This window comes from Lonchura striata, chromosome 3 (assembly GCF_046129695.1).
Source record: "Lonchura striata isolate bLonStr1 chromosome 3, bLonStr1.mat, whole genome shotgun sequence".
NCBI lineage: Eukaryota > Metazoa > Chordata > Aves > Passeriformes > Estrildidae > Lonchura > Lonchura striata.
In genome coordinates this window covers 74,196,605-74,268,522 of record NC_134605.1, presented here as the reverse complement: position 1 = coordinate 74,268,522, position 71,918 = coordinate 74,196,605, and the positions used below count along the sequence as shown (strand labels likewise).

Here is a 71,918-nt window from a genome sequence, read left to right as displayed (position 1 = left end):
CTTCAGGCAAGAGAAGGACTCAGTCTTCAATAAACTAAGAGCAAATGGCCCCTTTCTCATTTTCAGTACTTCCATGCCTTGAAGAGTAAATAACTAAAGTTCAAGCCATTGCTTACAAGTCACTGTGATGAGCTGATTGGATAAGCTCATCCCGCGCTCTAGGTAGGCCCTATAAACCCCACCCAGATCTCTTTCCCTTACACCCCATGGGCATGTAATCCACCCACCTCTTTAGCCTGGGGTACTTGATTTATTAGTACAGCTTCACTTTACTGAGGCTGAAATGCCAGGTCAGACAAGAGGAGCAGGCACTTCTCTGCATTGCATTCTGCAGGGTGAAAATATTCATGCTCTCAAAAGTGCAGGAAGATTCTTTTCCAAGAGAGCAAAAAAACTCAAGTTGTACCTCCAGAGTGCTTAGGGGACACACAGGCCTGGAAGTAGCAGTACACGAGAGGAGAACCCCACAGAAAAGTGACAAGATTAAAGGATGATCTCTTCCCCACCCCCTTCTCCCATCCCTCCCCCGAACGGGTAGCAAAATCAAAGTTAAAAATGTATCTATGGAAGGGACTGATGAAAGATTAATAATTAATTTTAGAGCAGCGATACAGCATTTTTTGAAATGTAAATTTGATGTGCAAAAGTGGCATATTATGATAAGCAGGAGCAACAAGGGAGAGCGAGTACAGGAGGGCCTGTTGCTCAGAGACAGGCTAGTGAGGAGCACTTACAGCCGCCTTTATTTTTTCTCTTCCCCTCCCTCTCTCTCTTTATGCAAACTTATTATCTGAACTTAGGAGATTTTGAAGAAGTTTAAGGGCTGCATATCTGAGGCACAGTCTTCAGAGCACATCTCAGCTGTGGTTTTGCCTTGAAAGCTAAATCTCTAGTTGTGCATTGCCATCCAGTGTCTTCCCATACTTCACTTCTCCTGACCGCTCCCATCCCTGCGGCGCTAACTGTTCCATTTCATTACTAAGGCTTTCCCTTCTGCTTCTAATATTTGGATTTCATTTTCTGCCCCTTCCCCTCCCCGCCCCATGCCCACTTCCCTCACAACTCCCCTCCTCCTTAGCTCAGGCTCTTTTGAACCATCTCCTTTTGTGCTTTTTCCCCGTGCATGGTGCAGGCTCTTTTACTCCCCCTTTTCTTTCCCCAGCCCTGTTTACATGAGGGCTTTGAGAGCAGCTTCACCGTGCGCTCTCATGAGAGTTGTGCAAATTGCACCAGTGCTTTCGTTGGAAGAGACACTCATCTCTGGAGCCCCATGCTGTGCAAGAGTGCATCAAGACCAAGTAAGCCCCTTGATGCTGCCTCACGCTGTGATCCTCCTTTGCACAGTGTCATGTGTCAGGACGGTTTTCCCACAATGCATTCTTTAGTTCGGTGGCAGGGAGGAAAATAAAAAAAAGAATAAATAATCTGCTGCCGTCATAGGCAAACACGTTACCTGCAGGGCAGGGAGAGGAGCCAATCTTCTTTCACTGAATCAAATCCACTCCCTAAAGTTGCCTTTGGATGTGTTTTTATTACTTATTGCCCAGGCGGTCCAGACTCTAACCATTTGTACTTTTTGCCCATTGCATGTTGGTTGTTTTTGCAAACAGCAGAATTTTGAAAGTTGCGAAGGAAAAAAAAAAAAATTTGTACTTTCATTCTCTTACTTGGATTCAAATGATGGTTTTATTAATGCATAGTGACAGACCTAAGTCTCACAAATACAATTAATGCCATATAAATCATTCATATCCCTGCCCTGTCATGTACGGGAATATAGCATAAACTCCGTATCCTTATCTTAATTAAGCTGATAACGCACAACAGACCCAGGTCGGAAGTGCGACTGCAGTAAGTTGCACGTAGAGCCCTGAAGGCTGCAGGCTGCCTCGCAAGCACGTGTTTGTGCAGGGCTTCCACCGCCCAGCCAGACGTCACCTCTGCAGCAGCTGGGCAGCTCTGCAGCCCGCTGGGGAGCAGGAATCCGGCCCTGCATCGCTCTGGGGTTTCTTGGCAAGGTTTCGACACTGCCCTGAGAGTTGGTGTTTCTGCTGCAGGGACCCCACACAGCTCCGCAGCTGAGCCTCGGCTGTCGGCAGCGCAGCACCCACGCAGAGCTCCAAGCAGGGGCATTCCATCTGCGCAGCCACCGCCGCAGCCCGAGCGGGGCACGGCTGGCACGGGGAGGGGCAGGATGCGGGTGAAGGTTAGAGCCGAGCGATGGAAAGCGCCCAGCCCCGCCGGCTGCACAGGACGCGCTGCGGCGCTGGGCCGTGCGGGAGCGCGTCCCGCACACGCCGGGAGGGCAGCGGGGCACAGCCGGTGCTGCTGAGCTCTCTCGCCCTCTCAGCAGCCTCACGCACTGCCCATGTTTGCCCCGCTCGGGGACACTGTGCATTCCTCAGCGTAGCTGCCCTTCTGCCCCTGCACAGACCTCTGCCCCCTGCCCTTCGCCACGACGGCAGCCCTGCCAGCCCCGATGTACAAGGTTAGCTGGCAGAACCATGGGGTTTGTGTACCTGACATCAGCCCCGGGGGAGATGAGGAGGGAAGGAAAGTTGGTTTTTAGGAAGGAGGAGAAGGAGTACTCCAACAGTGCAGCTGGAGCAAGAGGCAGGCTAAGGTAAGAAGTATTACAAAAGAGTATTTTCTGGCTTTGCCCCAGAAAAGCATCCCTATTCAAGAGGAGCACTTCAGCATTTGCTTATGTTTAAGCACGTGCTCAATTCCTGTTGACCTAAACAGAAACGAAGCATATGTGTTTAAATGAGCATATGCTTAAGTGCATTCTTCAGACAGGAGGGATGGAGGCAATTAAGCACATATCTATATGCAAGCTAACTATCTGTCATTTACATTTAGTTGTTGTGATGCATTTTGGACAGTGAACAATTCTGGCAAGGAATTTTTTTACTAATCATTTCACAACATTTGATAGCTTTGAGGAAAAGACAACATTCTCTGTTCCTTTGAAAAAAGGTTTTCTCCCTAAAAACACCACAATAAATAAATAGACCAAACCATAATTGCAATTTTGTACAATTGAAACATAATTGCAATTGTAATTGGAACTTTTCTCGGGGAGGTAACAAATAGTACTGGAATGCACACTGCTGTCTGTGTCCACTCTGGGTCATTTCACCAGAGACGTCTTGCATAACCATGAAAGGAGACAGAACTGTCATTTAAGTCTTGAAACACAGAATAAACTTTTCCCATCCATTGTTCCCTTGTATATGTGTGTAAATGTTACCTTTAGTGGGCATGATTTGATTTAGGCCTTCCCCACATTGCAGCTGGTTTAATGGAATGCCATAATAGTGTCACACGGTTATTCTTGAAAAACAGCTACTAAATGTTGATGTTACTTATTGTAGCAATATTTATGTGAGAATGCTGCAAATACTTGGGAAAAGGTTTTAAAGGTTGAAAGGCGAGTATAACCATAAATTATGAGAAATGCTGCAGTTGGGAAGTGACATAAAGTTCAATGGCCTCAGCTGTCGACACTGTGTGTTCATTGTTTTGGACACTCATGTGACTGCGTCTCAGCCAGCCGAGGGCTGGTTCTCTCCCTTACTGGATGGGATTTCAATGCAGGATTGTGGACGTTTTTAAAGTGATTGTCTAATGTCTGTTGTGTAACTTTCTCATCTCTGACACAAGAATCACTCTAAAAGCCAACCTTAGTAGTCTGAAGTGACTGAAACAGATGATGGGGGTCACATGAATGCTGTCTTACAATACTAATTCATGTTTTATTTCTTCATAACACTGAACAGAGAAACGGAAGATAAAAATGCAGTGCTGACCAGTAAGGCAAGTTTATTTGTTTGAGTTGTATTCCCAGGATGTTTGAACTGCTTTCTGGGAGCCTTCCACCAGCAAAATGTAGAGAAACCCAGAGCCAAAGCCAGCCCAAAGGGTCACAATGCCTCTGACGCAGTGGGGTTTCCCTACCAGACAGAGAACATCTGGGGCATCTCTTGCCCCAGGACTAGGAGGGAAGGAAGAAGGGATGGAGCTGGGACAAGGAGCCTAGGGGAAGGTCTGCAGAGCTGGGCTGGCTGCTGCTGTCCCCTGCTGTGGCCATCTCTATTTGATCTCATGCTCAGCAGCAGCCTGCTGGCTTCTCTCGGGCTGTGACACAGGCAAAGCAAGCAGCAAAGCCAAGATAACCTTTCTGCTCACAACAGCCCACGGCATCTTTTGCCTGTATCTAGACTAGCACAAGGGAAGCCTGGAATAAATAACGTCCTGAATTGCAAGATTGTGCCAAACTGTCCTCAGACATACTGTGTCATCCTCTGTCTGACACCCTTCTCAGGCAGTGAAGAACTTCATGGCTTATGTAGATTAGATTGTTCCTTTTATAAAGTTCATTTTGAAATGGAAGTATCAAGTGTTGTGGCATGCAGTGAAGCCTCCAACCTACCCTCATAACTTTTAAGCATGCTCTGGAAGATGGAGGGAGGGGATAGCTGTACTCAAACCAAAAGGTTTGCTTTGTGGGCAAGGAAAAGTCCACACGCAAAACTGTGGGCAAATCTCAGAGAGTGTCATTAGGGGTTATTAGAGTCCAGACAATAATGTCCTTAACAACCACACCTGTTATTCTTCATACACACACCCCATTATACTTGCTGCCTTGTTCCCCTCCACCCTGGCCCTGTATGTGCCAGTCCCAAGCAGCTCAGCCAGATCCAAGGTACTGTAATGTGAATGCAGCTGGTGCTGCAATTATGGCATGATCTACAGAAGAAACTCCACTTCTTCAATTTTACTGCTTTGCCTTAGTTAGGCTTTGAATTCTCTGTGCCTATTGATATCAGCAGGAGTTCATGAAACCTCTGGGCAATTTCCTCATGCCAGAACCACATTGGTGCTCTCCCAAGTGTTACCAGATCACCAATTAGTTATCCAATTGAAAAAATCTCAGAAGTTGTGCCTGAGCACTCAAAATCCTTTTGTCCTGCTCCCTTTGCTGGAAAAGCTCCTTCTGTTCAGTAGCAGAGGTGGGAAAAACAGGAATTTCTGGAGACAACTCTGGCACCTGGGGTCCATTCCGCCACTGTAGAAGCCTTGCAAGCCTTTTGCAGGAACAAATGCACCTTGGAGATGGAGTGCATTGATGCTCAGGGCTTAGAGCTTCCTGTGCCTTTACAGCATTGAATATGTTATGCAAGCACATGCAGCTACAGGTGCATGCATTTGCACAGTGTTTGTGAAACATCACTTATTCTGCATTTATAAAAAGTCTGTAATGCATGTTAAATTATTTTTTCCCTGATTTGAATATTTGGTTAATAAATGGGACAGCCTGTAGCAATGTTCTCTTCTGCCAAGACAAGGGTAACAAGGGCATTGTACAGATATGCATTTAGCAAAGTTGGAAAATGTCATTAGCACATAAAACCTAAAATCATCATAAGCCCATAAAAAGTATGGTAAGCCAACAAGCAAAATCTCAGTTAAGTCTGTAATCACATAACCCTTGTAGTAAATTGCTGTTGTGTAGTTAAAACTGATTAAAAATTGATTAAATCAGTTCAAACTATGTAGGTTTCACCTTAATGCATCACATGGTGTTTACCCTGTCTTGCAAGGAGCCCTTTGCTTCCTTCCCTCTCCATACATACCCATAGTGATGGGGCAGACAAGTTCTGCTTACCTGTACCTGACCTGCAAATCAATAACTTACACTGTGCAGACACAATGCCAAACAAAAATACTCTGCTTGAGCCTAGCAAACATGCAGGGCACATAATCTAAAACATAAATATGCCACTGGCCAAGTTAGAGGCTGCCAACAGCACTGTCCTGCTTTCAATGCCTTCTCCTCCTCAAAGACTGCTAGTACATGTGGCTCAAAGTTCTTCCTGACAGCAGAGAGGCACCTAAAATACAGCTAATGGGGAATTAGCTAATCCCAAATATAGATCCCAAATATGAAAACAAGTGCCAATACCTTGCTGAATCCCTTTCTTCAGACAGCTGTTCTGGGAAGAGGTTCAGGGCAAGTTCTGCACACCAGGCAGTGCCACAAAGGCCCCTTGCTTGCTTGCAATTCCTGAGACCCCTATTCTGGTTCTGTGGGATGATATGAATTAACCACACCCCATTATTTTCTCTGACTCCACCAAAAAGCAGCAGCAGCCACAGTATTTCATCCTGTCAGTCCAAGTCTGCCATAAATCAATCAGCTATGTCCAGCTGCTGTCTGTGTCTCAGGAAATGCTCCCCGAGTGACAACCACTGGATGCTGTGCTGTATAAATGCTGCTTCACTGTGTCAACACCCCACCCTCCACAAAGAAACAGCTCACACAAAGTTTCCACGGTCTCTCCTGTAACAACTATAGGCAGCAGCAAGAGGAGAAGTTCATGAAGTTCAGCATACACCCAGATTTGTGACGAGGACACTCAGAGCAGCCTGGCCTGGTCCCTGCACACCAAACACCCTCAGTGACCTTAGCAGCTGCCCAGCTGTTCTATCCATCTGGGAAAACCACACAATGTTCCAATTAGAAATATGCTGTAGAGCAGCAGCTGATTTGTGCTGGTGGCCCCATGAAATGTCACACATCCTGGTGACCAGTAATAATCTACTTATCTTTCTATTTCTGAGAGCTTTGCTTGCAGATAGTCCCAAAAGGGGGAAAAAATCACCAAATACACTGCTTATTGCAAGTTTTTTTTTTCCTGTCCTTCCTGCAAAGAAGATAAAATTTAAACAGTGAAGGGAGCATGAAACCTATTCCTGAAAGCAATGCAAAGTATCAGTCTTGGAGCAAAAAATGTCTTTTTTTAAAGATGATGAGTAGTAATGTCTGTGATGATAAAAGGGAATTTTCAGAAAGTCAGTTCAGCATTTTTAAATCAAAATAAAATTTTCAGATCAACTTTCAAATTGAAGTAGTAAAAGATCTCTGTGAAAAACATTAATTGAAAATACCTAGTCAATGGTGTGATATCTTTCTGTGAAGGGTCCAGTCTAGGAGAAGGAGAGACATGGAGAGAAGGTAAGGAAAAAGTAGGCAAGGAAACAAAAAATATTTTAGGAATTATTCTATTGCTCACTAAGAAACTAACTTCTAATCTTTAAGTTGGCTTTAAAAAGACTACTTTATCAATTAATTTCTGAGTTTTGTGCCATGTATAAAATTATCAAATATATTGATTCTGAAAGAAAATGCTTGTAATTCAATTGCATAGTGGTGAGACAGAAAAAATCCAAATGTCAAGCTGAAGTCAAAGAAGGATCAAGAAGATCAAAGCTGTGGGACTTTGTCTTCAAAGTTACAAGCTCTTGGACAGACAGTTAAATGAAAGTCTGAAAGTGGAGGTTTGGGATGGTTTTGGAGGCTTCCAAAGAAATACCATTAGTAGCTGGCAAACTGTAAAGCCATTAAAAATAACCCTGAAGTTGATACAAGTTTCACAGATGATCTATCCTAAAATAAGAATTAAATGTGCTACAGAACTGGCCACAAAAATTGTCTATTCCTTATCATTTGCTTCATTGGATAGCTATAGGATAACAGCATGTGCTGCCTCAGTGAAAGTTAAAGAATGATGTCCATAGGGCAAACAGTTATCTATAAACTCATTTCTTACAAACCTTTAGGGAGATAAAATCCTTTTGATTTTATTGAATGTACATTTCTTTCTAATCTCCTGCCAGCCTCTCCTTAGCACTACCAGTGGCTGCAGAATTGACCCCGGGCTTGAGCTGAGCTCTCCCTTTGGAGTGAGCCACAACTCCTGGAAACAGGATGCAAGGGCACTTTTGATGCCTGTTTGAACGAAGTGGATATCAATGCAATCCATCACAGCATTCTCAGGCCATGTGGGATTGCTAGTGCCAATCATAATTTGATTTCTTACCCCATAAATGCATATTATTTATTTTTTGTGATCATCACACACTTCATAGTCAGTTAGAGGCTCAGACAAAGGTGTTTGGGGTATTGCCTTTAAAAATTAATACTTAGGCTCTGCTTCAGCAAGACATCTGAGTTTATTAGCTTTATTTTCAGATCATTCTTCAAGGAGCATTTCGACAACTTAGCAACTGTAGTGTAATTAAGAAATATGCTGGGGACAAGATTCAGACTTCTAGTTTCACTTAGGGAAACCACAAACTTGCTATTTGGAGACAAAAATTAGGAGTATTGAAGAAAGGTTTCCTTCTCCCAAGACTCCATATGCAGTCCATGGTGAGAAGCAAGTATCTCCAGGGAGGAATTCATGCCAGGTACCTTAGGTAGCCACTTGAGATGAAATAGTGAGGAGTTTCATAATCACACTGAATCTTTAGTGAAATAGCAATGTACAAACCTAAAGAATATAAATCTTTGTGATCCCTCTCTCCTCTTCTGGTCATTTTTCTCCTCACTTTGTCCATTGGTTTGAAGAGGTGTACTGCTACAACCAGATCCTTTTGGTCTTCCTGTCTGCACCTGACACCTTTCAGACCACCTGGAAGATGCCTTCCTGGCTGGTGGGCAGGACATGCTTGTCTTTCATCTGTGTATTGCCAACGTCTCCTGAGAAATCCTTTCTTCTATAACCTGTATGTCCTTTAATTGTGTGCACTTCTGATCAGCTTCATCAGACACACATCTCAAATTTTTTTTTCTCCCCTTCTGGACTAGATAGGAAAAATGGGTTTTCTCTAGGCCAAATGCACCTTTCCCCCCTAATGCTCTCTATTTGAATTTCCCATCAGAGAAGGTTCTATCATTAATCTATCTCAGGTGGAGGAGCCTCGCCCAGCCCTTCCTCAGTTTTTTCCCCACCAGATAATTCATCTGAGTTCCATATTCATAGTAGATTTATAGAGAGAATCCCTTGTGTCAAAATCTTAAGTTCTCCATAGGCAGAATACCCAGCCAAGAGCACCCAGCAGTGGACAGCCCTCTGAGACTTTATAGCATCAGTTAAAATTAGCCTCTGTGCCTTTTTTATTCATTTCTAAGATATGTATTTGTGCTTTCTGTTGTCAGTTATTGAGATTGCAATATTTTTTTAAAGTTCATTGTTACATTAAGACCCTATTAAATAAATCAGGTAGACATACTGAAGCAGTGATGAAAGAGTGGCAGCAAATTGGGAAGAAAAAAAAGTTTAAAGGAAATTAAATAGTACTGGACTATGTCATATTTTCTAAAAGGTCCCAGATGTAACAACCAAAGCAGATCTAAGCATGTAAGACAGAAAGGTTTTTGCACCTTGAACGACTGAAGACACCAATCACAAAAATTTCTTCCTTGGAGGCACAAGCTGAATTTAGCCTGCAGGTATTTGCGTGAGATATCCCTGGATTTAGTGGGCTTCAGCACAGGTGCATTTGGGTTTATCCATTAAGATCTGTAATGGCTCTCAGGCTCCTTAAGTATTATTCTCCTGGAGAATTCTGTCTGGAGTACCATACTTGCAAAGAGAACACTATGGGAACAAACCAAACTTATGCAATCTTCAGTGAGAAGATGCATTTGTCGTGTGGCCCTAACTCTCCAGCCTTCTTCCTGTGCTTCTATACAGCAAAATCCAGCAAGATAAAACAGAAGCACATTCTATTAAGCCTCTCACTTTGCACTGAAACAAGCAGCAGTCCCCATGGGACCAGGTTATCCCAGCCTGTCATTGCCATGCTCCGAACCACACCAATGCCTTTTTCGTGTGTGATGGCTCTCTGCCAAAGGAGCAGAACTGCCTGCTGTGCTAGATCCTGACACTGCAACAGCCACATGTGCAAGCAAAATGCATACTCTTCTCCTCCCATCTCTGTATCCCATCACTGGTGTGCATGGACAGATAGTCCTCCAAATTACAATTAAATTGCAATTAGTAACAGACAGGGTTTCACAACAGCGGGCACTTTCCAGGTAGTACTCCTGCATAAGGGATGTCAGTCTTTCCACATCTTGTGGCTGAAATGCTAAGGAGAAACAAGGCAGTAGCTCTAGCTCAGAACCAAATCCTCTCAGCTGCAATTATCTTACTCTTTGCCTAAAAATAAAACCAACGCATTCAGAGTCTTAGCCCATTTGCTGTTGCTTGAGCTCCATTATGCTGTTGTTGTCAATGATGTTTGGCTTTTCTTCTCAGATCTAGGTGAAGCTGGTCCATGCTGAAGTCAGTTATCTCTGTAAGAAAAACTTCAATATAAAATCTCTGCCTTTGGCTTTTCTCAGCACTTGCCCTTTCACTCACAAAGCTTGTTTATGGTGCAAACGATTTACAGAAGTCTGACAGCAGTTCAACAAGGTGAAAAGCAAAAGGCAGAAGAACTCCACGTTTTTGTCATGTCATAAACAGATAGAACAACAAAAACAATTCCATTTTCTGCTTTCTCCTTTCACTAGTGATAAAGTCAGATCTCTGAGGAGGTATTACTTTGAAACTAACACTTAAATATGTGCCTTTGAGGCTTTTTTCCCATTGTTTTCCCTTTAAAATGAAGTTTAAAATACATTGGGGATTCAGTAGTATCTATAATTCTGTCTCCAGATTTCTGCTTCTCTGAGATTTGCTTCTTTGTGTCTTTTATTCCAAAAATATCTCTGGTGTAAACAGGTGCAACTGTCTCATCTTCTATGAAGCTGCACCCATACAACCATACATGCAAAACCAGACATTTTGGGGATGCATCCCTGCAGTTCCTTCCTTCCATACCTGCAGGTCAGCACCAGGGTCTCTTCTACTCTACTCCCCACAGTGATCCTCTTTGCTGGGACAAGGAGCAGAACACAAAGTGAGTCATGACACCATCCCCCTGCACTTGGGTCTCTCAGCTCACACAGGGTTTCATGGTGACCAGTATTGTCACATGCCTGACATGAGGGTCTCCCACATGGAGGGAAAAAGGCATCTCAGCAGTCCCAAATCAGCTTTCTGCAAGTCTGGTAACACCTGCTTCTTCAGTGAACCAGCTGAAGAGAAAGTGACAATACGTTGAAATGGCCATAGCAGGAGAAACAACTACCCAGTTATTTCCCAGATTATTAGTTTTATCCCTTTTCTTTATTTTTTCCCCATAAACCTCAGAACAAATTTTATCCAAAATATGCTATGGAAGGCGAAGAGGGGAGTAAAAAGGGAAGAAGACTGCTTTCCAGCTGACAGGCAGAAGCACATACAAAATGGTCTTTTGGAATATGTTGACCCAAAATGTAAACATGTGGCTAAGGGACACAAATGCATCTCCAGATAAGACATGGGCATGCCTCTAAGAAGATATTGACCTATGACCTAGGTTTAAATTTGAGGTGTTTACAACAGCGCTGAAAACTTTTGAGAAAGTCACAAATGCTCTCATGAAGTTGCTTCCACCATTGAAAGACCATAGACCAAATCTGTGACTCTGCTCATACTCAGCCCTCTAATTTGTTTCTAAACACTGTCTGTCAGGGGATACACATGCAAACAGCAGAGCATGACAGTATGGCTGGCTGTTGGCCAGCATGCCACACTGTTAATCATCCTCCAAATGAAAAAAAAAAAAAAAGAAAACCAAGGTCTGCTTTTTCATTAGTTGTGCACCACAGTAGGATTTACTGACACAGAAGACAGAAAAGACCAAAGAAAAATGCATTTCCAACTATGTCCACTGTGTTAAGACCTCTTCTTCCCCTGGAAATTTTAAAGGGTATTTTAAATGATGTGAAGAAAATAATGGCTTTAAGTTGAATTAAACTTACAGACACATACACTGACTATCTGTTGGGTTGGCCAATAATCCTAAATAGTTCTGAGTCAAAATTAATGTTTACAATCTCTTGGCCCTCGTGTTATTGTGGGCTTATGATCTTATTGATCATAAGCCAAATTAGGACAAATTCACACAGAAACTTCAGTTAAGGATGGTCTTTTGACTTCAGTAGGTTTGGTACAATTCAGTGGGCTCAGGGTGTTAGAAAGTGCCCTAGAAAATGTCTGTTGCAATGCAAATCTCTGAAGTTATTTGAATTAAAAGGAAACAATGATACGAATGTGAAAGGGCAGAATAATTATTCTGCTTCCTCTCTCTACTACAGGTTTCCTGAAGTATTCAGGGAAAACCTTTCATCAGCACTTAGGGATCCCCCCTCCAAAATGAAGAAAGTAATACTTGCCACCTTCAGAGGTGGGTTCTAAGAGAGGTAAGTGCGGAAAGTTCATAAATGTTCTGAAACCCGCAGGAAACAGGGTTAGAAAAGTAATATTAGCTGCAGTCACCTTATTTATTCTGCTCTAAGTGTCATAAGGACCACATTTTCAAAAGGGTCTCAATTCATCTTTCTGTTTGAACAGACCGTGTTAAACATTGAATCTCAATCGTGCGCCTTTCCTCACTTGGATTGTCTTTGCCCTCAATGGAAGGAAAAGTCCTGAAAATGTAATTGCATTCCATAAAAGCAGCTCTCAACTTCAGTCTGCAGCACCCAGAAACCAGCACGGGGGTGCGGAGGGGAAGCGCGGGTGGAGAGCGCTGCCCCGTGCCCCTGCTGCGCTCCACGAAGAGAAAGGGCTTGCTTTTCTCCCTTTTCCTCCTGCCCAAGGAATCCCGGGGGCGGGCTGGGAAAGGAATCCTGATCACTGCTGGAACCCAGAGGGGGAGGAAGCTCATTCATTCACCACCCTCTGGGCTGGGCTTGTACTTGCCTATTCCTTAACCCATTGAGCTTTTCCTCTGTCTGCTGACCTAAAGGGATTCTTTTCTCCCTGGTCCTTGTGTCAGCTGGATGTGACATAGGAAACTACACCTGGGATGATCTCCTCTGCACCAGGCTTATGCATCCCACATCGTCGGCCCCATTATCCTTTGTGTCCCTGCAATGTCCTGCAGGTTTGTCCTGCACAGCCTGGAAATACTCATTATCTATCACAAGGATAATACCCCGTGTGAGACGCCCATCATTATGATGCTCAAAGCATTTAGCGTAACTCTCAATGTAATTCTAGTATCAACCCAACTGACCCCGTTGGGATAGCTTACAAGAGTCCTGGCTTAGAGCTCTGAAAAGTCAATGGGAATTTTTTAATCTATCCTTCTTAAGAAAAAAAGGCCTGAATGGTCATGGGGGCTTTGCACAAATTGTGTTCTTTAGGGTGTAAAAGACAGAGGTATTATTGCCCCTCTACCTCACCTTCCTCATGAACTCATGAGCACTTTCAGATTAACCCAACAGAAGTGCACAATATTCAAAGCCACTGTCCTTCCTGAATGTTGCATGCAGAGAAGCAAATGGCAGAAGAGACAGACCTTCCCAGAGCCCTCTCTGAGAAGGCAGCTGCAGGCTGCTTGTGCCCACCAAGAGATGCCAGAGAACATATTGAGAGGGAAAAGCATCCCAACCCCCACATGCACTCTGCTCATTCCTTAAGCCCTACTAGACACCATAGGATCCAGTCAGAAGACACAGTGCAATAGGAAATCAATTTTTGTAAATCTCAGTGCTAACAGAGCAACTTATTAGCTTTGCTTGCAGCAAGCACCTTTTCTGAAACCATTTTCTAAAAAAAAAAAAAAAAAAAAAGTAACACGTTATTTTGAGGATTACTGTATCTTGCTACATCTGTTTTGGTGTTTTGGGACAAACTGGAGCAGAGGTACTACCCTTTTTTGATTCTGTTTATTTAGTTGCAACATTAATTAATGTTTATTGGTAAGACATGAGATTTCTTGGTATCTTCTACTTTTCTCTGAATCAAAACTCCAACCAATCATTTTTCTTTAAATAAAATGTGATGACAAGCTAGTATAATTGATTTGTGGATAAGATTGCTAAACTGGGGGAAAAGGTGTGGAGGAATTTCCCTATGAATCCATTTCCTGGGAATTTTGGTTTTTTAAAGATCAGCTGAACAAAATCTGATGTCCAGTGTAAGTTCTACAGCAGCTGTAAACTGAATGGATAGACCCAAGCAGGAAGTCATTATGTAGGTACCAAAGCAAGTTGTTTAAGTTAGCAATTTACAGAAGCCTGGAGGACCAAGGGAAGTGAGGGATGTATGCAGAAGAGCAGAATCATGACCTCTCCAGATGTTCGAATGCTAATAACACCCTCCTCCTCCCTTGGGCTTTTAAAGGTTGTAGCACAGAAAGATGCTGGTAAAGGCAGTGTTTTGGTTAATGGATGTCTGTACATTGTCTTCCTGCACTTCTAGTTGTTAGTTTGAACTTCACAGTATTCTTTGACTCAGAATCAGTATAGAATCAGTATGTTACCTTTTGAGCCGCTTGCACCACTCTCAGATCTTATCTGTGCTGGCATTTTATTGTGGTCAACATCAGCATGAATTTGGCCCACTGTGTTTGTTATCATACCTGTCCCTTACAGCTTTGACACCTACATATTCCTACTAACATCACAAAAACCTCTGTATGAGTCTTGATATTTTATGGGTTTGCTGGCATCAAGGTCACAACTAAGATCTTCAGTGTCCAGTGTGCACTTTGGGATCTGCAGCTGAAAACAATGTGCAAGGTGTCAGTAAGGATAATGTGCTGTGCTGTCTACAAACAATCAGATTTATTAATCAAATTCAGCTTCAGCGGAAATCATGAATTGTTTGGAATTCAACTGAATTCAGTAGAATAACTCAAATGGATGCCATTGCAATAGACATGAAATCTGGTCCTATGTCTTTCTGTATTATACCCTGTTTAAACTTTAATTCAAAACTAGTAGTGGGATGACTCAATTTTGAAGGGATTTTTGAATTCCTCCATTCTACTGCAAATTGTTAAATAGGATTTATGCACCGATCTTGAAATGGATCATTCAGTTAATGGTGACTTTGTCAAGAAAAGAGATGATTAATGAGCCAACTGGATCAGAAGGGATTTTGATATGCTTTCCTTTGACAGTCCTAGTGGGAGTATCTAAGGTAGATGTCAAAATGCATCTTTTACTTTCTTTCATACCTGCTTTGTTAATAAGACTGGCTGTAAGGTACAATCTCCTTACATGGGTGAGGACTTACAGAATGGGTTTTTTTCTGTATTTTGGTTTTCTGTTTCACCTAATCATGTGAAAATTAACTGTGGACTGCAAAATGGCCAGAGAGACCCACTTGGCTTGGGGACCTACAGGAGGCAGCACATATTGCCCCAACAATGGCTCCGACCACAGGATAAATGTAGCTCCTCCTGTTGCCTGCAGGACCAAGCACCTGGCATGTCAGTAATCTCAGTGAATCAATATTTCATCTTCATGGGATACATGTATTTCTGTGTCTATGGAACTGAATAAGGGAAAAATAAATCAAAAGCAAATTTCAATTTTGTTTTATAAAATATAAGTAGATGACAATACACTCAAACGGTTGACAATGTCGCTTTTAGAAAGCAAAAGCCTGGGTAGCCTTCCAGTCCTACTAAGTTATTTCAAGTTGATCAAGATCTCTTTTTCTTACTTAGCAAAACTTGTTTTTGAAACATCTGCAGAAATGTTTGCTGCCTTTTCCTGTTGCATTTTAACTACTTGCATATCCCATCTCTCTTGTCTGACTGACTTTTAGCTGATTATTTCAACTTGTGTTGGTCATAGTCACCTTACAGTCTGATGCTGCAACCATCTAGGCAGACATATAATTGGATGTACTGGAGTTTCTCCATTGACATTCTCAGAACTAATGGGAATAAATTAAGTTCATGCAAAAGCTTTACATGATCCAGATTCAAAATACCCCCAAGTGCAATCAATGCCTCTGCAAGTGTTTGATCCGTTTGTTTTAACATGGGTAATCCTACATCTTGTTTGTGATTCTGTTTTATCTGTTTTGAATTGAGTTGTTATTATTTAGGTATCATAAGTAAATTGCCATTGTCTCCTAATCATCTTGGATTATCACCTTCTCTTTAACCTCTCTTGTTCAAGAACTTGGAAAATAATTGGGGGATGGGTTGAAGGGAAAGATGGTCCTAAGTCTGGCCATCTAGTCACAAAAACATTTCCTTGAAGTCCAGTTTGATTTTCATAATACTGAGGCTGGGTTGGTTTGAATTTTTAATTATTTATCAGTCTTCAGAGTGTGGCAATGTGACTGACCTATTGCTTTTTAATTATTTTGGTTGCTTTTGATACTATTAACCATGACATTTTGCTGATCCAGTTACATTATTTTTTCAGTTTTGTCACTGAGATCATTCAGTGTCTCTGTCCATCTCTGTCAACAAAATGTCAGCCTCTTAAAAGATCACTTTGTCTGATGGTGTCTGTTGGAAAAGATGATTAAAGCCTCACCTCCAATTTGTAGGTATGAATTTGGGTTAGATTTTTGTCTCTTCTGGCACTGTGTAGATTTCTGGCTCCAATAAAAAAGTAATATCCTAGGGTTGTTTTAATCTTGCTTCAACATGAAAAGGAACACGTAATAATTTCAATAAAGGGATGTCAGCAAGACAAGCTTTTATTAGCAGTCCCATGCCTATTACAAAAGCTCATTATCTTTCCTCCATTTAGTGACTGGAGGAGGGAGAGTTTTGAAACAAGGCAGATTCCCTAGTTTCTCCTGGAAACCCCTGAGACATCAGTGCCCACTACTCCCTGTTGTCTGTCACTATCTGCATGGGTTGCACTCCTGCTTTGCCTGGTTCCAAGATTGTTATTAGCTCCATCTATAAATACCATTTGTAAAATGGTAAAATTCAATACGCTTTACACTTCACAACCAGGTGTAAAAAAGGCAGGAGCTGGAAGAAACTGGGCTGTGCCGATGGGGTAGAACAAGATGAGAAAAAACACTTCTATTTCCATAGCCAGCCACTGAAAATGAAAGCTAGAACATGAAGCTTCCCTCTGGGATTGCGTGGGTGAATCTGAGCTCATGATACATCTCATCTCTGGTTCACACAGAACCAGCACCTGGTCATAGAACCTGGACCAAGTTTCAGCCAGCCATTGTTCTGTGTTCATTTATAGTCATGGAATCATTTAAGCTGGGGAAGACCAAAGACCAAAAATTAAATGTAAAACTTGTCCTTTCAGATTGTAGGACTTTACAGCCTAATAAAAGAAGAAGGAAAATGTTGGAAAGAGGAAAATGAGAAAAACCTTATGGGTCAATATAAGCCCCAGAAAACATAGATCTCCAAAAAGGCTTTGGGGTATGACTTATCTAACAAAAAGTTATCCTTCTCCTCAAGCAGTAGATAAGAGGGATCATGCCCTAAAAGTGCATATATTTTCTGGCAGGACAAGCAGACAGTAAGTACCATCTCAGAGGAAAATGCATTCCTTTGCAGACACCGAAGAAAGAGATGACAGGAAGGTGCTGCTGCCAGCTCTGAATGCAGGCTTTGAAAAAGCCATATCTGGGGCAGAGAACAGTTCTTGGGGGAAACAAACATTCCCTGACTGTCTTTTCTTGTTGTCGGGCAGAACCCCTTTTCCAGCATGATGCTGCCATTCCCACAGCAGGGTATGGTTCCTGCCATGCATTGGGTACCCCAACTCTGCACTGCCCTGCTCCACAGGTCTGTGAACTTGCCTGGCAGAGTGAACACCAGTTTGGGCATTGCCTGTTTTCTGCAAACTTTTGGTTAACACTTTTTACAGTATTTTTTTCAGCAATGTTCAAAATGCTGGGTTCTTAATCCAGTGGAACCTTCTGATTTATTTTCTTTTGAAGGACACCCACTTAGCCTTAAAAACATTCCTTTTAAAGCTGAACACTTTTTCAGAAAGATGTCAGCTTCTTCCTTCCCCTGCAGACAGTGCCTGAGACCTGGCTGAGTCATGTACCTGCATCATGTAAAGGCAGTGACAGGGCATAAAAAAAACCCCTCAGACATGAAACATTGCTGAGCTGTTTTATGCATTGACAATATTAATGATTGTGGTATGTCTAAATCCTAATTCCTTTAAGAAAATCAGTGTCTCAAACTGATTTGCTGTAGAGATTCTGACAGTGGGGAAGTAGATTTTGAATTTTCCCTTTCCTAAATGTACTTCCATGTCCTTGTACCACTACATTTCATCACTGCCAGCTCCATGTGCCTGCTGTTCTGCCAGACAAAGCACATTAAATGAACCCTCAAACTTAACAACTATGGAAGGAAACCAAGACACAAATTACGTCTGACATGGTTAGAGCACTGATATCACTATTTAGCAGTGGAGAATTATGAATAAATCATTATGAAGTGTATTTTGAGCCATTTCCTGTTTGTATATGGTGATCACTTATAAAACATTAGCATCAGTGACTGCTGCAGTCTTTACTTGTAACACCATCTCCACACTACAAAATATCAATTTTGTTCCATCTGAAATAAAAGTTGATGAGCAGTCAAGTGTAGAAAAGAAGAATGCATTATATCCCACTTATCCAAAAAGCACAAAATACCAAATTTTGTCTCATAAACAATGCATGTTCTTAATCTAACTGGATCACTACTTTAGCTGCTACAAATGAAAAGCTATCACATGTTTCATCACCACTTAATGAATTCCAAACTTGCTCTGATTTAACTCTCAGTCCCTGCACAGAATCCCCTGGACCTCTGTACATGGACAGATTAGGGTACATAGTCCGAAGCGCTTATTTTGTCTTTTATCCTTCTGTCTAATATAAAAATACGTTGAACGCACAAATATTTCACAAAGACATTGGTTCCTTTTTTCCTTGGTTTTGTCAGTTTATAGTAAAAAAACCTGCTCCAAAGCAGGGAATTGCCTATGGAAATTATAGCTTATAGAACATAATACTGATACCCAAGTAACATACACTTTTCATATATTCATACACCAAGAAGAATAGGAAAAAAGAGTGGAAAACAAGAGGGAGCAGTATTAATGACAACACCAAAGCAATAAAGCATGAAAGGAAAGAAGCATCAAGAAACTGCTCTGTGCTGTACTATCATTACCAAATATAAAACAGTTTTCCAATGTGAGGCTCAAAAAGAAACTGGTAGCACTTGACCCACATAATTCTTTCCATAAATCTGTATGAGTTTCCCTGGCATTTTTCAAAACCAGTTTTAAAGGAGAGGTATTTATAAGTCTTCTTATATCTAATTCCAGAAGGTTAGGGCGGCACACAAACTCTCAGTTAGTTAGTGATGAGTCCTTTTTATTATCAAGATTGCCAAACTATGAAAATATTTGACTGAATGCTAAAGTCACACTTTAGATCGATCTTGCCAGATCAATATAAACACTCCACCTGTTGGAGTGTTCTCTTCTAAAAAAGCTTTCTGCAATAGTTCTTTTTTGATTGTGAATACAACACACACAGAGATTCCCTCAGAAACAACTAAATCTGAATCTATTTGCAACAACCAAATGTTAACTGTTAATATTTATACAGAAGAAGGAAGTAAAAACTATTGAAGATGATACTACTAAGCTCCTTACTGGTCTTTTGGTTTACAAGAATTCATAAAAGATGAAAATTGTTTCAGATCTGACTGAAATACAAAGGTTTTATTCAAATCCAAGGGAAAAAAAACACAGTCCCAATAAAGCCCATGGGAATTTTTCCATTGGCTCTGCTGTGCCAAGACTTCAAATGGGTATTTAACCTGGCGAAGAAATGAGTAGAGACGATTGCAGGATTTCCTCTCGTTTGAACGTTCTCATTAGATGAGGCCTCGATGACCCCTGGGTTGATGGGTTGTTTCAATGTTTAATTGCTTTGACCTTCAGGGAGTTTCTTTTCATGTCCAACATAACCTTAGGTTTTTTTAGTTTAATGTGACAAATTACTTCATAAAAACAGCCCTGGATATTTTCATTAATTCTGGACAAATTGTGTTACACATAAAAGATGTCTTTTTCACAGATGCTGTAACCATGCCAAATAGTATAGTAATTGTTCCTTTTTTAGCTACTTTGGTATATGTCTTTACATTAGAGTAATTGGTGTGATTTAGGAGAGTATATAAATGATGATGTAATTCTAAGAAGGGTAAGATCACCAAAAAAACCCACAATTTTGACACCCTAAGCCTTCCCAAGGGTCACATTTTCTGAAAATTATTCACTTCTTTTCTTCTGAGGAGGGAGCACTGTCCTTTCCACAATGCCACTGCAACACTGACAGAGCCACAGAAGCAGCCATGGTGATGATGCAGAAAAAGTGTTGGTTCTCTCCAAATAAGCCCTGTCCATCTGGGAGCTGCATCTTCCACATCTCTGAGACCCTGTAGAGTGGTCCAGCTGCTCTAGAGCTCCGGAAGTGCCACCATTGGCTGCTTTCCACACAAGTGAGGTGTCAACTTCCCTAGGCACCCTTGGGCCAAAGCATGTCAAAGAAAATATTTCAGAGTCAAAGCACACAAGATGCTTTTCCTGATTTTCCCCTCTAAACAAAGAGCATGGAGCTGCACATGGAAATGCCAGGTACTGCACAGCGCTCCTCCACTGCCTCCACCAGGCTGGCAGTCCTGAGGGGGGAGAAGGCCCTGTCCCCTCACAGTAAATCCAGTATGGTCAAATTTCCAGCTGCTGCAGACTGGCCTCTTGGTTGACACAAAGTGCCCTTATGCCAGCCTGTCCACATGGAAATGAGATGCTTAGCCGCATGCCTCACACATGCGGGTCCCCATCTGCAAATGTCACCTGTGAAAGACAGGGGCCACTCCAGAAGGCACAAAGCTCGGGATTGTTTAGGCAGAATGGAAAATGACACCCCAGCATTTACAATGGGATTTTTATTATCGATGTCACAGATATGATACTTGCTACTGACATGCTTGAATTAGAAGAGACAAAGTAAACTGTTAGAAAGAAGAGGCCATTGAACTAAATACAAGTGCAACCTGCATGCTTATATTGCAGCATTCGATTTCCTCTTAAGTCTTGGGAAGAGGGGGCAGACAGCAGAGGGGAGACCTCTGTTTCAGCTGAAATCTCTTGTGTCTACAGAGGAGAGTAGGGCCTCTCCAAAAAGCAGACAAAGAGCCAGGAGCAGGCAGTTGCAAGAGGTTTTGTTACAGAAGATGGAGTTTGCAATTCCCACCAACCTCCATCCCAGTGCAGATCTCTGCAAAGCTGCAAGTAAGGAAAAAGTCAAAAATACTGAAGTTGGAAACGTTCCTAAGGGCTGAGCAGCTAATGACATGTCATGGTCAAAAGCTACACTTGTCATGTCCTAAGCATACCACTGTTGACACAGGTTTGGGATCTCTGGATTTATAAACTGAGCAAGTGGTCATCTTTAGTCTCAGAGCCTGAAACTGGCTGTAAGAACCAAGAGGCCTTTTCTTCTTAGAGAGTTTTGGATGGGAGCTGGGTTGAGAAACCAGGCATTCCAGTTGGTGCTCACATGCCAATTTGCTTTGGTAAGACACAGTAACTGGTTCTGTGTAGTGAAAATGAAAGAACAGTGAAGTTTCCAAACATGTCACCCAAAGAGAAATGTCACTGGTCACTCTAAGCTTTGAAGAAACTGCTTATAATATCAATAAAGTAAGGGCTGAGTAGGTTTCATCTGTACTGGTTATCTTTTAAGCAAATAAAAAAAAAAAAATTAAAAAGCATTTAAAAAATGCTTTTTAAAGCATTTCTAGTATTGAAGTATTGATTGCAGAAGACCTTGTGTTAAGTGCTTCATTCCCCAATAGGTTTGGCCCCTGAGGGCTTTCGGGATCATAGCTCAAAGGATTGAATCTGTGACAGACAAACACAGATAGATTATGAGATGTCTTAAAAGGCCAAAAATCTGGTCCCTCCTTCTGCAAAGTTGTGTACAACTGGAAGAGTGCAGCTGAATTATCCATACTAAAATCTTAGTGTCTTCATCCCACTCAAAGAGCCTCTCTAAACACTGTACTGTCAGGAATAAGAAAGAACAGCAAAATAAGCCACTGTGTGATTCAAATATTCCTAAGTGGTCACTGAAATACCCTTCTCTTGGCCGCAAGACTGCATTCTTCAACTCTGCTGCGCTATGAAACACGAGGTCATTTTTAGCACAAGCCTTATGAATAGAGACTGGAATTTTCTACAAGGTCTTCTTTTCTTATCCCCCATTTCTCCCCCTTTTAAAAACAACTCCCAGTCTGCCAGTACAAGAGGGTTCACTGTCTGGGAATTCCCTCCCCATGATACCTATAGCCTTGGAGGGGACCTGGTGGCCCCTGCAGGGTCTGCAGAAGCATTTGCCAGTTTACCTGGAAGCAACCTGATCTCTTCCTCCTCCTCCTGCCACCCTGCCTGGTATCATCTAGCAACAGCAAGAGGCTGAGAAACATCAGGAATAACAGATCCAATTTTCCTCTAAAGCCAAAGTTTTATGTTAAGGAGGAGAAGCGAATGATACGTTGCAGGTATTTATAGCAATTAGATGCTGCCTGTAAGAACATGAGCTTGTCAGGAGGAGCAGTGACTGAAAGGAATGCATTCAGATCCTTGATGATGTGGTGTTCACTCGATGAAATCTGTACTCTCAGCATTTTTAAACAAAAAGCAGCTCCTTTTAGGTGAGACCTTTAACACTCGGTCCAGAAGGGGAACAATAAAGGACTCTGGCACAGGCATCTCCCAATGTTTTGTATTTGAAACTTAGACCTACCCTTTTCTATTGTTTTCAGCCTTGATTTAGGAGCTTTGTTACTTCTCTAAGTAAAAGAAGAATCTGCCCCTTAACAACTACCTCTGCTATTTTGCATTTTGCAGAATTATGCAGTATGTGCCAAACACAGCACAAATGAGCAGCCCATACATGTGAGCTACTGGCCAGCTGACCAGCAGTTCCTCATCATGATGGGTAGAGACTTTTTTGTCCAAGCAGCAAGGAAGAAGGATGAGTCTTTCGGGTGCCCAGGGGCACTCTGCCACACTGGGGTACATCCCAGTCAATATGAAACTACAAAAACCTATTCACTGGAATTAATGTCACTTCCATTAAAATGTTATGAATGAAAAAATACTTCCAATTTCAAATGCTTTGTTTTGACTCTACATTTTTTTAATAAATAGATCAATTCTTAATTATTCAAATAATGTACACTTACTGAAATTTAGATTCAGGGTCAGAAACCTTAGGTCCAGTCCTAAAATCCTTTCTGACATGGGTGGAAGCAGAAGGCTGGGGCTACTTCTCAGAATGCAAACAGCAGTTGCTATTTTGAGTTTCAGTCTTCCAGTAGCTCCCTGAAATGAAGTCCTGCTGGAGCAAGAAGGAAGCCTTAGCTAGAGAGCATGCCCCAGCTGGGATACATTTTGCAAGTTTTGCATACCATTATGAGGACTTAAATTGAGCACTCCTGAAGAAGCACAGAACAGGGAACTCCAGTGTAGGGAAAAAAAACCCCACATTTAGATTCACCCAGATTTATATCCTTTGATCAAAGGCTGCCCCTTGTGCTTATGAGCATCTCATGTAAATGTCTGCAAAGTTACTCCTTTATCTGCTTTCACATTTCTTTCCAGAGAAACCTTTGCAATGCTATCTGCAGCAACTGCGGTTTATTGGGCTGCTGAAATCATGGCTCATAGTGCTGAATATTAGAATCTCATCTTTTTCCTTGTTAGGGATGTATCTGCCCCTTGTTTCAGAGGCTTTGACCATATTTGATCTCTTACTTTTGCAATCTCTATAAAGAGGGAGTCCTGCTGCATAACTGGTCTCCAATCTGCCATGATAATGGAAAGAATTCTTTTATTGCCACTATATTTTTACTTAGCTACATCTTTCTAAGAACACTGCCAAGGTTGGTCCAAAGTTTAAATCTCACAGAAGCAGACTTTTACAAACATATGTCTGAATAGAAATGTTGCCATTGATTTTTTTAATTGCAAATGAAAACAGTCGTATTTGATGAAATAACCATTCCCCTGAACTTTCCACCCTAAGCCTGAAAATCTAAAAGTGAAAGTGACTCAAGCACAGGCAAACCTGACTTCATTGATTTCTATTGTCCACGGTGAGAAAACACAACCAGTAAACAAAGCAGAAAGAGTGACAAGTAAATTGGATTTTAAAAAATTCTTTCACTTTTAATAATGTTAAGGTGGGATTTGTAACACAAGTAAAGGCATTTGTTTGTTTTCAACATAGGAGCTGTAAGGTGACAGTGTCCCTTTAAATGCTTTCCCATTGTAATTTATTTGCTTCAGGGATGATGGCATTGAAGTTCACACTGGAAGTACTTGCAGCTCCTGAAGAAGTTAAATTTGCCACAAGTTTCACACCCTTCCTCAGAGAGAGCTTTTGCTTTCAGGTCATCCCAAAGCAAGCCTCTTCCCTTACATATTTCTCCCTCTGTGGGACCCCAACACATCCTGACAGCGTGCTTGTACACACCTTGACTCTCCCTCCAAGGCAGGAAAAAGAAGATTCAGGCAGCTGAGGTGGGGCTGGGCAGGGTTTCACATCCAAAGATGAAAGTCCAGAGGCTCTGGTGTCACAGCCTTCACAGGACAGAGCAGCTGGTGAGGAAACAAACCAAGGAAAACTCTGATGAGTCTCCATGATAATTTGGCCTTCGTTTTTCTCAGACCCAGCTTCTTTGGAAATCTGTTGAGTTTTTCCCAAGAGGAACCCAAGACAAAGTGGACAAAGGATGTCAGCATCTGGCATGATGTAGTGAGCCACATTAATGATTTCAGCTGATCAAAACTGCCACTGTGAGATGCAAATTCCTGTACCAAACTGAAAGTCAGAATCCTGCACAAATCATTTCTTTTCATGTTATCACATTAAATGATGTTTATGTAAAAATGTGAGGCTTTTCAATGCCAGAATTGTTCATGTTATAAATGCCTGAATAAAGCAACTGTCTCTAACTGGAGGAAAGCAACTGCCTTTGCTTCCACTCATCAGCATATCTAGATAAAAATCACCTTTCCTGTTTAGTGTTTGTCTTCCATATTTTCAAGTGTAGAAATTCAAGCAAAAAAAATTGCTGTGTAGCAGCTGGCCCATTTAAGGAGGTGATACATATTATTCAAGTGATTACACGAATGGCTAAAAGTGTTGCATTATTCCCTATTTTCATTTGTGCAGCATAGCTTTGGCATGGTGATGAACTATGTCAACCAGGAACCTTGGCTGCCTTCTAATGGAGAAAGCCCCTCAAAGATCTTTGATGTGACAACGAAACTGGGAAATATTACTGACTCACAGCCTTTAAGCAATCAAGAAGTGATCAAAGCAGTGACTCAAGAATTCAAGGGAAAAATTACATGCTCAGGGAAATGAGAAAAGCTTATTACCTACTGATATTCAATAGAACAGGCAACTGAAAGTCTAATTTTGTGAAATATGCTTTTAATTGGTATTCACCGACTTATTGTATATTACTTATGTAAAAAGCAGCTTTTAATTCTAAAAAAAATTAATGGCTCAAAATTCCAGTCATGATAGTGTGGGGTGGAAACACTTAGTCTCATTTCAACTCTGTCCCACTCCAATATAAAATGCAGGGCAGGGGTCTTCAGGGTTCACCTCTGCAACCTCAGCCCAGGAGCCATCAGCTTTGCACAGATTTCTCCTCTCAGAGAGTGAAGGGTTGGTAAGGACATCTGAGCATCATTCTGTGAAGTGCCTACACCTGCAAATTCAGCAGGGACAAAGCACAAATGTCCAGCTCTGCAGGTAGCAGCACATTCTCCAGCCAGTGCCTGGGGACAGCCTGGGATATGAAGGGAAGACATCTGAAAGCACACTGGGTTGGGGGAGAATAAAGTGCATCTCCCTTGAGCTACCCTGCGCCACGTGTCCCAGCCCATTGCACTCTACTGGCTTTGGCCTGAGGTTTGGTATGAAGGTGTGCCTGCTTTCTGGGGAATGTCTGGTCCCTACAATGTGGCCATGAAGGGAAGATGGGGTGTGAAACAAAAACCAAAGGTCTGTCCTCAAACATAGAAACGCCCTGGGGGAAGGGCCTGTCAACTGCCCAAAGTCAATAACATTTGGACATCCAAACACTCCAGGAAGACTCCTACAACACATGCTAGCATGTAGTTATTTTCCTATGCTCTATTTTCTTCTAATCAGGTGAAATCACCATATTTCTCTGTTTCCTACTATGGCTGTGCCATCAATGAAGTTGGGATGGCCATGGGTGCTGGCCTCTGCCCAGGAGCTCAGGTGTATCTGTCAGCCTGAAGATTGATGGCAAGGGGGCATGTTTTGGAGCTGTGGCCATTGAGTGCTAGTGAGATAGGGACAAGTTTCCTTCACAGGCAGATTAGATGTGGACAGGGGAAATTCCTTTCACCTGATCAGCATATTTTTGCTTTTGCTGAAAACACCCATTTATTTGCCTGGTGAACCATTCACTCACATTAGCTACATGTGATTTTCAACAGAAATACTATCAACTAACTGGTTTTCTGACTGCCCATTGATTGTCTGTCAAGTATTTCCATATGTAAAACTCTTTGATTGTGCCAATGATCAGTTAAAAATTGAAGCTACTTGTCTTTTTGTCTTGTTGTCTATTTGGTCTTCAGCGAGACACTTTGACACTGCTGCTCCCACAGCATCCTCTGGGAAAAGCTGGCAGCCCACAGCTTGAACAGGAGCACTCTGCTGGGCTAGGAACTGGCTGGATGGCCAGGCCCAGAGAGTGAAGGTGAGTAGTGCTGCATCCAGCTAGGGACAGTCACCAGTGGTGTCCCCCAGGGGTCTGTGCTGGGGCCAGTTCTGTTCAATGTTGTTATTGATGACATGGATGAGGTGATTGAGTCTTCCATCAGTAAATTTGCAGACAACACTAAGCTGGGATCGTGTGTCAATCTGTTGGAGGGTAGGGTGGCTCTGCAGAGAGACCTGGAATGGTTGGATGGATGGGCAGGGTTCAATAAGATGAAGTTTAAGAAGCCCAAGTGCCGAGTCCTGCACTTTGGCCACAATAACCCCTGCAGTGTTAGGCTGGGGACAGTGTGGCTGGGCAGTGCCCAGGCAGAAAGGGACCTGGGGGTGCTGGTGACAGCAGCTGAGCATGGGCCAGCAGTGTGCCCTGGTGGCCCAGAAAGCCAAGGGTGTCCTGACCTGTGTCAGGAATGGTGTGGCCAGCAGGAGCAGGGAGGTCATTCTCCCCCTGTACTTGGCACTGGTGAGGGCACACCTCGAGTGCTGTGCCCAGCTCTGGGCCCTCAGTTTGGGAAGGATGTTGAGACGCTGGAGCGCATCCAGAGGAGGCAACGAGGCTGGTGAGGGGCTTGGAACACAAACCCTGTGAGGAATGGCTGAGGGAGCTGGGGGTATTTAGCCTGGAGAAAAGGAGACTCAGGGATGACTTTATCACTCCCTACAACTTCCTGAAGGGTAGCTGCAGACAGGTGAGGGTTGGTCTCTTTCTCCAGGCAGCAACTGACAGAACCAGAGGACACAGCCTTAAGCTGCACGGAGGGAAATACAGGCTGGATACATGGAAAACGTTTTGTATTGAAAGAGTGATAAAGTACTGGAATGGCCTACCTGGGGAAATGGTGGAGTCACCATCCCTGGATGTGTTTAAAAAGAGACTGGATGTGGCACTGAGTGCCATGGTTTAGTTGAGGTGTTAGGGCTGGACTCAATGATCTTGAAGGTCTCTTCCAGCCTAGTCATTCTGTGAATTCTGTGTCTTGATGTTACATTCTATTCCTCCTAGACTCTACTTTTTAAAAGATCTCAAATGCTGCAAAACAAGAATTGTACATTTTTAGAGAACGCTGAGAGGATGATCCATGCTGACAGGCATTCACTCGCTATCTGCCACAGGTAGCCCAGCATTAAGTGCTTCAGGGCACTGAAAGGATTTGATCTAATCTTATATTATAAGAAGCACACAACATTGTACATTCTCTTCTTCAACACAGACACTTATGTACAGCCTAAGGGCCCAATCCTGCTCCTCTTGAAATCAGTTGGAGTTTTTGCCTTTGCTTCAGCAGCAGAGAGGGAAGGAGCAACTTTTGTAAGGGTGTTATGGTGGCTGGTCCTTCAGTCTTTCCATCTTAATCACTGTTTAATGGGAGAAGGCAGACACAACAGTGCTGGAAACACTACCTGTGTAATTAGAGCAACCTACCTTCCAGCTTTTTTTTGTCAGTTTACTTCTCTTCCATTGCTCTTCCTTGCTAAAAAACTGAAATTCATGCATTGACTGGTAATCTGGATTAAGGCAAGGAGATGTCCTTTCAGCAGAGACAGAGCTGTGTGAACATCAAAAGGTTCAGGATTCTTCTGTAATCAAAACAAACTCATTAACTGCATTAGAAGGACAAGTACACAGAATGCAAATACTCTCAATAACTAAACACTTCTTGTAAGCAGCTGATGAATTGTGCTTATTGAAACAAAGCCTGAATACAGAAGCCAGTGACTAAGACTTAAGAATGCTTTTCATTTTCTTTCCCATCTTGTTAGCCAGTAAAATGCATTTATTGTATCCTATCATAGCTATTCATTGTAGCACATCAGACTTTAAACCAAGAAGATATGTTACAGATACTGTGCAGAGCTGCATAACTGGGAAACTTGAGGTCTTAGCTGCATGCAGGTTTTCTCTGCCTGATATTTGCTAATGGAAATGTTGGAGCAGTCATACGACAAACCCAGGGACTGATCTTGCAATGTTCATGCTGGTGATCCTTTCTCTTGCAAATAACACAAGTCCTTAGAAACTGGTTTCTAGCAACTTACAAGAAGCACTCATCTTTTTCTATTGCCTGGAACTATGGGACTGGGGTCAAAAATGTGCAATTAAAAGGAAATATTGACCAAATTTAAAGACTGCATCAAATACTTTTAATAACTTCAAACACAGAGATAGAAACATGTATAAGGTTGAATAAAAACATCCAAAAAGTCTGATTTCATATCACATTATCCATTCCTGGCTGGCTGTAACCAGCAGAGCCTGATCCAGCTAGGTCTTATTCATGTAGGTAATCCCTTTGACCCTAGTCATAAATACATTATTCTAGTTCAAGATAATCTCCAAGTATCAATCTGAACTGATGTCTGTGCTCTTGAACACAAATGCACATTTTCCATTTCTTCCATCTCAGAGCTATAATGCTAAGCAGGCTATCTTAACATAATATTTTTTTTAAAACAAAATTTAAAAACCACAAGCGTATCCCACCAGAACTGACTTTTAAAAAGAAAAAATCCAGGTGGCTCAGTTTGGAAAGAAACTTTGGATTTGTTGTAGTTCTCTTTCCGTGTGCTTTTTTTCCCAAAGGCAGACATTCATACACATATAATTCCCTCTTCTTGTCACTGGGCTTCTGGGTCAGTGAACATTCCTTTGCTGTAGTGTTTTTCAGATGAAACTCCAAGAGAAACACTGTCCTCAATGATGGGTCGGATACAGAAGAGGAGGATGGGCAAATATTCTAAGATTGGCCTGGATTCTTGCCAGGAGCAGAAGAAAAGAGCCTTTGTGTTTGGACATCTGAAGGCCAGGCATAAACATGTTAGCCGATACTTAACACCCAAAGCCAGAGCCAGAACCGTTAGACACCCTGAATAATCCCCGCTAGGCCTCCTTTGGGTTTCAACTGCCCATTACAATGGGGCAGCCTCCTCCAATTACCAAATGTGTTTCTTCTAAAAACATCCTTACGGGAACTCCCAAAATAGCAGCGATTAAAAGCAAACAGCCTGTAATTCATTGACATATGCAAACCTTTTAATGTTTTGCAGGAGACAAGTTGCAACTTTTTGTACCTACAAGACTATTTATGCATTTTTAATAATTACCCTTGTATATTATGTGATACAATTCCTTTAGGCATTTAGTTAAGAGAAGCAACAGAATTCACATTCAAAAGAAACTGTTAGTTTTGCTGCAAGAAGCGCAGCTAATTTATGTAGTGAATTTTTTATACATTTTTCCCCTGATTTCTCTTCCCTGCTGTCCTCTTTCCCCTTTCTTCTTCACTGCATTAAGAAATTCTGATGTGCCTGCAGCAACATCCACTGGTGGGGAGTGTCTGCAGTGATGCCAGCCCTGACTTCCCAGCAGTGGAAGGCAGCAATGTGTGCTGCTTCAGCAGGACGCGCTCCCTGCTAGGCTCCCTGGGGAATGGCCCCACGCTGGGGTCCTCTCTGATCCTACACCTTCTGCTCCCGTGTCACCCGACAGACAGCGATCCCCATCCCGTCTGTTCTGCCCTAAAACAGCACGAGGAAATCTTTCCTGCAGATTGCTTTCATAACCAATGTGGTCCTGCAAGCTCTGACTTTTATTCGAGCTCAGATCCCCATGTTGCCACCCAACGCCTCAGCTCTAGCTTGGGATGAGCTGATCCAATGCCAGGCAGGGAAATCCAGGCACGGGGCTGGGCATGGCACGCCTGCAGCTCCCACCACCAGCACGGGCACACACAGGTTTTGGAAAGCAGTGGCTGGACTAACAGCACAACTCATCAAAGGTTCTCGCAACAGGCAGTGCTTTACCTCTGCCTCAGGGGTAAAATGTAAAGAGTTCCTTTCCTTCTTACCGATGGCAGAGGACCAGATCCCTGGCTGTATTCCTGCACTGATTTCATCCATTTATACCTGCTGAAAACCTGGTCCTCCCTCTCTTCTTATGACAACAACCAAAGAAAACCAGGTCAAATACTTTTGTGTTACTGTGGTTTGACAATATATTTGAGAGGGGATTTTCAAGTCAGCCATTGCAGATACTACACTTAAGGAAAATGCAAATAAAACCTATTTCTTAGGTCACAGTTATAGCACAACAACATTTCTCTTGACTTCAGAAGGCAGTTTGTCAAATCAAGGGCTTCATCTTCCCATTGTAAATCAGCAGTGGATAATTAGGAACTGCCCACAATTATATATTGATGTTAAAAATAAGTAAATCCCAGCACATCCCTGTTTAGACAGTAAGAAGGCTTTGCATCAAAAAAACACAGGACACATGAGAATGTGAATAGTAAAGAGCTCATAACAAAGAAGGATAAACTCTTCATTGTGTGCTTACAGCACTCATTTCTTTCTCTGTAACTGAGAACCTATACAAACAAATGGGATAAAAAGACAACATATACTGTGATATCAGCTGTAACCTGCCAGTTCTTCAGCCAAACCTACTGGAACACAAAGGAAAGGGGCAAGGTTTGCACAAGGTGCACACTGAGTCAGCTTTTGTCTCAACAAAACTTCTCCTCAGCTCCTATAGCTGCAGCAGGGCAAGTCTAGATAGGAGTAACAAAACCACTTGCCCAGCTCTAGCAGTATTTCAGCCCAGCTCTTTGCTCATCCTTGGAGTTCACTTGAGACTGTGACACGCTGTAGGTGAATCCTTTTGTGGCTACACTAGGAGCAGTTTTAAGCCCTGCATCATCAAAATTCCGGGGCACCCTGCTGCGTGGGGGGCATGGATCTTTTGGCTGCAGAGCACAAGGTAGTTTCGGTATCTGAAGAAAAAAAAATTAAGCAAGAAATATCTAAGCCTATCTCCAGTGCACAAGGCAGGACTTGGGCCACTATATAATCTGGAGTGGAGCCCCTGAGTCTGTGCCACAGAGGGTGTTTGTGCTCACTGGTATGTGCCCACAGCCTGCTTGCAGCCGTAGCAGGGGTGGGGCAGTCAGGTGGCTGGAAATCCTCTACAAATGTGCACATGCTCCAAAACCCTCCTTAGGAAGTATTCTAGGTAGGGGAAGACAATCAGCCACGGAGAACCATCTTTGTATGGCCTTCTATTCTGTGTGCAAATCCTCTCCTAGATTTAGGTACCTCATCTGAGCCTTCCTACCTCCAAAAATTACCAAAGAATTCCTCAGCCAGCTCTAGATCAATCTCACAGGAGAGCAGGGGAAAACCCTGGTTCCATTGTAGCTGAACATATAGAGCTACTGGATTGAAGAAAGAACTTTTTTCCCTGTTTTCCATCTTGATCCCTTCCTGTGACTTTACACGCCAGGAGTAGGGGAATGGAAATGTAACATTGTTTCAGTGCATCACAGTCACAGTGTTTGTGGCAAAGTTTTGTTTTGAGAATAAAAAAGACTTCATGCCAAAATAACAGCAGCAATTCATGTAACAGTAACAATTTAGAGCAAAGGGCAAGATCATACCTGTTTCTGGCTCTGACACTTCAGGCAGCATATATTGACAGGAGAAATTGTGAGAGAATTACTGAACTAACATTACTTTCATTCACTTTGTGGGCCAAAATCATTGTCTCAAATCCTTCTGAAACACCCAGATGCTCAGGGTACTTTGCAGTACTTTCATCTCATTCCAGGTGGATTTTCTACCACCAGGGAGAAGCCAGACAGGCTTGTCTCAATTAGTGATGCTGGTGTCAGCCTGGTGAGCCTGATGAATTTGCTTTGGTTAATGGACCAGCCTTACTTATGGCACCATCCCACCCACCCAAGTGTCACATTCCTCCAGAAGCCCTTAGAAATCAGTCACACAGCAGCTAAATGGAATAGTGGACATTCATTTGGGATGGCAGCTTTCCTGCACAATTCCAGACCTATAAGGAGGTAATTATTCACTGCTTTTTCTCTGTGACAAAACTATTTAGAAGGGATTGCAATCTGATGAACACAACTGAGGGAGGAGTGCCCTCCTTTAATTCCCCAGCAAAATGGAGTCACCACCCAGCATCATTCTAAGCCTCCTTATTTCTCATTAACCTTAGCATTTCCTTTCTTGCCCCTCAAAAAGCACAATTATGTAGACTGGCAGTATCTCTCCTGCCCTAATGCCTGACTACAGTATATACCTTTTCTTTTGACCCTCTCTCTTGAGCTAGATTTAAGCCTTTGGTAAGGCTTCATGCAGACACCTCTGTAAGAAAAGCAGGACCATTTAGGAGACAGGCAGGAGAGTTATCAAATAAACTTTCCGTTTTATTTACAGTTCAGGAGCCTTGCAGAACGACACGCACTTATGGTTTGGGATCACTAGCAATTATTGTAAAGGTGAAAGCAGATACTGCAAATTTAACAAGCCTTTTGTATGAACTAATTGCATTAGAATACATTAGTAAGGGTGCACATTGTAGGTTTTATGTTTCATTGGAAAGGTCATCCTAGATTCTGGTTGAATAGTGAAAGAGAGGAAACCATATTAGCAGTTTATCCAGCAAGTGTCTCTAGGATGAATTTCCTTCAGGTCATTTGCATTATTTGATTGTAGCTGAATAGTTCTCCCTCTGCCAAGCAAGTAGGGGAAGACCTGCGGTGACAATAGGGGAAGTTCAAAGTCTTTGAGCCTTATTAGAAGGCTCATTTTCTGCACACATTTTCATGCACTCATTTCCCAGAACTAGGCTAGCAGCTGTATAATCAGGACAGCAACTTTACATGCCTCCTGTAAAATACAAACCTCCCAGGGAAAGCTGCTGTTGGTTTTCAGGAGGCAAGAGTGTTCCTGCTTCTTCAGAGGTGTGATACCCTGTTATGCCACACCACATAGCCCACCTTGCTGGCCCCTCTGCAGATTATTTGTGCCAGTTCTATCCCTGCTTCAGCTGCCCTGGGTGTCTCTAAAATACTGTGTTGGAGACAGTCACTAGACCTGGCTGCCCCCAGGGCTCTAGTGGCTTTGCAATCCTAGGGGTGGTGGCAGTCCTGAAGAGGTTGCAGAGGGCAGAGTGGTAGCAACAGAGCCAATGTCTGGGGAAGAGAGAGGGAAAGAGCTGCCCACAGGATCCTGAAGGAAGTTGCGGGGTGGAGAAGCTGAGCCAAGTAAGGCACAAAGTTTTTGTTCAAAAAGAAAACTCCTCTTCCCAATCAAGCAGAATTTCTGGGAAACCATAGTCCAGTGTTGCCTCATCACATTGCTGGCAGGGGACTAAGTGACAGCTAGAGAAGGGCAGAGATTGTGTCCATCCAGACATCGTTAAACTGACAGTATAAAATCTTCTGGTTACTCCATGAATACCCATCAGGATTTCCAGAGGAGTAGCTAGCGCCCACTAGTTTTACTGAGCTGTGTATTTCAACCAATCCTCCAGAAAACCTTACTGTGTAAAAATCAGGAGGTGGCATTCCACTAGGCTAAATAGTGCCAGTAGACTTAGAAGAGAAGTTAAATTGATGCTAAAATTTGTTCCCACCCTCCCCAAACCCCTCTCTATTGTGTAAGTGGCAAAGAAAACACAGCACCCTCTAGGAGGCTGTAGTGGCATTTACGCTGTCGCCAGCCACCTTTGCTCTGAAAGGAGGTGGCTTCTGCCCATCTGCCACTCTCAGAAGATGTAAAAGAGAGGAGCATATGGTTTTGAGAAAATGAAAGGTCTTGGTATCTCAGCTTGGTAAAGCTATTGACTTACTGTCTGACCTCTGGCAAGATGCATGCCCTCCATCTGCCCGGCTCAGGCTGGTGAGACAAGCAGAAGAGACTCGAGTGCAGAGATGCTGAGTTTGAGTTTAGCTTGTCAGAGCCACAGCAGCTGGTCACCCTTTGATGCTGACAAGCTACATTAAGGCCCATTTCAGCCAGCTCATAGAAGCTGGGTCTTCTCACCCCACAAATTCAAACTGGCTCTGAGGCTCCCAACAACTTCCCAAGCACAGGAGAACAAGGGGTGTAAAAATATGCATAATATGACTGCTGCAAGAGCGAGCTGGGACACCCTGGGCCCCATTGCTCCTCTTCCCTCAGCTCCATGGCCCATTCTCCAGCTGCTACAGCCCCACAGGCTCCCCACATCTGCTAGGACTGCACACTCACTCCTCGCCTATAGCACCTTTTTACAAATGCTATCACTCAATCACAGCCAAAGGAGCGAATCAATCCACTCTGCATTGAACGTCACCTCTGGCAAGGTTAAAACTTCAGATCAGCAAAGCCCTTGTGCATTTGGCCATGGGGACTCATCCTGTGCTGCAGCACATTGTGTAGGAGAGCTCTGATTGTGCAGAGGATGACTAAGCCCCATCAGAAACCAGAGGCACCTCAGCCTTACAGAACTGAGACAGCAAAACCTTAACATGGGGATAGCAAATATTGTCCATCCTTCATTAAAGCTGCATAGCAGCCCAAACAATAATTTTTACATACTCCACATTAAAAACATAATACTTGACATTTTAGTGTCTCATAATTTGGATATTGATTTCCAGGGAGGATATTTGATGGAGTGTGTGCCATAGCTCTTGTACGTATGTACTATAGCCAAAGGACATGACAATCTACCATAACATCAGGTAAGTCCTAATAATAGCGATATTTTAAGGCTCATTTAAAATATTTAAAGATACAACCTGAAATTAAAATAGAGCGTGAAATGTCCGTCTGTATTAATATTATCATCAACCATCACCAAAGTCAAAGGCTTGGGTTTACATCACTCCTACAGTCCCATTGACAACTTTATCCTGACAAACACACCCAGGACCTCTATTTTCTTCTTCTTGGCCTACTTTGTCATTTATTTTCATAGGGAACTAAAAGCTGCAAGTTCTAGAGGAGGGGTGAAGGCTTCAATATCCCATCAGCTCCCATCAGCACAAATACCCTGAAGCGGTTTCTGATCCCTTCTTGGTGCCACTGAAACAGGCCTGACAAACCCCTTTATTCAGCCACCCAGCACTTTTTTCTCTCCCATCCTACACTAATGCAAACATGCTTTCACTGTCCTCTAAGTTTCTTGATGAATTAATAGCCATGAAACCTACATCTTAAAAAATATTTTTAAGAACCCTCCCCCAACATGACTGGTGCCTGCCACCACTGTCACCCCCTTGTTTACTTCACCCCTCTTAGATCCTGGTGTTTCTCTCCAATTCGGATAAATGGGAAGGGACAGTGTTCCTGAATGCTATGAATATGGTGGGGATGAGGAAAAAAGGATTCATACTGGTGGTATATGGGCTAAATATTCATTATATCAATGTCTTTACGCAGTAACAAAGTAAATATAAAATTTTGAACAATGTGTATTGAAAGGTCATGAAAATACATTGAAATACATCAAATCAATAACAAGAATTTCAAACTACTCTCAGAAAACACTAAATAGCTACATATAAGAATGATAAGCATTGAAAAGAGCTCCATATAAAATCATTTCTCACTTCAGTACCCTCTCATGGTCTGATGGAATAATCTTTCTGCTCTGGAAGAAAAACATTTGTTTGTAATATCAGTCTAATACTATTAATTATATTGATTTGTGTTTGACTATAGACTGGTGGGGTTTTCAAAGCTTTAGCATTACACAGCTTATGAAAAACCTCTCACAGGAGCTTTGGCCTGGACAAGGTGCATAGCAGGGTCCCCCAAGTGGTGCATATTTTGCTGGATTATGTTTAACCAAGTCATGTAATAATTACTATAGATTAAACTGTCTTGAGTTATTGAAATAATTTTATGAATACAGAAAAATCTTGAGCCTGTTTCCTTGAACTATTCTACAATTCCATTTCTCCTACTATTCTCATATTCTTCATGTGAATAAATACAGTATTCTTGGTAAACACAAGCACCTGGAACATGCTTGCACAGGACACTTCCAAAGACAGTACATAATAATTGTGTTACAATCATAACCCTAACTCTAACTCTTATATAAAGGAAAATTCTGTATGGGGTTTCTGTTTGCCAAACCTCTCTTATTTTTCCAAAGCTTCCTACAGTATCATTACAACAAATTTGTTTCTTGGGAAGATCCCTTAGCCTTATGCTCCAATAATGTATGACCCCAAGGACTGGACACATTATGCAGGGCTCTGCAAATGTACATTACTTTTTACTTCAAAATTCATAAATAAAAAAGATAATCTTGTATACACCTGCTTCTCTGAAGTGTTTACAGTCTTGTTTTTTATTAAAAAACCAATAATATTAAAATTCCTCAAAATAAAAAAAATATTCCTTAAAGTTCTAGAAGATTAACAAAATAGAAACACTATTTAAGGTGATGAATCATGTAAGGTAATCACTAAACTCTCAGACTGTAAAATAGGATTACACACCATTTCTTCTTTTTTTTTTTTTTTAATTTTATCTCTTGGACACTGCAGTATCAACTGCTGTAGTCCTAAATTTAGCCAAACACTGCAATTATCAGATGTATTCAGTTGCAAAAGCTTTTGTCACTTTCGTGGTTGTCTAACGGTGTACAGTTCAATCATAAAAGGGCAAATGACAGGCGGGTGTAAGAAATGAATTTTCTTCTTCTTCCTGACATACCAAGGGAAGGCCCCCTGCTGTAATATGGAAAATCTTTTATGCAAAAGAGCACAGCAACTTACAGCACACAATCACTATGCAGACTTTTGTTGGAGCATTTTTTCATAATTCAGCAAAGGAAAAGGAAGAAAAGGCAGCCTTAAAATCAAGTTTAAAAGTTCAAATTTTATTTTAGCATTAAGGTTTAGGGATCTCATAATTAATATGCAACGAAGGTCCTTCTAAGTATGAGCATGCTTTCTTTGAGCAATGTTACTTTTCTGGTGATCTCAAGGCCACAGCAGCAGAGTTTTTCACACACAGCTGGAGCAAGGTGAGAGGCAGAGAGGGATGCTGAGTCCAGTGGGAAGCAGTCAGGGCAACCCCATGTTGTCTACTTGGAAAACAAAGAGAAGGCTGCATATTTAGTATTTATACTGGAGTTTCTGAGTGTGATGCAAACAAGAATCTGGGAAAACACAGAAAAATATCCTTCCTGCAGGTTTTAAGTAAAACTACCTTTGGAATAAATAATCTCTACTCCTTTCCACAGAAGGGACTTTAACACACTCTGGCAATAAACAAAAATATTAAAGAGGGGGCAAATTTAGTATTTGTCATTTTAAGGTCCTGGTGTGTAGTAGTATTATGGCAAATAAGCCTCACTCAGATTATCCACAGTGTTTCCAAATGAAAACAGGTATGGCATAAAGGCTTATTATTTTCCAAAAATACACTTTGGCTCATGATCACTGCTCAGCTATATGAACCACAGGTGCCAACTCTGAAGAAAGAAAAAAGCCTGCTCCTTACTCAGAGGCTGGCTGTGGATGCCATGGCAAATATTCTGGGGTTTCTCGAGTCAGTGTCTCTTCAGCTGAAGGGAAACTGGCCAAACCTCGGGCACGGCAGTGCCTCCTGGGCTGGCCTTGCAGACTGTGCTCGCTCAAGGAGCTTCACAGGCTCCTGTCCTGGTCAGGGCGCAGACCCTGCAAAGAGAGGCAATACAGAGGGAAGCAGAGGTTTTACATCCCCAAACTACACTTCCCATCAGGCATTGGCACAGTATTTCCAGATCAAATGTGGGGTCACTTTTAGCTGAATTTTTTCAGTCTTAACAAAAATAATACCTTTTTTTTTTTCAAGATATCTATTTACTTGACTATTTTTTTTTTCCAGGAAAAGCTAATGCTTTGCTTCTAAAAATCTTTTTTTAGTTAAGAACCCATATTTCTAATGAAAACAGTCTCAATGAATAATCCCTCTTGAAATACAGAAAACTGAACAAACAACAACAGCAAGACATATTAGGAAGGAATATTTAGTTTCTTAGGAAAAAAAGTAGCCCTTACAGCAGAACTGGTCCCAGTGAGAGCAAATCAGCTACTGATTTCAATGAACTTGTGTCAGCCTACCCCAGGTGAAGTTCTGGCCCACTGAGCTCAGAGAAACAAAATGTCAGCTTTACTTTCTAAACACTCTTTCTCAAATCATATTCCCCTTGTAATAATGTGCAGTGAGTGTTTAGCTCAACATGCCTCTTATAGTTTCTGTTTGGAAGATGATTTTTCTTTTTAATTTCTCTGTCAGGCACACTTATTGAAGCGCACACGCTTTAGACAGATGCAATCTGCAAAAAAGGTTTGAGAGACAGTGATTTATTTATGAAATTCCTGGTTGAGAGGGTGAGGTAAGCCACACAAAAATTTTAAAGCTTCTCACTAACATAAGGCATATGTGTTATATATGTAAAACATGGGTAGGGAAAACGTTTAGAATATTTGGGCACAAATCCTTCACAGGGTAGAACTGCAGTGGGAGAAAAGGGGCAGCAGGTGGAGAAGAAGCCATAAGGACAAGTTCTTCTCTGCCTTAATTTCACCTTGTTACCTCAGGGCCAGCAGCATTTATCATATGGGCATTATACATACAGCAATTTTTTGTTCTTGTGTGTTTTATGCTGTGTAGTCAACACAGCAATCAACCCTGAAGCTCCATGGTGGGAGCTTCAATTTACTAAAAGCATAAATTCACTTAAAGTCCCTGCCCTAAAGTGTTTTGCTTCTAGCTAAACACTTCTCCATGACAAAGTCCTTTGCTCCAGCTGGGAGATGTTTTAACTTGCAGATGTCTTCCAACAAAGTGGGCACACCAGAGTCCAAGGTGCGCACTGGGGACACAATTTTCTGACTGTGCAAGTTCGACGGCTGCCAGTGCCAGTGTCCTGGGGTAAATGTGCTCTCCCTCCACAAGGTTGCTCTTCCTGGCACTGTGAAAGGTGGGAGGACTGGCAGACACACCCCAGCAATGCCACTCTGCAGCATCTTGAGAGGGATTTGTCCTAGTCTATCTCCTGCCGCTGAATGCCCCTGTGACAGAGCTGGCTAAAGAGGAGGTGAATCCTAAACCCTGAGGAGCCAGTGGGAGCTCGCTCCCTTCCCATGCCAAGCTATGGGAATCACCAGAGATGGTCCATACTCACTGGGGAAAAGTATTGAAGACACACATGTGGAGAGGAAAAGCACCTGCAGGTTGCAGCTAAAAGGTGGAACTAAGCAGCCTGAATTATAGGAGGGAGAATGATGTAGGGAAGAGCAGCAGGAACTAGGATTAGAGAAACTCCTCTGGAGGCTAGAGTTAGCCAGGGATATTTCCAAACATCTTTTAAAACACATCCAAAAAAAGAGATTTTTAGAGGGTTTAATGGTCCTAGCTGTAAGCAGGTGACAATTTTTGCAGGCTTTTCAGCTGAAATGGCACTGAGAATTGTGGAGGTGAGGTGGTAGTGGCTGAACTACTGGCTCAGAAAGGACAGCCCCTGCACAGAGAAAGGACCATCAGACTGCTGACACTGGCAATCAGGAGCTGCTAGAGCAAGGCACAACAGTGATCAGGAAGGTATTGGAGCTGCCCTATATCTTACTCAGGACAGGACAGTTGCACTCGTTAAGGTGGAAAGTGGGGTTTTGGCAGAGAGATTCAAGGTGTGAGGTGAAAGGGAAAATGTGATGAGAAAAACCAGTGAGAATGATGATCCTGACAGAGATAAGCAGGTTACATGGCCAAAGGCACACTCTGCTCCACCGTGTCCATCTATGGAAAACAACATCAAACCCTGTGGGTACAACACAAAACCACCATCACACCGGGCACCAGTGCCAGGATAATGCAGAGCTGGCAGTGAAGAAATTGAGCAAAAAAAGATCCAAGGAACTGTCTAACAGTGGACAAGCTTTTGAGTCGCCCACCCCTACTCCAGTGGAGAGGAACAAAGTTCTTTCTGCCCCCCAAAGGGAAGAGCAGTGACTTAGGAGGCTGCAAGTAGCTCCCCACGAGTGAAAAGTGTTAGAAAAGGAATCCTCACCTGCAGTGTAAGAGCATTTGCTGGCAAGATAAGAGCTGAGGAAATTCAAGTCTCAGACTAGAAAAATCATATTTGTTCTGTCTTCTCTTTCTCCCTGAGGAGTGGGAGAGTTGGATGGAGGGAAAGGTGAGGAGATGCTGAGTGTTGAGAGTTTCTGTATGGATGTACAAAGGAAAAGAAGACATTAATCAAGGTGGGAGATGAGAAGAGTTTTTGTAGTGCCCACAGAAAAAAACTGGAAAGGAAGATACAGCAAGCATTACAGAGGACCCCAAGGGGATGGAGCTGGCGGTGGAAAGGAGATGAGAGAAGAGGCACAGAGAAATACCAGATGTAAAAGATAACAACCCAGTAGAATTTTGCCAAGAATAAAGGCTTCTGAGCCATCACTTTGAATTTACATGTCCACCCTCTACTAGTAAAACCATTAGACAGACAAGAATTAAGAGGAGAGGAATCAGCCGCCTGCAAACAGCTTGCTGAAGACATGACATTCCTGAAGAAAAATGTACACAAGCCTAAGCAGCTTACAAGAGAGAGCTATCTCACCCGGCTCACCCCCCACGAACACTGTTAAATCCATGAGAATCAGAACAAGGAAATTGTCAGGGAAAGGCTGCGATTAGCCAGAGTCTTGACTAGAAAAATAGTTTATGAATTGTCATAAAAATTTAAAGCTCAACCTCACATTAGCTGCTGCAGTGTCTCTGCTCCCACCTACAGTACAGTTCGTCTCCCTCTGTCTTCATCACTGACTGTGCCAGTACAAGGGGGAAATCTTCTGAATGTTTCCCCAAAATTAAATGCTGAAACAGCATATCATTATTTTTGATATTCAAATCTATTATTAATAAGCTATACACTACAAAAAGATTCTGAACATGAGTGATACATCTCATAATTCTGACCTATTAACAGAAGTACATGAGTCTCTCTGGACCAAAAAATAGTTGTTAAAAAAGATAAATCGCTTACTCAAATCAAAATAAGATGACAGTTCCATGAAAGATTTCAAAATAAAAGTTAATAAGTTAATGGATTCATTTTACTGCTCCTAAGACACAGACAATGCAGAACAGTCATCTTCTTATTAAATAATATGAATCAACAACTCCATCATGTTTGTATTAAGCAACAGGCACCAGTACTCTCTTATGGTGTGTTAGGGTGAGCATGTCAGCAAGAGGGCAGAGCCAAAGCACTGAATCTTCTTTGCCCTCAGTGACCAGGTACTTAAAATTTTGTCATATACCTAAGCATTATCCTGAATGCAGGGACAGAAATTTTGCCACAGCTGATGCCAGCAAAACCTTCCCGATTTACAATTGCTCCTAATGCTCCCAGTTTGTGTGGGACTCACCTTAGCAGCTGTCCTTTAATCTGCCATGCAGCCGAGTGCTGGGACATCCCTGCGTCCCTTCTCCTAAACACCTCTCCCAGGAGAAAGAGTCCTCCCCTCCGAGAATACCCAGCAGTTTCTGATGGAGCCCAGGCAAGTGGCTTGAACCAGGCTGATGGTTTTTCAATAGTGAAAATGTGGAGAGAGGAATACCATGCTCAATGTGCACTAGAGGAAAATGTTTCTCGAATTTTAGATTTTAAAAAAGTAGGCTTTTTTCCAGTATGAGTAGAATAAAAATAAAATGGCATTTCCCTGATATAAAAATAATTCTTCTGGCTTCTTACAAGTGCTGTAGCATAGAAGTATTCCTGAGGAGAGAGAAGATACTTGGAAAGAACATTGCTCTTAGGGAGTGTTGGAGCCCCATGGATATCCTGATTCTCCAGCCCCATGGATATCCTGTTCAGTTTTGGCTGCATTATGTGGGCTTGATAACCAAAGTCTTTATATGTACAGGAGTTACTTTAATAGGAATTAGAGGAAACAAAAAATCTTCCATTTGAAAGTGGATTGCATTGTACAGGCATAAGGGATTTCACTGCCTTATCAGAATATGGGAGGGTTTAAATGTAAGAAATGAGGTGGTGAAGGGATAGGAAACAAGTGACTTGTGGCTCCTGCCATTTAAGCATGAAAGGGGCATGTGAAGAGGCATTAATTTCAGCCACACTGGGCTGAAGGGCAAGGACTATTCTTCTAAACCCCAGCTGCTTAAACAAAAGTCTGAGGCACCTTTTTTCAAGAGTACCTAAGTCTGGTTTTCTAAAGGACCTTCCCCTCTTAAGTTACTTAGGCTATATCTACCCCTTCCATGCTGGAGAATGGGGGGCTGTGCCTGGGCTGCTGGGGGAGGAGGGGTGAGGGAGGCTGTCAGCGGATGGGGCTGTGGCTCAGCAGGAGCACGCCAGGCTGCTGGTGCAGGGCTGGATGCAGTGGCACGGGATGTACTGGGGCCTCTGTGCTACCCCACACTTTTCATTCCCACAGGCACTTTCAAAACTGCTACCTTAAGCATGCAGCAGGATTTCAGCAGAGGTCTCTTAGGCTTTAAGCAGCTTCTAACTGTATTTATGTGCTTTATCCCTTGAGTAGGATAAACAGGTTAGCAATTAACTCTGGTTTTCTGACCTCTAGCTGGATAACCAGATCTCTAATTATATTTTCAGTGGCAGTGAATCTCAAGAGCTGTGTGACACTATCTGAAAGTTTCCACTCCCATGTAACATCTGCAACTCTAGGTGGAAATTGGCAGCCAAGAAATTATCGGCAAAACAGAAAGAAAAAATTTTTCCCTTCCTCAGTACTTCTGTCTCCTCAGCACTTCCAATCCTTCCTCTCTGTTGCTTGGAAAATATTTACCCTGATAGGTGATTCCTGGTGTGCCAGACAGGTCATATTGAAAACCAAAAAATTCTGAGAAGTATTTCATTCAAAATACCTTTTTTTTTTTTTTTTTTTTTTTTTAAATAGGATTCTTGTGGTAGACTATTCACAGGAATCAGGAAATTAGAGGCAATGACAAGCCCCACACCTTGACAGGTTCATTTCTATTATTTCTCGATAGAGCACTATTTTGTGAGAGAGCATGTTTTTAAGGGCTAAAAAAATATTATTTATGAAAAAGAAAAAAAAAAAAAAAAGAAAAAATTTAAAGTGGCTTCTACTTACTGTAGAAGAACAAGTGACCTTCAGAAAGGTGATATAGTTGGAGGAACAGCTCTGGAACTGGCAGAGCACACCTCAGGAACAGAGTCTCTAGATGGCCTAATGCCGGGAGTTAACAGTGACAAAGCAGAGCAATTTGGAAAATCAGCTTGCTGTCATCTTGTATGCATGTAACTCTTGAAATAAAACAGTGATCTAATATAGGGGAAGTATATGGATTTACTCTGACAGCAATGCCAAGTATGTATTCTAATCAAGTGCCACACTTATTCTCACTTTAAAAGGAGTAAAATAGACAGTAAATTAGCTATGTTCACATCTTCAGAATGAGGGTCTTTGCACTAATTTTTCCATGTGGATTCCTACTACCTGTACTAAAAATTCATGTCTGTGTCTGAGCCCACTTCTTACTTCACTGCCCATACAAATTATCCTTTCTGAAGACAGATGTGAAAGAACTGTTGAAGGTCTGCATCAAACCAGAAGAAAAATAAACTACTTCTTACTTACATAGAACATGATAATTTATTGTAATAAAAGCTGGTTTGGACTCACACCACAATCACTTCCACACTTCAGGCTTCTGTGCTGCAAAGATTATTTTGGAGAGCTGTGCCAAATTTCCCTGTCATCAGGACAAATGGGCAGTCAGACACTGGTAGATTCCTTCTCAAGAAGGTGAAATTTAAAGTAAGATGTGCACACCATCAGATAATAACCTACAAAAGTAAAAGCCAAGAGAATGGTTGACACATCAGCTGGAAAGCTAATTATATAGGTATAGAGGACCATGACAATGTCATTTTAGAAGCCTAATCTTGATTCTCAATTCAAAAGACAGAGTTGAGGCCATTAGTCCCTGCTTAGATCTTTCTCTTCTCAGTGGCTTCCTAGTTTCTCACAACTTGCCACCAATTCTGATCAGCAGGGGCCAGTGCATTACACACCCAGCACCAGCCAAGTCCCTACTTTTTCTGGACTACCCCACCACCAAGAAAAAAACACATAACAAAGGTTACTCACACAGTGACTATGGAGAAGAAATGCCTAGTGAGCCACTGCTGTTGGAAATCACATTTCCTGCATTTGTGCAGAAAGGAAACAGTGGAAATGTAGTATGGAAAGCAGGTGAGATGCATTCAAAGGGATGAACACCTAAAGCACTATTCAGAAATAGAGAAAGTGAGGGAAGATCAACTGAAATATTAATTGGTCTCATCTTTTAAAATAGTGGAAACATTTTTTCATTGAAAATTTTCAGACAAGGACTTAAGGAACTACCTTAAACATCCAAATAAACATTCTGGAGGGTATAGCTAGAAGTCACTGTACCCAGAACAACTTAGCAAGGTATAAACAGCACTGCATGTGGCCAGAATTAGCAGAAGGAAAAAAGCACCTATAAAGTTCATGTCTACTCCTGTGCTGAGCATCCAGCCTGTACAGTGCCTGCTCAGCTCACATGGCACAGCTGGAGCCATGTAGTTGCCCTTCTGCCTCGCATGTAGACAGACACGTGGGGAACAAGAATATAGGAATGAAATTGTTGCAAATCACAGATTTAGGGCACAAAACCTTCTGAGTGCTCTAAATAAAGGTCTAAAAGAAAAAAAAATATTATACTGTATAATTTATACCTCACAACAAAAAGATGGGGATGATTCTATTCTTTTGATGCCTGAAAGACTCCAAATAAATCAAGACCAAATGAGTAGGCAGGCTATTCCAAGGGTAATGTGCAGAAAGACTTGTTTCATGAGCCTGCCCCATAAGTGTGTTCTCATCCTCTATAACCTGCTTCTAGGCTAAAAAAAGGACCAGACATCCTTCCTGTTTCTAAAAGTTCTGCCCTGTTTTTGTTCTTGAAAGAGGTTATAAAGACTGAATTCTGCAACTACCTGGCCAACCACAAATACTTTTTTGGTGGCAAAGCGAAGACGGGGGATCCAGTGGTTGTGGTTGAATAGCCAGCAATAACAGTTTATACTCTCTGAGTGTATTCGTCTCCAAGAAACTTTCCTGTTTCCCTGTTCCTAAAGTGGAAAATAATTGCTTCATGAGAGTGTTGGCTTTTTAACAGCAAGTCATATACATACACCAATATTCAGATAGTCTGAAAATTAATACTAATCTCTGTGTCAGTTTTACATACTTGGTATTCCCCTTTCCAGTTTGTGTGTTAGTTTTTTCAATCCCATTAACAAATCACCTAGAAAACTAAAAGTGATCCGCACATTAAAGTTAGTAACGAAGAGTGACACTTGTCCATTGTCCAAAGATGCCATCTCACCTAATCACACTTTTAATGCACAAAAAACCAATATTTCACACATTTATGGAGGGAAATAAAACCAGTCTGTTACTGGTGCCTTTTAGTTTGGTTTGGTTTGCTCAGGAAATGATGGCTTAATACGTGCCCTCCTCACAGAAAAGTATGCAAGTCTGAATTAGAAGTGTGAAACTGAATTTATGAAATAACCTTGGCAGTAAATAATAGCACACCTCAAACCAGGATTCATCACACACCTGTGTGGTAGGGAATGGAAGTCGGCTTCATCTCACTCAGAGTATCAATCACTCGCAGGATGCAAATTCCATGAGATACAGAAAGATTACTTTACATAAACTGCAGAAAGTATTTGAATCAATGTAATAAAATTTTCAGCACAGCATTGTACAGCCTACGAGAGTCCTTACAAACACACTTTTTTCATCATTTTCCATACGAACATGAGTAAGGTATGTAGACAGATGAATGAGCTTGTAGCTGCAGACATACTACAACTCATTCAAAGATTTATTCAAAGCTTTCAGTAATGAGTGTTGACTCATCATCAGAAGAAGCCTCACCTTCCTTCAATTAGCAGCAAAAGTCCTGTGACCTTCACTCAGGGTGGATCTTCCACCCTAAATGTATTTGGAGTGCTCTGCTTCATTCTGACAGCATTTCTGAGCAGTGCCCAGAGGAGGCTCAGCCAGCAGGACACACAGCACCATTCTTGTGTGGATACCATCCTGGCTGGGACTGCTGTTTTGGAAGTGTTCCCCCGGGGCAGAGATCACTTCATGGACTGCAGCTCTCCATAGGCCTGCCTCTATCTACTCCACTGTAGGCACCCAAAAAGGAAACACCTGCATTTCCAAGCAGCCCAGAATCCAGTAGCAAAGCTCTTCTGAAAATCCAGGCCCTGAGTGAGATATGTACATTAAAGTCAAATTCTTTTAAGACACTGGTCCCAAGACTTTAGGCAAACCCTTCTAAGCCCCAGTCCTTGGTGGCCGTGCCAGGTGCCAGGGAAGAGGGAGCCAGCACAGCACAGTCAGTCCAGACAGCCACTGCTCCCTGAGCACTGTGGGACAGGCACACAGTTAGCCAGGCATTTTGCTGGGAAGGCAAACACCACAGCCAGAAGGAGACAGACGGTCTTATTTTTAACTTCCACTACATAATACAATACTTAGGTTCCATTTACTGCATGTACAGTCTCCTAAATAGTCTGTTATTTGGTAAAACTGTATCACAGTAAATCCCTGCATCATGTATATTGCAAGGGATTTCTTACACCAAGATACCTTAGGAAAAAAAAAAGATTCATGTGAAATGCATAGTAGAAAAAAAATGAAGGCCGCTTCTTCATTCTTATGGTTTTTTTTGCTGTCATCAAAGAAGTATAAACACATAAACATAAAAACATAAATCTTATAGCTCATTTTATATGCTTTTATATACTAAAAAGAACTGTTTACATTCAGTTTCTTATTTTATTCCTTTTGAAAAGAAACTAATATAAAAAAGTTTTAAAATTAGTCATTCCACTGCCACTTCTTTTCTATTGCACTATTTATTACCTCTTTGAGACTGCAGAAGAGGGATGCAAATGACATTTTATTCCATAAGTCTTTGGGTCAAACTCAGTTGCCTACTATGCTGATCAGATTTCTTTTTCTTTAATTTTGGCAAGGGGTAGGTATAACCCATCTTCATATTAGATTTTGCAATATAATCCTTGTTACCTAAGCCTACCTACACCTGTGACTGTATGGGTTTCAGTTTTTCTTGTAATTTATTTCCCTTTCCTTTCCCTTTCCCTTTCCTTTCCTTTCCTTTCCTTTCCTTTCCTTTCCTTTCCTTTCCTTTCCTTTCCTTTCCTTTCCTTTCCTTTCCTTTCCTTTCCTTTCCTTTCCTTTCCTTTCCTTTCCTTTCCTTTCCTTTCCTTTCCTTTCCTTTCCTTTCCTTTCCTTTCCTTTCCTTTCCTTCCCTTCCCTTCCCTTCCTTCCCTTCCCTTCCCTTCCCTTCCCTTCCCTTCCCTTCCCTTCCCTTCCCTTCCCTTCCCTTCCCTTCCCTTCCCTTCCCTTCCCTTCCCTTCCCTTCCCTTCCCTTCCCTTCCCTTCCCTTCCCTTCCCTTCCCTTCCTTTCCTTTCCTTTCCTTTCCTTTCCTTTCCTTTCCTTTCCTTTCCTTTCCTTTCCTTTCCTTTCCTTTCCTTTCCTTTCCTTTCCTTTCCTTTCCTTTCCTTTCCTTTCCTTTCCTTTCCTTTCCTTTCCTTTCCTTTCCTTTCCTTTCCTTTCCTTTCCTTTTTTTTTTTTTTTTTTTTAAGATTCACACACAGAATTCCTGCACTAACTGATATATAAAATATCAGGGCAAAAGATAATAAACTTGTTTGCAGCAGTTTGGCAAAGCCTGAGAGGAAATGTGGGGCCAGAGAGCTGGGAATGTTCAGGTCCTGCAGCCACATCCAGAGTTAATTGAAGCCACTGCCAGCCTCAGTATAACAGAATTGGAAGTCTCTATTCAGAAAGCAAGAAAGAAAAAAAAAATACTTTAAAGGTGTGCTTAATTCAGGGTGCATCAGATCACCAGCATCACCCACCTGAAGGAAATCAGGCCCACATCTAAACCTTGAGAGCAGATCAGCTCTTGTTGCTATTACATTTCCATGCAGGGGGGCTGGGGAGGCTGCACCCCAGAGCACAGCGGCAACATTCATAATAGCCTTCATTCATTCCTCTGCAATAATTCTTCCTCCTGTATTCTACAGAATAGACATTTAATATTTGTTTCTAGATAATTAATTTTGGAAATTCTCTGCATTAAAACTGAACTGATCACTATGTGTTCTGCAGTTACCACAGGCACCCAGGTAACCTGGGGCTTATGCTGTGCAAAGTTGGAGTTAGAGGAGTTATGGGTAGAATGGAGACAATGCAGATTAAAAGATTGTTTTTAAAGTGTGAAAGAATTGACAAACCTAATTTTCCTTGGTGCAGCAATGGCTCATCTCTACTTAAAAATTAGTAGATGCAGAACTGTGTTGAATATTCAGTGTGCAACCAAGATGTCTGTCTTTGCTGTGCCCTCACTGGAAATTATTAACCTTATAAGTCCAGAAAAATACTAAACATCTGTTCCCACGAGTTACATTCACTCTGCCCACCTCAAATTGTCATTTTGGAGCTTGATTGAAAAGTGATTGAGAAGGAGGAGACAAACAGCCATCAAACCAGGGCCCTGGCTATGACACTCCTGCAGCTGCTCCTTGCCTGTTTTCATGGATAAATTGGACCATCAGAAACTTCTCCATCCTACTCCAGCAACCTCATATCTTGGAGGACCAGGGTGACCACCAGCCATCATGACAGGGAGCAATATTGTATTAACCAGTGTCCATGGCTCATCTCCACTTTAGAAGTTTGGGATACCCAATGAGGATAACTCATTTCACAGCACTGTTCTCTATTTTCCCCAACAAATTAAAAGAGTGATACTTTCTTTCATTTCCAGCCAGAAGACTGAGTATAAGGAGCTTAGGTTCCAGCAAGTAACAGGTCAGATTTCATATCCTGATGAGAGCTAGCAGTGTCCACCCATGTTATAATGGAGGCTTTGGAATAAAAATAATGCACACACAATGTTTAGCTATTATCTTTCATTGGCATATAGAATTAAAAACTAAAAATTATTTGATCATTTTATCAATTCCTCCCAAGAGGTCACTCCACTTTAGATGACCAGTCTTAGTCAACTGGGACCACATATGTAATCACACAAACACATTCTAATTTATGTACACAAGAAAAGAAACTTAATTCTGACATCCTGTAACTTTTGAAGGCTCGATTATTCAACCTTCATACCCCTCAAACAGATGGAGTTCAGGAGGAGGAAAACTTTATGACTTGTTTTAAAATAAACGTATCACTGGGTAGGAGAATTAAGTCCTCCACTCACAATTAAGACTGTGACATCATCTGTTGCTTGAAATAATGGCAGTAACAGGCTGTTATCTTTGAAGTGCTGCTCACCAGAGGTGTATTAGAGCATGGATGCATGGGAACATGTTCAAGACTACTGCTTGCAAATCAGAACACAAATGCAGAGAGATGACACTCTTGGATCTTGCTGTGGATTCCTTAGGGAGCTGCACACCCTTTGGCCTCTTTCCCTCTTTCCCCCTCCAGCATCATAGTCGGTCCTATTCTGGACCTGGATGTTTCCCTCATCCTCCTAATTTCATCTTGATTTTCCACCTTCCTCCTCTTTTCCTTTGTGTGAACCCCCATTCTCCCACCATCTTTCCACACTTCTGGTAGTTCTCCCCCTCCCAGTACTCCTGCCTCCTCCATAAGATCACAAGAGAGCAACCCTTACTGGATATTCCCTTACCCAGAAACACAGAAATATAAAATCATCACAAACAGGAGTTGCAGGGAAGACCTCCCCCAACCCATTCACCTGGGTTCTCTTTCTCCATCCAGAGCCTGGTCGTGACCAGGTGAGGGGAGAAGCTGAAGTCTGTTAAAGGTACCTAGAGCCTGCAAAGACTGTGTCTGACCCAGGATAAACAGCCAGCTGTAAACTCACATTTTCAGAAATATCAGAGTTTGGTTCAAATCAAAATTCTGCACTTCTGTACCAAATATTGATGTGCTAGACTTTCACAATGAAATAATAGTGATATTTTTTTAGGATGTTCCAAGTGTATCAGTTTTGCATTAATTTAATTCTCTGAAACCATGGAACCATGAAACTGACTGCTTCCAGGATAGTTTGCCTTGAGTCAGAGACTAGCCAGAAAAAGCTTTTTAATTTTTATGAGTTTGACAGAGCTATAAACAATACTACCAGTCCTGAGCATTAAGAAAGTACAAATCAGGCCATGCACAAAAAGCCTCATAGATTAGTTGTAAAAATTAGTTGTTTGGGACTTTTTTTTAATACCAGTAAAAGCAGACACCTGTCATTGAGGTGTTTTAGCTTTCTCATTGCATTTGCAAGGCTGCCCTTGCAAACTTTGCAACTTTGCAAACTCAAGAAGCTTTTCTTTTGAAATGAAAGATAGGCTGCTTATATTTTCACTTGTCTCCTAGATCTTGATCTGGATGAAAACATCAAGCACTGAAACACTCAAATCAAGACAGATGGCACAACTATATAAGCAAGAGGAAGCAGAATTTCATGATGAAAAGCATCAAGGAACGTATCTATAGGTGATAGCACCAGTGTGTCTATCAAGCTCCTCATATCTCTTACAATAAAATTCCAGCCAGTGAATCTCAACTCTGTGGTTAGTTATGTGCTCCTTTCCAGTGCTTTGGATAAGATTTCACTGCATGACAAAAAAATTATTTAGGGGTAGCAGTACTCAGAAAATAAGAAGAGGGTTCAGTTTCTTGCCCTGATATTCTCCTTTCCTTGCACCATGTCTATTTTTCTACCTAAAGCCATGACAAAAAAAGAGCTGTAACATTTTTAAACCAAAAGCAACCCTAACAAGCCCCAGTAAAGTACAGAAGACCACGGCTGAGGCAGCAGCTTACATGAGCTTACATGAGCAATGTCTGAGAGGAGTCAGACCCTTCTGGGGCCAGGCTCCACAGAGAAGTGTGCATCAGTGAGCACATCTGCGTGCAGCCCCAAGCACTCCAGGAGCTCCTTGACACCCCAGGCTACAGCAGGGAGAAGAAACACACCCCTGTTTACTACATTTACAAGAAAGAATGCTGAAGAGCTTGCCTAAAAAGCTGTTTCCAGAGATGCCACATTTGGCTGGCCTGGGAAGCAGGGTGAAGCTCTGTGGAAGAGGGAAGAAGGGATGTCTCCAGGGTATGCCCCTTTACAGTCCCACCTTCCATCAGACTGGCTGTTGTGGGCACTTCTGCCTCTTCTGACCGTTTTTCCAGAAAGTCAATCTATGCATAGTACTTTATAAGTGCTGACTTGATACCCCAGGGATTTGTTGAGAGCAAAAACTGATATGAAAACAGCATGTGGATGCTTGCTCCCATACTTCTATATTCCTATAGCTTCCAGAAGAGTTTCTTCAACATATACCTAACCCCTTTTTAAATGGCACACTGACTTTGTCCACTGCAATGCAAGGATGATGCTACCATATCCAGAACTTCAGGGCACAAGTTTGTGTGGAACTGATACCACTGTCAGCAAGATATGGGACAACACTCCATTAATAAACTGGCCTACGTGGGCATAGAGATGGAAAAAAGATGCAAAAAGTAGAAGGCAAGAATCCCAAACCTTCTTATTTTTAAAAAAAGGGAACATTTCAAAGTGAGTATCAGGTACCTGTTGTTATGTGCTAATGGGGAAATCTTTCCACCAGATCCACAGGGCAGGTCTGAGATAAGCAGCTGGAGAATGATAAGTTATCTCTGTTTCGATTCAGGAAATATAGATGCTTCAGATGCTAATGGTGTGTCAGCAGGGAGCCAGACACACAGTGGACTGCGGTTAAGTAAGCCCAGGAAGGTGTTTATTCATGTATAACATTTGCAGAGAAGGTGACTCCCTGCCTCCCTCCCGGCTGCTCGGAGGAACTGCTTATAACCAGAAATACGCTCCGAGAAGTCAAGCAGAAAGGTCAGGCGGGGCGAGAGGTGAATCCCAGCCATGACAGCCCTCCCGTGAGCGCTGGCACTCCCAGCTCCGCACACCTCCTGGGAAGGACGGGCTCTGCCCGCCTGCCCTGCCAGGCCGGCACCTCGGCGGAGCCCGCCGGGCTGCGGAGCCGGTGCCGGCGGAGCGGCCACTGCCAGCGCTCAGGGACCGGGATGTGCCGCAGCCTGGAGCAATTAGAGGTCACTTGTGCATCCTTTGGCACCGGGCTGGATCGACTGCAGCTAAACCATTCCCAGCAAACATTTGTCCAATCTATTTTCAAAATCCTCCCACTGTCACTCTAGGCAATCTATTCTTGTGCTTTCCAACTGAAAGTTAGAAAGCTGTTCTTAATGTCTAATCTAAATCATAAGTCAACTTTAAAAATGACAAGTATAGTTAAAAGTTTAAAGATTTTTCCTAATAATAAACGCGGTTTTTATTCTATTTCTCTGTTGGTTGCTGCAAATTCAGGGTACTTTCAAATCGTTTCTTAAAACATCCTCTAGAATCAAGATGTATAGAAACCATATTTATTATTTTTCACAAGAGCTGATATTGTAATTTAATTACATAAATCCAAGAGTAGAAGACTTAAGGAGGAAAAAAAATGCAATAAAGTTTTGAGAGAGATACCAATACTTAATTTAGCTGTAAAAGGTTTTCAGGGTTTTTTCTATCTGTATGCCTTACAGACCCATTGCCCAAAAATGTTCTGCAGTGACAGCAGTGTCAAGCAGAAAAGACATCTCACCCATAACTAATAGAGAAAAATACCTCAGGTGTGAGAAACAAATATTCCTGTGCATATGCATATATATTCCTTCATTCACCACTCATCAAAATCCCTTCTAAGTGTCCCAGTCATGTGAACACTGTCTTTCAGTAGATACTTTGCAGGGTCCCATTCAAACCAGTTAATAGCAAGAGAGGTAGTTTCCTCCTGCCTCACTGAAAATGAAACCCTAGAAAACTGCTGCTTTGCTCTGGTGCTTGAATTCAAAAACATTACTTGAAAAAACCTGGGCTTACTTGCTGATTCAAGCTTTTTGAATGTGCAGCCTGAGGTTGCTACCAACTCTGATTCAAACACAGAAACACAATAAAAACACAAATAGAAGCTCTGATCCTTTACATCAACAGCACCAGATATGAAGGAAAACTACACTGGCTCTACTTTCTAGATACACATGACTGGACACTGATTCATCCCTGGAGACAAACATGCTCCAAAATTTACATCCTCAAAGCTTGTTATTTATCACTGGAAATGCCTAGCTTTTTAACTAGGGTGTCACATTAATTTTGCTTAACTTTAGCATCCGTGGTATAGTCAGCTGTATCTGAGTGAGTTACCCTAGGCACTGCACTTCCTCCCAGAGCAGACACAGCAGCACAGCAGATGAGCTGTGCCTCCCCTTGGCTGCCAATGGCCCCTGCACTGCAGACGTCAGGAGTTAGGGGATATTACCATCAGCCTTGCTGCCTGCATCCTTCTCTCCAGAGCTACCCGGGGAAGAGCAAAGAGCAATTCCTGGTAAGAGACAAGCGACTGTCTCTGTTTACCATTTTCTATCAGCAGGCTCAGGCCTGCCAGCATGCCCCGTTCAAGGTGCCCGCTTATCAGGATTGAAATTGCGATAACCTGGAGTGCACTTCCAGGCTGAGAATTCCCTTGGAGAGCCAGGTATATAAAAATTAGGTATTGCAACCCTGAGTTTCAGTCTCCCTCTAGGTATCTAGTCTAAAGTGCACTGCTAGGCTCTTTTCTGTACCTTCAGCAAACACAAGGGAGGGAAGAGGGCTTGCGTTTAACTTAAGCTGTTTAACTTTTGCTTTCACCGCATCGCACCAGATCTATATGTAGGATGTGCCTTTTTCTTTATGGATATAATACATTATCTACAATTACATTCAAATCAAGAAGCAGTGCCTATGTTCTTGTCTTTTGCACACCGAACTAGGATGATAAATATAGTCCAATGAAAGGTCCAGGACTGTACACTCCTAGAAAAGAGAAACAACCATTCATGCTGATTGTGTCAACCATGCACTTAGAATGTGAAGGCATATAATTTCCAAATGGCCCCAGTTTCCACCTTCAGCATGCCTACAGGACATATAGCATCAAGCTGGGTGATCTCAGCCGTGTCTGGAAGAGCTAACTCTGTTATGCTATGTATATAGCACAACATCTGAAAACAGTCCCTTTTAAACTGTTCCTCACTCCATAGACTTTTTTTCTTTTCCCTACTGTAGATTAAAATCTACAGGATAAAAATGTTTGTTCTCATTCCTAAAGTGCTGTGTGACAGTAGAAAATCTGGGCCTTGTTAAATGCAATCTAGTAACATTATAACCAAAAATGTTTAACTGGAAGTATCATGCAACTATAACAAGGGGCAGCTCTCCCATTCCCACCTGTAATGACCAGAATGTGTTCAGATAGGAGGCAAAGAAAAGAGTGAGGTCTTCTTCTCCTACTCTTAAAACAGGCAGAATTTTTGATGAATGCATTTATTTTTTGTCAGCATCCATGAATACGGTCCTCTTTCAAAATAATGTATGAGCATTGGAAGAGTTACTGGATAAATATGTTTATATAGTATAAAAACTGACTGTAAAAAAAAACAGAAAGGTAATAGTGCGGGAGGAGTACAAGAAGCCCTGCAAGAAATTTGTGAGAACTGGTAGAAGCCACTAGACTGCCAAATTGCCCCTGAATAGTCCAGCCTAACCATGTTTCACCCTCCTAAAAGATTTGAACCAGCAATGCCAAAATTCTGGAGCAAAAGGACTAAGTCAGAGACCCTTTTGGCTGCATGAAGATCTTTTATTTTGAGCAGAGAGCAAGTTGTTGTGAAGCCATGGCAGGGAAAACACACTGACACGGGGTCCCCCAGGATTACTGGTGCCAAACACAGAAGCTACTGTCAGCTCACAAAATGCTTTACTGACATGCCAATGATAAAAAATCTGTATTGCCAACCACCCTTACCACACATCCCAAAACATGCCATATGGCCGAAAGTACGACAATGGATTTTGCCATTCCTCAGATTTGGGTGTGAATTGACAATGAGTATAACATATAAATTACATCATCTTTTAACTTTTTGTGATATATAACATCAGACAGCTTTGTCTGGGACAATCCATCATGAACTAGTCTTGTTGACATTCTGGATTCTCTCTTCTGACCTTGTCCTTTCAGCACAGGCATAATTGTGCTTATGATAATTTTATTCCCAGTTAGGCAGTGATTTTGCACACCTTTGAGTTACAGAATAACTAAGAAGCCAGTTCTCTGTACGATTGCTGAAACAAGGCACCTTGAACCAATTTATGCTGAAGTGCAGTCCGGTGGTGTAGCAGTAAATAAAAGTGGATAAACTGACCTCTCTCAGTGTGCATAAGTAGGTTAACTCTTTACTCCTGTTTACTGTTTATACCACAGGTGCACTCTCAGCTGGGGGCTCCCCACTGAGGAAACACCAACCATATGTTTGCGCAGCAGAAGATGGAGGGGGGGAGATGTACAAACCAGTCTTCATGGTATGAAGGGTCTAGCAGGCAAAGGGAAGGGATCCAGGCTCATTTCTGCCACCCAGCTCATGTGCAGAGAGACTCCCATTTCAGCCACGGAGATCTAGGCTCAGTTAGCACCACTAATTTTTACATACTTGCATATCATCATGGGGGTTTAGGGGTTTTTTTAAGAAATGTAACACTTCAGCAATCATCTAGGGTGATAGGCAAATTTTTTTTGTTGAAGGATCGACTGTTCAGTGTCACTTTAGTGGGAATATACAATTATTATGGTACATGAATTATTTGAGCTGTTCCCTGTGAAGACTGATTGCCTTTCATGGGCTGTGTGTGGGAGAAGCAGAGAACTCCCTGCTGTTCCAACTGGTGTCGGCAAGCAAGCAAAGCTGCAGAAGTGAAATTGTCACATCACCTGTAGCAGTGCCTGAGTCATGGTCCCTGCCCACCCTGCACCCAGAGCAAGGGAGTGATTTAGCTTGTTTCTAACCACTGGATTTACAAAAAGCTGAGAAAGTAAGTTGGACTACAATTACTTAAAATTAAACTTTAGGCTGTCACTCACCACAGCAGAGAGAAAGGGGCATCCCACCACATCCACATCTGCAATTTCAGGGGAGAAGCAATTATGTCAGCTGTAGCCTCCTCTCAATACGAAACTTGTAGACCAATTATTAGATTTTTATAACAAACAGGCTATTGCATTGCCACTGTGATAACCTGGTAACCAGAGGAATGCCAGTGTGTTTTAGCTGAAGACCACTACTACCCAGTCACTTCTGCTTCTTCAGTTCTTTTTTCAGCTCTGCCACTGAAGCTGACAGGACGATATGTTCGAACACACACCAGCCTAACCAGAGGCAGAAAGTAAGTTCCTACAGAATCAGTTGTTCTAAAGCTGGAAAGAGTGGCAAACAGTGGGAGCTCTGCAGGTTGCTACTTTTTAGGCTGATTGCCACAATATTCTTTTGTGTGGTTTCTGGATCTGCTTCTGTTAAATGTGATTTTCAACTGTTTCTGGTGGCGGTTCTTTTTACTGGAGGGTGAATTTGTTGCTGAAGATGCTGGTCAAGTATGCAGACTGCTTGTCTGCTACAAGATAATTTTACTGCCCTCAATGCCTCTGGTCCCCTGTCTATCCAACTTGATTTGCCATCAAATTTAACATAAAAGATATTTGTTATTTATTGGAATGATTAACTTCCTGGGTAATAATTACTTTTTTTTAGCATTGGTCTGACTTCATGGCCTAGGCTTCAGACCTGAAGGAGAGGTGTTTCTGGAGATCAGGGCCGAAGAACGAAACAATTTACTCTTATCTCCTCTGCAGCCTCCTCACCTACTCCATTTCTCGAAGCTGTTACTTCACATAGCATTAAACATAAACAGTTATCAATCCAGTCCAGAAAGTGGGCAAGAACACTAATAGACAAGAAATGTCTGATTTTGACAAATGCTGAAACTCATGGAGGAGCAGTAACACTGCAATAACAGAAACTGAGTTTCAATTGAGTTGAAAAGCAATTATCTGGTACTATTGAATGAGTGAGAACAAGGAAACATTTTATGATATTATTATTCCTCTTTCTCACAGTTTTTCGGGGTGGGTAGGGGGTTGCTATGACTTTTGCATTTAACTATGAAGCTACCAAAGGCCACCTCAGCTCTGCTGCACAGTTGCTCTCCCAAAACATCCTCTGGGTAGTAACATTTGTCTTAGTCTGGCTTTCTCAAACTTTTCTTCAGGAGCTTTCTGGGAGGCTCAGTACAAAGGCACAGCGAAGAAGCATCGAGGCACAGCCAGTATCCCACCACGAGGCCGGGGATGCTGACGGGAGGACGGAGCCGACATGGTCGCCTGCCCCCGGCATCCTCCACCCCGCGGGTGAGCACCCACTCATACCCCCCCACCTCACACCCCCCGCCACCCACCACACGCTCCCGCCTCTCCTTTTTCTCTTTTTTTTTTTTTTTTCCAATTTATTTTTCCCCTGCAGAAGTCGAGGTTAAAACCCTGAAACCCGAAGCCCTGAAACCGAGCTGCCTGGCCCCGCCGGTGGCACGGCCCCGCCACACACGCCCGTGTCCGCTCCGTGGCCCGGGCGCCGTCGGGAGGGGAGGGAAGGCGGAGGAGCGGGGAGGGGACGCGGGCGAGGGAGAGAGCAAGCAGCAGGCGGCTTGGGGTGACCGTGACCCGTGGGTTATGCGTGGGTGACCGCGGGACTGGAGGGGTGAAGGAGCAGGGGAGAGCGGGTTTCTCATGGGCAGGAAAAGGCAGGATCCCGTGTGCCTGCGTGAGGGAGGGAGGGAGGGAGGGAAGGAGAACCGCTGAGGTTTTATTCTTGAGAAAAGCAATTAAACTGAAATTAGTTGCACTCCTGAGGCGGGAAGATAGCCCCGTCTCTTTGTCCTTACTCCTTGGGACGCCCGATGGAGGCAGGCCCTGGGGCAGCGTGGGTGCCCGGGCGGCTCCTCGGAGCATCCCCGGGCGGCGGGCGAGGCGCTCCCGCATCTCCCTCCGCACCCGCGCACCCTCGGCGCTCCCCCGCCCTGCCCGGCCTCGCCCCGCCACCACATCCGGGGCGGTGGGTGAAGGAAATTCAAGTTAAAGAGGGGCTGACCCAGAGCTGCTCCCCGGCCCCGATCCCAACCCGCGGGGAGCCCCCGGCGTTCGGGAGGAGCGGGACGGGGCCGGGAGCTCTCTATGAGGCCGCCGGCTGCCGGCGACCGAGCAAGTCTCCCCAGCCTGCATTTTAATCCTGAAATCTGGAAATGGAAATTGTTTGATGTATGAGGAGACGTTATCTAATTAGGGCGTAAGAAATTTAATCTTTCCAGCAGGCAGGTCATATAATTAATGTTAATTTAACGCTCAAATTCTCAGTCATTAATTTTTATTCTCTTAAATGTAGTTTGGCAGGGCCCCCTGATCCATGGCAATGGATTTTACTGAATGTAAGAGCACACTTGGTCTTTGGAGTGAATTACTGCAGCCCTTTCCTATCCCAATAACAAGATCACATCATGTATGCATTATTAAGCCATGTAATTGAATGGTCCATAGTTTGCATATCAGACTATTAAAGTAATGTGTTTTGCTTTTCTTCCAACACGTAATGTTGAAGCCTTTGCGAATATTTGGTGATTCTGATAATTATCACCAAATTACTACAAATGTTCTCTTCATTAACGTGATTTCTCTCAAGCATTTTTAAAAAAATGTCAATAATGCATTAAGTGGTAGCTTGTAAAGTGTTTTTTAAAATAAAACTTGTCAATTATAATAAGAAAAGAAAAGAAAAGAAAAGAAAAGAAAAGAAAAGAAAAGAAAAGAAAAGAAAAGAAAAGAAAAGAAAAGAAAAGAAAAATAGAGAAAGAAAAGAAAGAAAGAAAGAAAGAAAAAGAAAGAAAGAAAGAAAGAAAGAAAGAAAGAAAGAAAGAAAGAAAGAAAGAAAGAAAGAAAGAAAGAAAGAAAGAAAGAAAGAAAGAAAGAAAGAAAGAAAGAAAGAAAGAAAGAAGGAGGAATAAGAAGTGAGAATAAACAGTTGCACGGAAAGAAAACAATTTTCCTCTAAGATTGAAAAGGCGACTTCCCTTTTTTCCCTATTTCAGATAAGTGACTATACACCTTAGAAGTTTTACTTCATCGGGAGCAATCTAAAGAACTGTCGATTGCAGATGATACAGAACAGATGGAAGAACAAAGTTGGAGCTTTTTCCTTTACAGGGGATAGATGGGGACATAGGCAGACCGACAGAGAGATTGATTTGAAAAGATACTGACCTCTCTCCTTCAGCTGCAATTTAACTTGTCCTGGAAGGGGAAAAAAAAAAAAAAAAAAAAAAAAAAAAAAAAAAGATAGAGACAGAAGAAAAACCTCCTCACATGTGAGACCTGCCTCCTCCCCTGTCGGCCTCCTGCCTTCCCCCGCCCCAAGTTCGCACTGTCATCTGAACAAACTACTGCGCCGATCTCAGAAGGTGAATAATTCTCAATTAACTAAGTAACTAACTTTCTTTGTGCAATCTTGAGTCACTCACTTAACTAAATCTTAAGCCTTCGAGACCCTTCATTATTGCCTTCCCCCGCTACACTATTTTCAAAGTTCAATAGCAAGGCAGCAAAAAACACTGCTGCAAAATAAGAGTCTCTTTTAAAATTAAAGAGCTGCTCATTTGCATCGAAAGAAGTTATTTTTTTCCCTGCTTTGAATTATTTAGGCACCAAAAAAAAAAATAAAATAAAGGACACCCTGCAAAGCCTCCCGCAGTCCGTGTCAGGATCAGTGTCACGGATGCTCTGCGGGGTGCGAAGCCACTGTGACCAAGTGGGCAGGCGCTGGATCAGGTGTGTTGTTGGGCTGTGCGACTCGGGGCATCCCGCCGTGCTCCTCAGCCAGCAGCGTTCGGACCCCTCCGGGCCGGGCCGGGCCGGGCCGGGCCGGGCCCGCCGCACCCGCGGCCGGGCGGCGGAGGGTGCGCGGCGGCGGGCGCGGGGCGGGGCGGGGCGGCCGCCCCGCGGGGCTGGGGCTGCGGAGGCTCCTCGCCCCACCGGGAGCCTGGGTCGGCCCGCGGCCCGCTCTTATTTTGGTTGGGAGCGGGGAGCGCTACCGGCTGGAGCCGGGTGAGCGGAGGCAGGCGAACTGTGCTCCTCTGTTTGGTTTAGGGTCGGGTATTTTTTTTTTCTTTCCCTCTCCCTCCTCTCTCTCTCCCCTTCCCTCCTCACTATAGCAACCAACGCCAGCCTGACAAAAATGCACCCTCTGTGGACAATGGGCCAGCCTTCCTTCTCGCCTCGCTCCTCTTCTTCCTCGCCAAGTGAAAGAAAGTTTCCAGCCCCCTACACCCCCCCCCACCCCCGGCCCGTTCTCGCCTCTCCTTCCGAGGCAGGCTCCCGTGCAAATCCCGCTCAGCCCCGCCGGCACTGTGTCGACCCCCACGTGGGAGGCTGAGAGCGGGGGGGGACACAGAAGTCGCCCCCCAGCCGGGGCCCCGATTCCCTAACCCGCCTTGACAAGGGGCTGGCAGAACGCCCCTGGGCCACCGCCAGCTCCGCGCCCGTGTGCGGGGCCGCCCAGGGCCGGAGCGGTGCTGCCCGCGGCCCCAGCGGGGCTCCGCTCCCGGCTCCCGGGCTCGCCTCTTTTCTGGCGAAAAGCCCCATCCCCAGCCTGGAGCGCTCCGCACCGGAGGGAGCGCTCCGCACCGCTGCGGAGTGGGGCAGTGGCGACCGCGACCCCTCTCAGAAGGTGCTTCTCAGAGTGAGGAGCGGGAGTCGTGCCCAAAAGTGCCCTGAAAGCTGTAAGAGGGGAGGGAGGATCACGTCGCCCGATGAAGCAGGGACACAATTTATCTGAGCTCTTCCCGAGGATGTTTTTTCTCCATCAGGCGTGAGCACTGACAAAACAAACAGAAAAGCGACCGTTATATTTGTCAGAGAAAACTGGGTACTTTTTTTTTTTTTTTTCCCTAAAATCTGTTGCTGTGTTTCGTCCTGCACAACTGTGCGGACAGAGCAGGCTTTGGAAAGACCTTTATGAGACCGCTCTCCCGAGCCAGAGAGGCTGAATCGCCTCTCCTCTCCTTCCAATTCACCTGCTTTTCACGCCAACAGAAACGCCCTTCCAGCTCCAACACGGGGCGGTCATTTCCCAGCCAGGGTTTTGAACACTAAATTGCAAACTCCGTTGCACCAATCGCATCTGGGGCTGTCTCCAAGAATTCAATAAACAAGCTGTATTAACTCCAACCAGAATTTATCTCGTAGACTGATGGAATTCGTCTTTTTTTTTTTCGTTTGCTTCTTCTGCTTCTTTTTCCCCCAAGGCCTCATATTCACCACTCAAAATTTAGCAGCCTGCCTTTGATAAATTACTCAAAGTAATCCCTGCAACAGCTAAGTCTGACTGGTTGACGTTGCGTTAGAAGTCTTCATAGCGGTATCTGTCTATAAAATATTCACTTGCGGACTACAAAGGGTGGATCATTTTTAATGACAAGATTCAGAACTGGAGGATGAAGGGAAAAGATTAATATCCGTGAATTCAAATAATTTAATTTCAAATACTGAACTTAGAACATTATATCCCACTAGTTTAAACACTGATGCAGATAAAATAGCAGATTCTCAGATGAATGGAGCGGCCGGAAGAATAGAGTTGTGAGGAATGTTGGAAATGAACATTAATGCAAACTTTACAGGAACTTTTTTTTTTTTTAAATTCTACACCTTTCTACATTCTGTCTTCCGGGATAATCAGTATTCTAGCAGGGCAAAAATGTACATGATATCACACGTACACGTGTGTATATCTATATATGCAGGGAGAGATTTTGTTTTCTCTAGAGATAGATGGAGAAATCTATTTAGATGGAGGATTTTAATTTCAATGGGTAATGTGAGCTTGTGCAATCAAAGTTATCAATTTCTGTCCTTTTTGTTTAGATTTCTTAGTTAAATGTGTTTGTTATATCTACCCTGAGGAGAAGCAACTTGAAAGTGTAGCTTTTGAGTCATCTTATAAATACATCCCTGAGGCTGCGGTTCTTGCCGCTTTAAGCAGTTTTCATTAAAGCAGCCAGCTGCCTCTTTGTGTAGATTGGATTTTTTTAAAGCAATCACTTGTGAAGCCCCGGCCTCAGTTTTGTCTCTCCGCAGGCCCTTAAAGTTGAAGTTTCATTCATGTCTTGGGTCTCTCCGCCGAATCAGACTCCTCGGAGCAGCACTGGAAAGAGCCACACGAAAGCACAGGCTTGAATACCTCATAGAGAAAGGTTAAAAAGGAAGCAGAGATCAAAACAATCCCATCTCACAAAAGGTGCATTAAATGCGCCCCAGCAATAAGCACAAATCTTCCAAGTTGGCCTTTAAAGCGAGCACCAGGAGTCTCACGTTTATTGCACCCAGCAATTCTCTGAGCGACTCTCCACGTCTTTGCACTCCTGGAGCATTTCCTCCTAAAACAACATCTAATGGGTAGATAATAGAGACGCGGAAAAGAGGCGCGGGGATTTCTCCCCCTCCTCCTTTCCTTTCAGCTGCGTCTATCTCAAGGTTTGGAGAGCAGAGTTTAAAAAAAAAAAAAAAAAAACAGCTTTTCACCTCTAAACACAACAGGCATATGCAAATATATATTCCCCAGCCTACAGCCGCACGCACCCAAACGCACAGAGGAGCGCGCTTTTGGGGAGCGTTCCCCCAGCCCCCCGAGCCGGGGAGGCTGACGAGCGGCGGCTGAAAGCTGCGGCTCGCTAGGAACGAGCCGTGCTCTTGTTTTGCTGCTGGAAATGCAGCTTTCTCTCCGGCACGCACGGAGTTGAAACACCAGGGAGCCCAACATCTCGTCAGCCGGAGCCCGCCGCGGCAGCTGGGGGCGGGTGGCGGGCAAGGGACCCCCAGGTGGGGAGCTGGGGGGGCCGGCGGGGGGCGGCCAGAGGACTCCGGCAACCCGCCCGCGTCCTTCTGGATGCACCTGATGTGTATGCAGCACCTCGCCTCCCAGCCAGGACTCAGCTCCAGTTAAGTGGCGCTCTATGTATTTTATAGCGAATATTCTCGAGTAGCTGCACTGCAATGAAGGAGATATCAAGGAGGCCTGTCAGTTCAAAGCTTTTGGGGTTGTTTGAAAATCTTCTTCACGTCAAAGTAAGCAGCCCTAGTATTTGAACAGCTGCTTTGAACAGTGAAAAGGGCTGAGCTGAATCAAAACACTGCAGTGTCTGCCCAAGACACCGCATCACCTTCAACCTGCTTTTATACGAGCAGAGAAAAGGAAAAGAAAGGCTGGTGAGACCTCTAATCCCGCGGGGTCAGCTCCGCCAGAAAGGGGCCACATGACTGTCTCTTTTACATCCCTAGCGGCCCGGACCTGAGCGGCGACCGGAGCCGGAGCCCGCGGCGGGCAGCGGCGAGGCGACAAGACCGGCGGTCGGGCGCTCGCTCCCCGCTCCCCGGCGCTCCTCTCCACGGGGGGAGATGGGAGCGGAGGATGCTTAAGGAGCGGTATTAATGACAGGGCTAACAATGATGGGGAGGACGAGGAGGTGGAGTCTGCGGCGGCTCTGAATGCACCGGCCGCGCTCCTCGCTGCTCCCAGCTGCGCCTCCGTAGGCGTGCGCTCCGCCGGGGAGGGGGCAGGAGGGACGTCGGGGGGCTCTGCCGGGGAGACGGGGTTTTGTCCGCCTCCTAAGGCCGCTACTTCGGTAACTGTGATTACCGTCAGCCCGTGAGATGTGCCGCTGGGGCGGCGGGGGGAGAGGCACGCAGGACGGCGACCGTAGTAGGCAGCACCTGCCAGAGGGCCGGGCGGGACAGAGAGGGCCGGGGAGGGAGGACAAGAAATGCACGATTGGGGCAGGCCCGGAGGGGTTTCCCCCCAGAAAAGTGTTGCTTGAATCTCGCTGACCCCGTGTCCCGTCTCCTGGTCGAGGCGAGCCGCGGGGAGCGCGGTGCCGTCGGCACTCCACGGGGACCGGCTGTCCGTGGGGCGTGCACACGCCGTGGGGCCGGGGCACAAGGGAGGTCCCTCGGCGACCACCGGGGTAGGTCCGTGCTCAGCGAGCACCGCACGCTGCAGGCACCCGCGTGAAAACCTCACTCTGAAAATGATGCGTGGCGTGGCCCCTCGTGTCTCGTCCACGCAAGAACTTTTGGCAGCGGACCTGGAGGCGGGCTGGCGGGAAAGCCGCCCCCGGCGGAGCTTCGGCGGCCCCAGGAGCGGGGCCGTAGGGCTGGCCCGGGCGCGGAGAGTGGGACGGCTCTCCCACGACGGTCCCCGCGATGCCTTGGCAGAAGCCTGCTGCGGACTTGCCCTGTTGTTTTGTTTCAACTCACTGGTCTACACCTAATTGGGAGGAGAGAGACGAGAAAATGAGCATCAAATTATAAAATTCCTGGGTGCCCAGTTGTTTACACACGGGAAACAAAAGGCACAGCTTCACTTCAGAGACTTCCCTCTCCGCAACCCTCGGAAGAAAAGGGAGTATTGTTCTTTCCTTTGCCTGCACCTCGAAGAAAGGGGGGAAAAAAACCCCAAATCTTAGGAAGACTCTCCACTCTTCCATGGACAAAGTTTGCGCCCCCCTCCTCCTCTCCTTCTTCTTCTCCTCCTCCTCTTCCCTCCCCTCCCTACCCCCCGGCAGAAGGAGCTCTTGATACGCCGCTAAACTAACGAAACGAGGTAACTCCTGCTGCGCCCCTTGTCTCAGGGCACTGGATATCCTGTTTATGCTGCTGCTGTGTATATGTTTATGTGCAGAAGCCCATCCCCCCTCTCCTCCACACCCCCACGCAGAGGAATATTTCCAGGCAAGGAGCCTTTCCAGCGCTCACGTTAAACACGATGATTTATAAACAACTCGCAGAAGAAAGCTGTTTCTTGTTAGTAGTAATAAATTCCCCGGTCCGCCCTATTGTGTTATTCCGATGAAGATAGTGGGAGCCTGCGACGCGCACCTATCCCCATGAGCAGTTTATTTTCGAGACAAAGCTATGGCTTTCAGCTCAAAAATGGGCAGCAAACTCTTTTCGCGTCGGCCAGCCTGGCGCTGCTCATTCCTAGGAAATCCGAATCCAGTTCCAGGGTCTCCTTCCTTCCTGTCCGGGCCGCAACTTCTTTTCTTTTTCCTATCCCCCTCTATTTTCCCTATTTGTTTTTTTCCTTTTTCCACCACCCTCTCATGCCCATCTTCCGCATCCATGCAGAGTCCTCAGCGCCGCTGAGGCGGTCCCGCAGGCGTCCCGTCCCCACGGGACGGGACAAGCAGAACAAAACCACCCCCTCAGCGCCGAAGTGCGAAGCCCCGACATCACGGGAGGAGTGGAGCGCTGCGGCGACCACCGGGCGCCGGGAGCAGGGCAGGGCCGGAGGACAGGCAGAGGGCCGCCCGCTCCCCGCTCCCGGGCCGCTCCGGTGGGGCCGGCTGCGAGGCGGCGCCGAGAAAGTTGGGGGCGGGCAGGCGGGCACCCCCCGGCCCGCAGCGCCCGCTCCGGGGCGGCGCGGCCGCGCTCCGCGCAGAGACGCGCGTCGGGGCGCGAGCAACAGGAGCCGGCGGGCGCACGGGCAGCGGCAGCATCCTCCCGCCGGCGGTGCGGGGCGGGCCGGGGCGGGGCCGGCGGCGACGCGCCCCTGCCCTCCCCTCCGCTCCCCCCCGCCCCGCGGCCGCCGCTCCCCCGCGCCCCGTTCCCCCTCGGAGTTGGGTTCGAGCGGGGGCGGGCCGGGGGCGGGCCCGGGGCGGGGCGCGGCCGGCGGGGAGCGCCAATGGCGGGCGGCGGCGGCGGCGGTCGCCGGGAGCGCCGGCGTCCGTCAGGGCGCGGGGAGCCAATGGCGTGCGGCGGCGGGGCGGGGCGGCCGCGCGTGCCTTCGCAGTGGGCCCCGCCGCGCGGGCCGGGGGGGCGCGGGCGCCGCGCGGCGCCCGAGGCGAAAAAGTAGCTGTCAAATGCGCGGCGCCTTTAACCGGCGCGATCAGTGCGGCTCGGCGAGTCATGGCGACCGCAGCCTCCAACCACTACAGCCTGCTCGCCTCCGGCTCCCCCATGGTGCACGCCGAGCCGCCCGGCGGCATGCAGCCCGGCGGCGGCTACCGCGACGCCGGCGCCCTGGTGCAGGCGGACTACGCGCTGCAGAGCAACGGGCACCCGCTGAGCCACGCTCACCAGTGGATCGCGGCGCTGTCCCACGGCGGCCCCGGCGGTGGCGGCGGCGGCGGCGGCGGCGGGGGCGGCGGCGGCGGCGGCGGCGGCGAGGCGCCCTGGTCGGCGGGCGCGCTGGGCCAGCCCGACATCAAGCCGGCGGTGGTGCAGGCGGGCGGGCGCGGCGACGAGCTGCCGCCGCCGCAGCACCCGCCGCCGGGGCGGGCGCCGCACCTGGTGCACCACGGCGGCGGCGGCGGAGGGCACCACGCGGCGGCGGCGGCGGCGGCGGCGGCGGCGGCGTGGCGGGCGGGCGGCGCGGCGCACCTGCCGCCCGGCATGGCCGCGGCCAACGGCGCGCAGGCGGGGCTGCTCTACTCGCAGCCGCCCGGCTTCACCGTCAACGGGATGCTGGGCGCCGGGCAGCCGGGGCTGCACCACCACGGCCTGCGCGACGCCCACGAGGAGCCGCCGCCGGGGCCGCCGCACCACGGCCCCGAGCATCCGCCGCCGCCCCACGGCCCCCACCCCGGGGCGGCCGGGCCGGCACCGTCCGCCGCCGCCGCCGCGCCCCCCGGGCCGCCGCCGCACCACGACCCGCACTCCGACGAGGACACGCCGACCTCGGACGACCTGGAGCAGTTCGCCAAGCAGTTCAAGCAGCGGCGCATCAAACTGGGATTTACCCAAGCGGACGTGGGGCTGGCGCTGGGCACCCTCTACGGCAACGTCTTCTCGCAGACCACCATCTGCCGCTTCGAGGCCCTGCAGCTCAGCTTCAAGAACATGTGCAAGCTGAAGCCTTTGTTGAACAAGTGGTTGGAGGAGGCGGACTCCTCCTCGGGCAGCCCCACCAGCATAGACAAGATCGCGGCGCAGGGCCGCAAGCGGAAAAAGCGCACCTCCATCGAGGTGAGCGTCAAGGGCGCGCTGGAGAGCCACTTCCTCAAGTGCCCCAAGCCCTCCGCCCAGGAGATCACCTCGCTCGCGGACAGCCTACAGCTGGAGAAGGAGGTGGTGAGAGTGTGGTTTTGTAACAGGAGACAGAAAGAGAAGCGCATGACTCCCCCGGGAGGGACGCTGCCGGGCGCCGAGGACGTGTACGGGGCCAGCAGGGACACGCCGCCGCACCACGGGGTGCAGACCCCCGTGCAGTGAACTCGCGGCGGGGGCGCCCGGCCCCTCCTCCTCCTCTCCTCCTCCTCCTCTCCTTCCCCCAACTTTTGATTGTCCTTTTTTTTCTTTTTTTTTTTTTCTTTTTTTTAAATTTTATTTTCTCCTATCTTAAAAAAAAAAAAAAGACAAAAAATCAAAAAAAGAAACAAACGCGAAAAAAAGAAAAGAAAACAAAAAGCGAGCAAGGAGAGGGCGAGCGCGAATCACAGCGGACAGACAGATAGACAGACAAAGCACCTGCACCACACTGTCCCTTAGACTGTAGGAGGTGTGATGCTGTATTTTGACCTTTCCAGGCGAGTGCCCGTGCACGGGAGTGGAGTGGGTACCCCGCACGGGCAGGCAGGCGGGCACCGGCAGGGCAGCGGCAGGCACCGGCAGGGCAGCGGCAGGCACCGGCAGGGCAGGCGCAGGGCGAAGCGGTTCGCACAAAACTCCCTCATTCGCTGGCCAAAACATACGGCGCTGCCCTGCCGGGGAGGGGGCGGAGGAGAAAGGGGGGCACAGCCACCTCGGGTCCCCTCCGCAGCCCCCTCCCGCCACACAAAGGCAGATTGCATTGTGGAATGTCGCTCGGTGTTGGCACATGCTGCTGTGTTTATTTTCTGTGGATCCCCTGTATGAATATATGTAAAAAAAAAAAAAAAAAAAAAAAAAAAAAAAGGAAGAGAACTGAAAAGCTATCCCTTTTTGATGTAGACAGTATTTAACCGTACGAATTTGCACTGCAAGAAAATCGAAGTTTACATAAACAAAATGTTTATTTTTTTCTTTTTTCCCCCTTCCTTTCCGACCTTAATTTTGCAAATGACTTGCATTTTCCACAGTGAGTGTAAGTCAACCAGTGACCAGTCTACAATGTTACTGTGTTTTAGCCTTTGCTTTATGTGTATATGTGAACTTTTGTTATAAACAAGTATTCTTAAATACGTGTAACGCTTATTTTCTCCTTTTACCATAGCAAAAAAATTAGTATATGTGTGTGTATGTATACATATGCATGCGTGCATAGACATACATATATACACACATATATATAATCTCTCTATATACACATATATATGCACCTCTAGCTTCCATTCTCCAGAGATGTGACTCTCGTAATTGTTTAATACATGCCTTCAATGGCAAGAGTCGAGTTTGGAGAAGGGAGAATAATGCAAATCAACAAAGTAAACTTCATTTTCAGGCAGTGTGTCCAGGGGTCGAGGCGCAACCAAAGGGGAGGAAAAAAATATGTGCAACCCTTCCAGACCGTGTCAGTGCGGGCAAGCAAGGCCTGGTGTGGGGAAGGCGGAGAGGGAGCGGTATGTTTCCAGAGTTTTCCCAGAGAAAGTGGCATTTCCTTGAAGGGGAAAGGGAATTATTTAGCTTCCCCACCACCGCCCCCTCAGCGCCCTTTCCTTCCCCTCCTCCTCCCACCGCGGCTCCCCTGCGTGCCTTTGGCATCCCCGGTCTCGCCTCCCGGGCCGATATCAGCCTCTAAACTTTCTTTTATTGAGCAGTTTTACTTCAAGGCAGAGCCAGGGAGAGCCTGAGGAGCTGCTGGGCCCGAGGTGGGGGTCGGGTGCTTACACCTGCCTGTAAACACACGCTGCCCCCTCCTCTCCACAGAGACTGCATGCATTTCTTTTTCTCTTTACTTTCCATATTTATTTTATTTTCCATTTGTATCCAGCCCCCTCCCTTCCCATCCTCCCCTTGTCCTTTGGTCAGATTGTGCTATAATTTATTGAAGGAAAGGACCAGTTTTAACTTGGGCAGCCTTGTGTCTTTCACTGGGGAATGAAATGAAGTGGGGGAAAAAAATGCCATTTTTCAATCCGTGTTTCCCACCCCCCCCCCCCCCTTCGCTAATAGTTTTAAAGTGCATTTCGTGACATTATCTTGATGAGAAATGGTTAACTTTCCAAAATAAAAAAAAAAAAAGAGAAAAACCCACGGGGACAAAAAGGAAAAAAATGGAAAAAAAAAAGGAAAACAAAAAGCTCTGAAGGGAAGCAGAGGAGCAGGACCTCGGAGCAGCGCATGTATGTGCGTGTGTCTGCGTGCGTGTTTGTATACTTATGCACACACACAGCTATGCATATACATTAGAGGAACTTTATGATAGTTATAAATTCATAAAGGGATCATTTAGTCAGCACAAACAGGTGCTATAGAGACAAAGCATTTTTATAATCTAAAAGTTTACTTAGTTGAGTGTTGGACAATTATGGAGAAAAAACAGTGAAGCATTCTCTCGCAGAACTCTCCTATAAATATTGCATTCAGTAGCTAAGGCTTTAGAATATGTTTCTCATTGTCTTTTAAAATGCCTGTGACACTGGGTTTTCTTTCCTTCTTTCTTTCTCCCTTTCTTTCTTGCTTGCTTTCTTTCTTTCTTCTTGGTAAGACAGATGATGATTTCTAAGGGGCACATGCATTAGCCTTTTTCCTGGTTTTCCAACAATTGTTAAAAAGATACGGGCACCAAGCTTTTCTCTTTTCTTTCTTTTTTTTTTAATATTTTGTTTGGGTTTTTTTAAAAATTTTTGTTTGTTTGTTTATGTGTTGAGCTGCTTGTTATTTAAAATGTTGAGGACTAGCGCCTAGTGAAGTGAATCAGATCAGGGCAGATCCAGTGGTAAAGGGAGGAAATGAACTTTCAGACACTTATTAATATGTGTGTAAGGTCAGACAACGGAGTTGAGAGGATGTTTGAGAAAACCTCAAACTCCAAATAGGTTTACTAAAAAACAGTTACCACGCAAACCTTACCACTATGTATATATGTTTAATATTTGTCCTTTGAAATGCAGAAATAGTTTCAATGTTTTCTTTGTCTATTTTTCTTTTTTTTTTTTAAATGCTACCCAGGGAAATATTTTCATATCATTTTTAAGTGGCCTGCCTCAATGTATATTTATTTCTTTTAAAGCAAACAGGTTCTGGAAACTGTTTTTCTGTAGCTTTAAATGAGTAGGTGAACAAAATCTATATGGGATGTAATTTTTTTTTTTTGTTCAGTCTCTTTAAAAATACTTTGTTTTGGTACATTTGGATGTGCTTGTGGGGAAAAATAAAAACGCAGAGATCCTTATATATTTATGTTAAAGTAATATTTTATTATCTACATAAAACAGAAATGCACAATACCTTCATAGTTTCTTCTAATTATTGAAATATCGTTATTTTATTTTTAAAGATAGCACAGATTTGCATAGTTCTTAAGATCTGGAGGGAGAAGACCCCAGTACTTATACTGAGCTGAGTTCTGTGTAAAAGCACCGCCGTTCCTTTCTATTTAATGGAAATTTTGGAATAAATTTGATGCCTATACCGAGAGGTTCCACGCTTGTAACTTTCAGGGTCTTGAAGGAGAGCCTCGGGAGCTGTGTTCATTGTGTCTCCGCAGATGAACCACAGCCGTGTGTTTTGGAGCATTGATTTCTGTGCGGGTAGGGCTGTCCTGCCTTTGATGCTGGTGGGGAGATCTCAAGTTTGTTGCATGTTCTGGCGGAAGGCAAGGAGGCAAGGTTCGACTCTTCTCGGTCTCTTTTTATAATTTAACATCTGACTCCTTAAAAAAAAAAAAAAAAAAAAAAAAAAAAAAAAAAAGAGAGAGAGAAAAGCAAAACAAAAAGGCGGGGCTTAATGATGGGAGTACCGTCTGGAGGAGGAAGGAAGAACGCGCTGCCCAGCGGGGCTCGCACCCTCGGCCGGGCCGGGCCGGGCCCCGCGGCGATGGCCCGGGTTTCACGCTAGGTGTGTGCGGCTCCGTGCGGTGGCGAGTGGGTCGGTTTTCCCGGAGGGGTCCCGGCTGGGACCCGCGGGGCTGGCGCGCTGACAAGCGACATCCAATTGCGCAGTGTTCGCAGGCGCGGCGGTGCGTTCAGGTCCTTCTTGGCTGGCTCGGGTTCCTAAGTGCGATATCCTGCTCTTATCCGCCCCCCTCCTCCCCTCCTTCACGATAGTTTCTAGGCTTATTAGATTTAATCATCTTTTCTAACTTCTAGTCAATATTACACTCATCCCGAACAGATTCAGCTAAATGATCTTATCAATAGTTTCGAAGAGAAGTGACAGAAAGAAGAAGTGTTTTGTGACCGCAGACGTGCTGACGGGTAAAATGTTGAAGCTGGGTATGGATTTAAAAGTCCTTGGTCAATAGCCCGCGGAACGGGCTGCGGAAAGCGAGCAGCCTCTGCCCTCTGCAGGACACTCGGGTGGG

At 44.5% G+C, this 71,918-nt stretch overlaps 1 protein-coding gene and 1 long non-coding RNA gene across 3 annotated transcripts; one reads left to right on the top strand and one right to left on the bottom strand.

Moving 5' to 3' along the window:
* Positions 1-37,194: 37,194 nt before the first annotated feature.
* On the bottom strand, positions 37,195-59,739 carry LOC116183423 (uncharacterized). Of its 2 annotated transcripts, XR_013339734.1 has the most exons (4): positions 59,687-59,739; positions 56,468-56,505; positions 37,842-38,017; positions 37,195-37,425 (listed from the first exon to the last, which is right to left on the bottom strand). It is a non-coding gene; the product is annotated as an uncharacterized LOC116183423 (long non-coding RNA). The 2 variants fall into 2 exon arrangements; XR_013339735.1 differs by lacking the exon at positions 56,468-56,505 and having other exon boundaries at positions 59,687-59,735.
* A 6,640-nt stretch (positions 59,740-66,379) lies between these two features.
* On the top strand, positions 66,380-71,030 carry POU3F2 (POU class 3 homeobox 2). Its single transcript, XM_021545034.3, has one exon. It carries the CDS (start codon positions 66,383-66,385, stop codon positions 67,685-67,687), a length of 1,305 nt encoding a protein of 434 aa, XP_021400709.1. The 5' UTR covers positions 66,380-66,382; the 3' UTR covers positions 67,688-71,030.
* Positions 71,031-71,918: the final 888 nt, after the last annotated feature.

What these genes read in the sequence shown, in the direction of transcription:
- POU3F2 (XM_021545034.3), top strand. Translation starts at nt 66,383, where the DNA reads ATGGCGACCGCAGCCTCCAACCACTACAGCCTGCTCGCCTCCGGCTCC.